Consider the following 71942-nt stretch of genomic DNA (forward strand, 5'->3'; position numbering starts at 1 on the left):
TTTTTTAAAGATAATTGGCAGCACTGATAACGGAAGGATGTTTGTCATTATTGTAATGATGAGGCAAGCAGCACACAGTCCCATTTAGTGTGTTTGTTGTAAATGCTTCAGGTTGGCTAATAATCCCTCAGCGCAGATACAGTAGATAGACTGGAGACATGGATCTGCATCATCTTGTAGGTTTGTTGAAGGTCGTCCTCTCTCTCCATCCCTCTCTATCTTCCTCTGTTTACTGTTCACTGCTGCCTGTAACCTCTCTCTCTCTCATCCCCACTTATCTTTCTCTCTCCCTCCTCTCTCTCTCCTCCCCCTTCTCTATCTCTCTCTCTCGCTCTGTCTCTCTGTCTCTCCTCCCCACTTCTCTCTCTCTCTCTTCTCTCTCTCTCCTCCCCCTTCTCTATCTCTCTCTCTTGCTCTGTCTCTCTCTCTCTCCTCCCCCTTCTCTATCTCTCTCTCGCTCTGTCTCTCTCTCTCTCCTCCCCCTTCTCTATCTCTCTCTCTCTCTCTCGCTCTGTCTCTCTCTCTCTCCTCCCCCTTCTCTATCTCTCTCTCTCACTCTGTCTTTCTCTCTCTCTCGCTCTGTCTCTCTCTCTCCTCCCCCTTCTCTATCTCTCTCTCTCTCTCTGCGTCCCCTCTCTCTCTCTCTCTCGCTCTGTCTCTCTCTCTCCTCCCCCTTCTCTATCTCTCTCTCGCTCTGTCTCTCTCTCTCTCCTCCCCCTTCTCTATCTCTCTCTCTCTCTCTGTCTCTCTCTCTCTCTCTCCCCATGTTGGTTTGCGAGCACAGTAAACCCCACACGCGCGTGCACGCGCACACACACACACACAAACACACACACACACACACACAGACACACACACACACACACACACACACACACACACACTGATGCTGACACAGCTTAAGCTCAAGGTCAACTTGCCTCTTCTAGACTGTTGACTTGACTTCTACTCAGGGTCGGGTATTGGTTAGTGCACTAGGTAGATATGAATGGCTTTTCTAATATTTGCTTTCAGATAATTGGCTATACCAAAGTGAAAGTGAAAGAATAGGTCTACAGGGTAGATAGCCTGTGTCAGCAGTGACATGCCTGGGCCTACAATGACTCTGGTCTAGATTGTCATATGTGACGCAGCATGCGAACGAAGTGTTTTCATCAAAATTCATTTTTTTGCAGAACTTCCTTCTTGAAAATGTGATCTTTCATGTGCCTTAATAACAAACTAGAATGTGAAGTGTAAATACTAATGCAAATGTTAAATTATGAGCGAAGCTGGTAAGAATGTTATCTGAACGTATACCTGCCAAACAAGAGGAGGATGGGCTCCTTCTTTAGAGCCTGGTTCCTCTTAAGGTAGTTCGTCTTAGGGAGTTTGTCCATAGCAGCCCCTGTCCTTCTGCTGCTATTGCTGCCATGTCTTTAGGGGTCAGGCCCAGGTTATTGTTAAGCACTTTGCCAGAAATGCATTTAGGAAAAAGCAATATACACCTTTTGGCTGTTGAACACAGAAATGCCATCTCATCATAGTATCTAGGTACCCAGCATCTACTGCCCAGGTTTTCAGTTGGTTCTGTACTCCAGTACTTGGCGCTATTAGACCTTAGCCCATAGAAATAGAATAACTAGAACAGACATTCTCATTAAAGTCAATGTACCATGATGGGTGGACCGGCGGCCATATTGAGTGAACCCATGCCAGTCATTATATTTCTAGGCCCTTGCCAGGCACAGAGTTGGTGACTGTGACCGTGTGTATTTCTATGTGTGTTTTGTATAATCCTCTGGTATAAGGTCACTTGTTTAAAGGACTTAAGGGAGGAACGTTCACGTCTTCCAGTAATGGAACAGCAGCACTACAGAGTGACTCGGAATTTCCTCTGACACGAATAAAGTACTGATGTAATGGGACACAGCAGTAACACTGTTCTGAGAACTTTGGATTGGGAAGAGAGAGAGAGGGCTGTATATGAAGGTGTGTGTGTGTGTCTGTGTGTGTGTGTGTGTGTGTGTGTGTGTGTGTGTGTGTGTGTGTGTGTGTGTGTGTGTGTGTGTGTGTGTGTGTGTGTGTGTGTGTGTGTGTGTGTGTGTGTGTGTGTGCGTGTGTGTGCGTGTGTGTGCGCTGCGCTCACTAGTCGTGCATGCGTGAATGCCAGTGCTCTCACAGAAAACACATTTTCTGCCCATAGCTGCAGCGATGAGCTGGCATTACTGAGTGCAACAGAACGTGATTCAGAGAGAGAGAGGGGGCTGGACCTCTGCAGATGAGGGAGGCAAACAAAGTGTGTGTTGTTCCATATTAGGTTAAAGGACATAACATAACAATGTTTTCTTTTCAATAACTTTACAGTGCCTTCTGTATAGTCACTCAATCATGGATAATGAATGTATTCATATCCTGTAGCTGGATTTGGTTGGATTGGAATAATAAATAGCCATTGATTCTTTAAGAATTTAACCAATACATGCCTCATGAACTTAGTTCAGCTATCAAATCTGTCGCTTTGTTGTTGTAGGAATCCTAGATTGCACCTTTAACGTAAAGGAAAACTCCACCCAAAAACGATCTTCTGGTATCTGTTCCATTAGTCCATTGTTGACATAGTCCCAAAGTGTTTTGCATGTCAGCAATAAAGTTTTCAAGATATGTAACTTTCAAAATACAGAAATACAGAAGTATGATGTATTTTGCTTCATATGATGGAAAATGCATCATACCGGCTGTATATCTGTATTTTGAAAGTTACATATCTTGAAAACTTTACTGCTGACATTTTGGGACTACATCAACAATTGACTAATGGAACAAATACCAGAAGATCGTTTTGGGGAGGAGTTTTCCTTTAAATTCAGTCTGTGGAGATTCAGTCTGGATAACTGTCAGTTTCCGTTATGTTGTGTGTTTATGTGGAATGCTAAGCATGCAGTGTATAGCAAGTGTGTCCAGTCTGTGGCTAGCATGGGCTAGCATTCTCCGGCCAACAATGTAATGTGTCCCTGTGTGTTAGCCAAAGAGGAAGCCTTGCCCATCCACCCCTGTATTCACTTGGCTATTTGTGTTTTTAAAGATGTCTTGGAGCTGCTGGACACACACAGTGTTACGTAATTGGTCTACTCAGGAAGGTAGTGTGTGTGTGTGTGTGTGTGTGTGTGTGTGTGTGTGTGTGTGTGTGTGTGTGTGTGTGTGTGTGTGTGTGTGTGTGTGTGTGTGTGTGTGTGTGTGTGTGTGTGTGTGTGTGTGTGTGTGTGTGTGTGTGTGTGTGTGTGTGTGTGTGTGTGTGTGTGTGTGTGTGTGTGTGTGTGTGTGTGTGTGTGCGTGCGTGCGTGCGTGCGTGCGTGTGTGTGTGCTTGTATACACACATCCATCTCTCAAGGCCAACAAGTGCACCATTGAACTGCTCTGCAACCAATTTTGATAGTTGCAAAATATCATCCAAAGTATTTTACGGATCCCAGGACTCCATGTAATACATTCAAAGCTCTTCCTAAGTAATAGATTTAATGCTCTTCCTGAGTAAAGTCATAAGTTAAAGAAACACACATTACCAATGTGATATTGTTGTGTGAATTATTGTATGATATGATCAGTATTCTCTGTTAGTATTCTCTGTTACTTCATACAATATTCTCTGTCTTTCCACGAAGGAGTTATTCAGTTGAATTTGGGCAGTTGGAAAACATGTTCACCACCTTAGTGTGGTACACAACAAAGAAGTTCATAAAAATGGATTCTTAAAAATCTTTTTGGAAAAAGACACATTTTGGGAACAGTTTCAATATATCCCAATTCAACCCTTGTATTCAACGTGAGAGGTAAAAACTCACCATAGTCAGTCATCATCTCCTTCCCACAGCAGCCATGCTGAACAGGGTTTAACACCAGCGAACCCAGGGTTAGTTATAGTTGTCCAGGGGTAAACACCAGCAAACCCAGGGTTAGTTATAGTTGTCTAGTTTAACACCGGCAAACCCAGGGTTAGTTATAGTTGTCCAGTAATCCAGAGAAATATGCTGAGACAGATGAGATCTCAAAGTAGGAAGAAGTTGCTTCTAGACACTGATCTGAGGTCAGTTTTTGTTAGAAATCAGAGCGTGTAAACTGATCCTAGATCTGTGCCTTAGGATTTTTACCTTAAGCTGTTTACCTCTGTTTAATACTTCTCTCCTCCACAGAGCAGATCTGACGTTTCTCTAAAAGCATGGTCAGAGTTTAGTGAGTTAGATTGGGCATTTGTAACTACCGCCCTCCCTCCCTCCCTCCTTGCCTCCCTCCCTTCCCTCCCTCCTTCTCTCCCCTCCCTCCTTTTCCCAGCTGGCTAGAGGACACAAGAGCTTGTCTCAGAGCTCCAGTCCTCCAAATCATTGGTCTTTTCCTGTGAGCCAAATCCAGAGGGAGCACTTAGTACTGTCTGACCTCACACCTACTCTGTGTCGCACAATGCTGCAGTCTTCACCGACTGTGTGTAGGGGTGTTTGGGGAGGGGATTGTGTGTGTGGTTGTGTGTGTGTGTAGTTGCATCAGCCAGTGTCTGTGTGTGTATACTGTACATACCTCTAAGGAGGAATATATGCTCTATAGCCAACATGTGCCTTTCAGGAACAACTTTATAAAGTCTAGTAGATCTAGTAGGGGAAAGACATGCATAGAGTAGATCTGGTTAGAGAAACATATGCTCAGATAAGTCCTACAGAGGGAAAGTTATAGAATCATCCTGGTGAGGGAAAGATGTACACAGTTCTAACAGTACTGATCAAAACAGTTAAAGACATGCAGTTCTAACAGTACTGATCAAAACAGTTAAAGACATGCAGTTCTAACAGTACTGATCAAAACAGTTAAAGACATGCAGTTCTAACAGTACTGATCAAAACAGTTAAAGACATGCAGTTCTAACAGTACTGATCAAAACAGTTAAAGACATGCAGTTCTAACAATACTGATCAAAACAGTTAAAGACATGCAGTTCTAACAATACTGATCAAAACAGTTAAAGACATGCAGTTCTAACAGTACTGATCAAAACCGTTAAAGACATGCAGTTCTAACAGTACTGATCAAAACAGTCAAAGACATGCAGTTCTAACAATACTGATCAAAACCGTTAAAGACATACAGTTCTAACAGTACTGATCAAAACAGTTAAAGACATGCAGTTCTAACACAGTCAGTAATGATGATATGAGAAGTCGTTTCTCTAACTAACAGGTCATAGCTCACAGGTGATGAGAGCCTTCACTGTATTTTTAGAAACCAGTACATATATTACTATAATTGTACACAAATATATTTGTTACCTATGAATGGACTTTTGTTTCTTATGTTTTAGGGCAGGGGACCCACAGATTACTAAATACTGTAGGCTACTGTATATTTAACTCAGGGTCAGTGTAGACCAGACCTTCACAAGCATCTCTGCATGAATAAACCTGACCCCAATGAGCTCATGAACAGCCAGGCAGTCTGCTAGAATGAATGAATGAAGTCTAACTCGCAGTCCGCAGTCTCACACACTCTCACGCGTGCACACGCACTCATACACACACATGCACACATGCGCACAGACACAGACACACACACACACACACAGAGACACAGAGGGTTCCTCTGTGACGAGGAAGACGCAGGTTCTAAAAGCAACCAATTGAGGGAACGGTGTGTATGAATCATTGGGCACAAGGATCCCAAAACCAACACACAGGTCAGGTTGTGAAGCTTCTCTCCCTGCTACTGGTTGCATCAAGTAGAAGTCAATGGTCCCTAAAGGACTGTTAACCCTAACCCTAAAGGACTATTAACCCTAACGCTAAAGGACTGTTAACCCTAACCCTAAAGGACTATTAACCCTAACGCTAAAGGACTGTTAACCCTAACCCTAAAGGACTGTTAACCCTAACCCTAAAGGACTGTTAAACCTAACCTTTAAATGACTGTTAACCCTAACCCTAACCCTAACCCTAAAGGACTGCTAACCCTAACCCTAAAGGACTGTTAACCCTAACCTTTAAAGGACTGTTAACCCTAACCCTAAAGGAAAGCTAACCTTAACCCCAAAGGACTGTTAACCCTAAAGGACTGTTAACCCTAAAGGACTGTTAACCCTGACCCTAAAGGACTGTTAACCCTAACCCTAATGGACTGTTAACCCTAACCCTAAAGGACTGTTAACCCTAACCCTAAAGGAATGTCAACCCTAACCCTAAACGACTGTTAACACTAACCCTAAAGGACTGTTAACCCTAACCCTAAAGGACTGTTAACCCTAAAGGACTGTTAAACCTAACCTTTAAATGACTGTTAACCCTAACCCTAAAGGAAAGCTAACCTTAACCCCAAAGGACTGTTAACCCTAACCCTAAAGGACTGTTAACCCTAAAGGACTGTTAAACCTAACCTCTAAAGGACTGTTAACCCTAACCCTAAAGGACTGCTAACCCTAACCCTAAAGGACTGCTAACCCTAACCCGAAAGGACTGCTAACCCTAATCCTAAAGGACTGCTAACCCTAACCCTAAAGGACTGCTAATCCTAATCCTAAAGGACTGCTAACCCTAACCCTTAAAGGTATGTTAACCCTAACCCTAAAGGACTCCTAACCCTAACCCTAAAGGACTGTTAACCCTAACCCTAAAGGACTGTTAACCCTAACCCTTAAAGGACTGTTAACCCTAACCCTAAAGGACTGCTAACCCTAACCCTAAAGGACTGCTAACCCTAACCCTAAAGGACTGCTAACCCTAACCTAAAGGACTGTTAACCCTAAAGGACTGTTAAACCTAACCTTTAAATGACTGTTAACCCTAACCCTAAAGGAAAGCTAACCTTAACCCCAAAGGACTGTTAACCCTAAATGACTGTTTACCCTAAAGGTCTGCTAGCCCTAACCCTAAAGGACTGTTAACCCTAACCCTAATGGACTGTTAACCCTAACCCTAAAGGACTGTCAACCCTAACCCTAAATGACTGTTAACCCTAACCCTAAAGGACTGTTAACCCTAACCCTAAAGGACTGTTAACCCTAACCCTAAAGGACTGCTAACCCTAACCCGAAAGGACTGCTAATCCTAATCCTAAAGGACTGCTAACCCTAACCCTAAAGGACTGCTAATCCTAATCCTAAAGGACTGCTAACCCTAACCCTTAAAGGTCTGTTAACCCTAACCCTAAAGGACTCCTAACCCTAACCCTAAAGGACTGTTAACCCTAACCCTAAAGGACTGTTAACCCTAACCCTTAAAGGACTGTTAACCCTAACCCTAAAGGACTGTTAACCCTAACCCTAAAGGACTGCTAACCCTAACCCTAAAGGACTGCTAATCCTAATCCTAAAGGACTGCTAACCCTAACCCTTAAAGGACTGTTAACCCTAACCCTAAAGGACTGCTAACCCTAACCCTAAAGGACTGCTAACCCTAACCCTAAAGGACTGCTAACCCTAACCCTAAAGGACTGTTAACACTAACCCTAAAGGACTGTTAACCCTAACCCTAAAGGACTGCTAACCCTAACCCTAAAGGACTGCTAATCCTAATCCTAAAGGACTGCTAACCCTAACCCTTAAAGGACTGTTAACCCTAACCCTAAAGGACTGCTTAGCCTCCTCCCTTGGTGATGGCTAGTGGTGCCAACAACTCATATGAAAGAATAATTTCATGACCAGACTGTAGGGAAAGAGAAGGGGAAAGAGAGAGAGAGAGAGAGAGAGAGAGAGAGAGAGAGAGAGAGAGAGAGAGAGAGAGAGAGAGAGAGAGAGAGAGAGAGAGAGAGAGAGAGAGAGAGAGAGAGAGAGAGAGAGAGAGAAATAACATACAATAAGGAAGTAGGAATCACAAAAACAACGCACAACATTAACATTTCAGATACCTCTATAGGATTTTTTTGTGTCTAAACAAACATTTTCTGGTGTCTAAACAAACATACAATTTTGTTCTTATTCCATATGTCTCTGGGCTTGATATTGAGAACAGCTTGCCGAATTGAAATGTAAGCTTATATTGCCCTCTAGTGGTAGAAGTAACCCCTCACTACATCCAACTTGCTCTACCACACCAAGGCTATTTTTAGACAGATTTTTTTCCAGTAATCAGATCAGCTCTGAAAAATATCGGACTAAAAAGATCTGATGTTATTGGTCAAAATACCAATTAGTGGAAAATATATCAGAATTGGGCTGCCTGTGTAAATTACATATGAGTCTAGTCCAAAACTAATCCCTGGCTTCCTCTCCTAGACTATTTCATTGTAAAATCAACCCTGTACTACCACTTTATTTGACAGGGACAACATACAATTAAAACATACATCTCACAAGAAATGTGATACATTGTACTAGAGTTAGCTGAAATGTCCTCAGGCAGGTGAACAATACAGGTGAACAAAGCATTTAATAGATGTAAGCACATGAATGGATGTCAAATATTGACTAACCTCAAAGGTGGAGTTGCTTGAGACAAATCTATTTCCCTTTTCTAGTTGGCCAATGCTCTCGTGTTGTCTGGTGTTCTATACCTTTTCCACACTATTGAGCCGAGCTGAGCCGAACCAAGCTGTACTGCACTCGCCTGGTTTAGCATCCACTATAGATGCAGGAACTGTGCTGGAAAGAACAATGTGACAAGAAAATATCAGCGTTAGCTGAGTACGGTTCTGGTCTGGTCGGGTCTTTACCTTTAGAAAGGTAATCTGCTCTATGAGGAACATAACCTTTTTTATCCTCTCCAGCAGATGGTGTTGTTGTCTCTGTAGTACACAACCTGATAAGGGCGAGGTCGTTGTACAACCTCCCTTCCCTATTAAAAGTACTGGAGAAAGTGGTTGCAAACTAGCTTCAATCGCATCTGTCATCTAATCAGGTTTTCCAGTCTGGCTTCCGGCCCTTGCACAGCACCGAAACAGCTCTGGTTAAAGTTACCAACGACCTACTGATGGCTGCTGGTTCTGGATCTCCCAACATCCTCCTCCTCTTAGATCTCAGTTCTACTTTTGTCTCCATAGAACACACCATCCTCCTGCAGTGTCTCAAAAAGCACACTGCTGTCTCTGGAACATCTCTGAAACAGCTCCTACCTCTCCAATAGAAAGCAATACATCCCTATTGGAGAGTCCAGATTGGAGGAGTCTGCAGTCATATGCAGCGTCCCACAGGGGTCAGTGCTGGGGCCTATCCTGTTTTTAATTTACATGCTTCCTCTCGGCCAAATCCTCAGCGAACATAAACTTCCACTGCTACGCTGACGATACCCAAGTATATATTAACACCAAACCGGACACCATCTCTGCCATTGCTAAACTCAGCAGCTGCCTAGAGGACATCAGGGAGCGGACGAAAGAGAACTTCCTCCAGTTGAACAGCAGCAAGACTGAGGCTATGCTTATTGGGACACCCAAGCAGGTCACTAGTGCTGGAAACATCTGCCCTACAATCAATGGCCAGGTTACCCACCTGTCCTCTGTCGTCTCCAACCTAGGAGTCAAGTTTCATCCTTCTCTGTCCTTCAATGCCCACAAAAAACAAATATGTAAAACATAATTTTTCCATCTTAAAAACATTGCCCCGGTCATACCATCATTCCCGCAGCCAGACGCAGAGAAAACCATCCACGGCTTAATCTTACGGCAACGCGTTGTTTGGGTGCCTCCCAGCCAAATCACTACAAAGGCTCCAAATAATCCAGAATAGTGCTGCCAGGGTCCTGACCAGGACCAAGAAGTCAGACCACATCACCCCGATCCTTGCCCAACTCCAGCATCGACTTCAAAATTCTCCTGCTTGTATTTAAAGCCTTGAATGGATTGAGCCCCACATACATCAGCGACCTCATATCAATCAGCGAGCCACCTCGAACTCTCTACTCCAGCAACTCCCTACTGCTTCTAGTCCCCAAGTCTCCGAACTATGGGGGACCCAGCCCTTTGCTCCCTGTCTCTTCTCTCTGACCATCTGAAAGCCGCTCCATCACTCATAACTTTTAAAACAGGCCTTAAAACCCACTTCTACAGACTGTTTTTTCATAGTCCTAGACACAATCTAAAATGGAATTAGCACCTAGCCCACTATTGCTATTTGACCTGCCTTGATTCTAATTGTACGTTGTTTTAATTGTATATATCTATAATTGTTTTCCTCAGTAGAGCTTTGTGATAACTCTGTAATGAAAAGTGCTATACAAATTAAATGTATTATTATTATTATTATTATTATAATAGTCCAGTGTTTCCCAACTCCGGTCCTCGAGTACCCCCAACAGCATAATGTTTGTAGAATCAGGTGTGCTTGTTCGGGGCCACAACATAAATATGTACTGTTGGGGGTAGAGGAGGCCTGGAGTTGGGAAACACTGGCCTATATCATAGCTACATAACAGAGCACATGTTACTGCGTTATATTACAGGAGGCCTGGAGTTGAGAAACACTGGCCTATATCATAGCTACACAACAGAGCACATGTTACTGAGTTATATTACAGGAGGCCTGGAGTTGAGAAACACTGGCCTATATCATAGCTACATAACAGAGCACATGTTACTGAGTTATATTACAGGAGGCCTGGAGTTGAGAAACACTGGCCTATATCATAGCTACATAACAGAGCACATGTTACTGAGTTATATTACAGGAGGCCTGGAGTTGGGAAACACTGGCCTATATCATAGCTACATAACAGAGTACATGTTACTGAGTTATATTACAGGAGGCCTGGAGTTGAGAAACACTGGCCTATATCATAGCTACATAACAGAGCACATGTTACTGAGTTATATTACAGGAGGCCTGGCGTTGGGAAACACTGGCCTATATCATAGCTACATAACAGAGCACATGTTACTGAGTTATATTACAGGAGGCCTGGCGTTGGGAAACAATGGCCTATATCATAGCTACATAACAGAGCACATGTTACTGAGTTATATTACAGGAGGCCTGGAGTTGGGAAACACTGGCCTATATCATAGCTACATAACAGAGCATGTGGTCCTCTGTAGCTCAGCTGGTAGAGCACGGCGCTTGTAACGCCAAGGTAGTGGGTTCGATCCCCGGGACCACCCATACACAAAAAAATAAATAATGTATGCACGCATGACTGTAAGTCGCTTTGGATAAAAGCGTCTGCTAAATGGCATATTATTATATATGTTACTGAGTTATATTACAGGAGGCCTGGAGTTGAGAAACACTGGCCTATATCATAGCTACATAACAGAGCACATGTTACTGAGTTATATTACAGGAGGCCTGGAGTTGGGAAACACTGGCCTATATCATAGCTACATAACAGAACACATGTTACTGAGTTATATTACATGAGGCCTGGAGTTGGGAAACACTGGCCTATATCATAGCTACATAACAGAGCACATGTTACTGAGTTATATTACATGAGGCCTGGAGTTGGGAAACACTGGCCTATATCATAGCTACATAACAGAGCACATGTTACTGAGTTATATTACAGGAGGCCTGGTGTTGGGAAACAATGGCCTATATCATAGCTACACAACAGAGCACATGTTACTGAGTTATATTACAGGAGGCCTGGAGTTGGGAAACACTGGCCTATATCATAGCTACATAACAGAGCACATGTTACTGAGTTATATTACAGGAGGCCTGGAGTTGGGAAACACTGGCCTATATCATAGCTACATAACAGAACACATGTTACTGAGTTATATTACAGGGGGCCTGGCGTTGAGAAACACTGGCCTATATCATAGCTACATAACAGAGCACATGTTACTGAGTTATATTACAGGAGGCATGGAGTTGGGAAACACTGGCCTATATCATAGCTACATAACAGAGCACATGTTACTGAGTTATATTACAGGAGGCCTGGAGTTGGGAAACACTGGCCTATATCATAGCTACATAACAGAGCACATGTTACTGAGTTATATTACAGGAGGCCTGGAGTTGGGAAACACTGGCCTATATCATAGCTACATAACAGAGCACATGTTACTGAGTTATATTACAGGAGGCCTGGTGTTGGGAAACAATGGCCTATATCATAGCTACATAACAGAGCACATGTTACTGAGTTATATTACAGGAGGCCTGGCGTTGGGAAACACTGGCCTATATCATAGCTACATAACAGAGCACATGTTACTGAGTTATATTACAGGAGGCCTGGCGTTGGGAAACAATGGCCTATATCATAGCTACATAACAGAGCATGTGGTCCTCTGTAGCTCAGCTGGTAGAGCACGGCGCTTGTAACGCCAAGGTAGTGGGTTCGATCCCCGGGACCACCCATACACAAAAAAATAAATAATGTATGCACGCATGACTGTAAGTCGCTTTGGATAAAAGCGTCTGCTAAATGGCATATTATTATATATGTTACTGAGTTATATTACAGGAGGCCTGGAGTTGAGAAACACTGGCCTATATCATAGCTACATAACAGAGCACATGTTACTGAGTTATATTACAGGAGGCCTGGAGTTGGGAAACACTGGCCTATATCATAGCTACATAACAGAACACATGTTACTGAGTTATATTACATGAGGCCTGGAGTTGGGAAACACTGGCCTATATCATAGCTACATAACAGAGCACATGTTACTGAGTTATATTACATGAGGCCTGGAGTTGGGAAACACTGGCCTATATCATAGCTACATAACAGAGCACATGTTACTGAGTTATATTACAGGAGGCCTGGTGTTGGGAAACAATGGCCTATATCATAGCTACACAACAGAGCACATGTTACTGAGTTATATTACATGAGGCCTGGAGTTGGGAAACACTGGTCTATATCATAGCTACATAACAGAGCACATGTTACTGAGTTATATTACAGGAGGCCTGGAGTTGGGAAACACTGGCCTATATCATAGCTACATAACAGAACACATGTTACTGAGTTATATTACAGGGGGCCTGGCGTTGAGAAACACTGGCCTATATCATAGCTACATAACAGAGCACATGTTACTGAGTTATATTACAGGAGGCATGGAGTTGGGAAACACTGGCCTATATCATAGCTACATAACAGAGCACATGTTACTGAGTTATATTACAGGAGGCCTGGAGTTGGGAAACACTGGCCTATATCATAGCTACATAACAGAGCACATGTTACTGAGTTATATTACAGGAGGCCTGGAGTTGAGAAACACTGGCCTATATCATAGCTACATAACAGAGCACATGTTACTGAGTTATATTACAGGAGGCGTTGGGAAACACTGGCCTATATCATAGCTACATAACAGAGCACATGTTACTGAGTTATATTACAGGAGGCCTGGCGTTGGGAAACAATGGCCTATATCATAGCTACATAACAGAGCACATGTTACTGAGTTATATTACAGGAGGCCTGGAGTTGAGAAACACTGGCCTATATCATAGCTACATAACAGAGCATGTGGTCCTCTGTAGCTCAGCTGGTAGAGCACGGCGCTTGTAACGCCAAGGTAGTGGGTTCGATCCCCGGGACCACCCATACACAAAAAAAAAAAAAATGTATGCACGCATGACTGTAAGTCGCTTTGGATAAAAGCGTCTGCTAAATGGCATATTATTATATATGTTACTGAGTTATATTACAGGAGGCCTGGAGTTGAGAAACACTGGCCTATATCATAGCTACATAACAGAGCACATGTTACTGAGTTATATTACATGAGGCCTGGAGTTGGGAAACACTGGCCTATATCATAGCTACATAACAGAGCACATGTTACTGAGTTATATTACAGGAGGCCTGGCGTTGGGAAACAATGGCCTATATCATAGCTACATAACAGAACACATGTTACTGAGTTATATTACATGAGGCCTGGAGTTGGGAAACACTGGCCTATATCATAGCTACATAACAGAGCACATGTTACTGAGTTATATTACATGAGGCCTGGAGTTGGGAAACACTGGCCTATATCATAGCTACATAACAGAGCACATGTTACTGAGTTATATTACAGGAGGCCTGGCGTTGGGAAACAATGGCCTATATCATAGCTACACAACAGAGCACATGTTACTGAGTTATATTACATGAGGCCTGGAGTTGGGAAACACTGTGTATAGTCTACTCTAGTCAGTCCACTTTGTGAAATCATCTGCAAACAGTTGTATTTTTAGGTACAGTTTCAGACAGACCCGCACACACACCTATTCCTTCCTGCTACCATGGAGGCTGTTTACAAAGGATGTTTTGTCTTTCTCCCTCTGAGGTGTGGCCGTTTCCTACACGCACACGCACACACACACACACACACACACACACACACACACACACACACACACCAAGTCACAGTTCCTGCTGTATCCGGCCTGATCTGAGGTTGCCCCAATCCACCACTAACAGAACACACACACTATAGCAGCTGATTCAAATGATCAAAGCTAGATGATTAGTCGATTATTTGAATCAGCTGTGTAGTGCTAGGGCAAAAACCTAAATGTGTACCCCTTGGGGTCCCGAGGCCCGAGTTTGGGAAAAGCTGTATTACAGCTTCCTAGCTGTCTGCTCCCTGCTCTCTCTCTTTCTTGCTCCCTCTCACCCTCTCTCTCTCTCTCTCCCGCTCTCACACACACACACACACACACACACACACACACACACACACACACGCTCACACACACACACTTGGTTTTAAACAATAACACAATTCGCTCTCCTCACAGCTCCCTCTCCCTCTCTCTCTCTCTCTCTCTCTCTTGCTCACCGCTCAGCTCCCACATTCCCCTGCCCCTTGCCTAGGAGAGCTCCCTCTCCCTCTCTCTCTTTCTCTTTTTCTCTCTCTCTCTCTCTTTCCCTCTCTCGCTCAGTTTCATTCACTTTATTGGCATGCTTGTTAAAAGTACAGTGTTGCCAACGCAGCTAATACCACAGTCAATTAGATTACAATAATGAGATTTTCTCTCTGGTCTTTCAACTCTCAGTCACGTTATACACTGAATGTACAAAACATTAGGAGCTCTTTCCATGACATAGACTGACCAGGTGAATCCAGGTGAAAGTTATGATCCCTTATTGATGTCACTTGTTACATCCACTTCAATCAGTGTACATGAAGGGGAGGAGACAGGTTAAAAAATGATTTTTAAGCCTTGAGACAATTGAGAAATGGATTGTGTATGTGTGCCATCAGAGGGTGAATGGGCAAGACAAAATATTTAAGTGCTTTTGAACGGGGTATGGTAGTAGGTGCCAGGTGCACTGATTTGAGTGTGTCAAGAACTGCAACGCTGCTGGGTTTTTCACGCTCAACAGTTTCCCGTGTGTATCAAGAATGGTCCACCACCCAAAGGACATCCAGCCAACTTGACACAACTGTGGGAAGCATTAGAGTCAACATGGGCCAGCATCCCTGTGGAATCTTTTCGGCACCTTATAGAGTTGAGGCTGTTCTGAGGGCAAAAGATATTAGGAACTCAATATTAGGAAGGTGTTCCTAATGTTTTGTACACTCAGTTTATAGCTCAGTACTTGGTGGGTGTATCGCTGAAGTGATAATTGCCTGTGAAGAGATTGTTGTGGACTGTTGAGTTGCTGTGAGTGTCTGATTGATTTAGGTTTTCTAGTATATCTACTGTAAATGTCTAAAGCTGTCTATATGTAGGGGTCGAGGCTCCCTCCCAAACAATTGCTGAGAATCTGTAGACATTACAGGCCTGAACTATAAACACAAACACACAAAAAACAATTAATGTTATTCAGTTATTATGTGACTGTATAGATATCGTTACTCCGTTCTCATATCGGTATGATAATGATATTAATGTCATTCAGTTATTATGTAACTGTATAGATGTTGTTACTCCATTCTCATATCAATGGTATGATAATGACATTAATGTCATTCAGTTATGTGAACATAGGTAACAATATTCAGATATTGTCAACATAGAGGTGATGTTATGTTACTGAGTTATGTTACTAAGTGATGTTACTGAGTTATGTTACTGAGTGATGTTACTGAGTGATGTTACTGAGTTATGTTACTGAGTTATGTTACTGAGTTATGTTACTGAGTTATGTTACTGAGTGATGTTACTGAGTGATATTACTGAGTTATATTACTGAGTTATATTAATCAGTTATATTACTGAGTTATATTACTGAGTTACATTACTGAGTTATATTAATCAGTTATATTACTGAGTTGTAGGTGACATTATTTAGTTGTGTGTGAGACAGAGAGGAGGGTTGAGACTCGGCATGGGAAGAGATTACGTCACACTCTGAGAATGTTCCCAGAGGAGAGGGTTACTGCTGGTTCACATTAGCCTCCTCCTTCACACACACACACACACACACACACACACACACACACACATGCACACACATGCACACACACATGCACACACACACACACGCACAAACAAACGCCCACAAACACGCACTCACACCCACACACACACACTCATACACACACACACACACAGCTCATACTTAGCACACTCGTCTCAAAGTCATATCTTTGTGGACATTTATTACAAACTGTCAATGTAGTATTGTTTGCAGAACATGTCCACAGCCAGACAGGAATTGAATGTCTTTGACAGGGCGTTACCTGGATATGTCAAAATAATGAGCTCTGAATTCTCTCTGCTAAGAGGTCTGAAACTTTATGGCACAGGTGGCAGTCTGCTTCCCTACATGCAAGGTCACTGGTTCAAGTGACACTCCATTGAATAATACAGTAAGACTATTCACGGTTAAGAAATACTATTTACCACACCTTTCATGAGCTACACCCTGATTGTGTTCCAAATTCCACCCTATTCCCTTTATAGTGCACTACTTAGCCCATAGGGCTCTGTTCAAAAGTAGTGCACTATATAGGGAATAGGCTACTATTTGGTACACATCCCCTCTGTAAGTCATGCTCTGATGACTATAACATCACCCACCCTTCATGTTTCAGATGGGAACAGAATTAACACAGTACATTGTAACTCTAATCAAATCAAATTGTATTTGTCAGATATGTCACACATGTTTAGCATATGTTATAGCAGGTGTAGCGAAATGCTTGTGCTTCTAGCTCCGACAGTGCAGTAATATCTAACAAGTAATATCTAACAATTTCACAACATATACACAATATACACAAAACTAGTAAGGAATGGAATTTAAGAAAATATACATATATGGACAAGCAATGACAGAGCGGCATGGACTAAGATACAGTAGAATATTATAGAATAGAATGCAGTATATACATATGAGATGAGTAGTGCAAGATATGTAAACATTATTAAAGTGACTAGTGTTCCATTTCTTAAAGTGGCCAGTGATTTCAATAGGCAGCAGCAGCCTCTAATGTGCTAGTGATGGCTATTTAACAGTCTGATGGCCTTGAGATAGAAGCTGTTTTTCATTCTCTCGGTCCCAGCTTTGATGCACCTGTGCTGATCTCGCCTTCTGGATGATAGCGGGGTGAACAGGCAGTGGCTCGGGTGGTTGATGTCCTTGATGATCTTTTTGGCCATCCTGTGACATCGGGTGCTGTATGTGTCTTGTAGGGCGGGTAGTTTGCCCCCGATAATGAGTTCTGCAGACTGCACCACCCTCTGGAGAGCCCTGCGGTTGTGGGCGGTGCAGTTGCCGTACCAGGTGGGGATACAGCCCGACAGGATGCTCTCAATTGTGGATCTGTAAAAGTTTGTGAAGGTTTTCGGTGCCAAGCCGAATTTCTTCAGCCTTCTGAGGTTGAAGAGGCTCTGTTGCGCCTTCTTCATCACACTGTCTGCGTGGGTGGACCATTTCAGTTTGTCGGGGATGTGTACGCCAAGGAACTTGAAGCTTTCCACCTTATCCACTGCGGTCCCGTCGATGTGGATAGGGGGGTGCACCCTCTGCTGTTTCCTGAAGTCCACGATCATCTCCTTTGTTTTGTTGACGTTGAGTGAGAGGTTATTTTCCTGGCACCACACTCCCAGAGCCCTCACCTCCTCCCTGTAGGAGGTCTCGTCATTGCTGGTAATCAAGCCTACTACTGTTGTGTCGTCTGCAAACTAAGGATCCACATTTCATGGATACAGCTTAGTTTATTATTATTCAAAATATGTCTAACTGGGATGAGTTTCCCTTCGACAACCTAGCTGCACAGCCGCAAGAGGATAATGATTGCAAAATCAACATTTAAGAGTAAATCTTCTGTGTGTGAATCAACGCAATTCATCAATTGATGCACTTTGCTGCTCTACGAGCAGTGTGGGTCTGGGCTGGGGTGGACTGGGACCAGAAATCCTGTATTTTTACACACCGGCCCACCGCCACCAGGCATTTGCCCGAACTGCCCTATGGCCAGTCCGTTTCTTGGTCTGCTTCGTCAATAAAATAAAGTAACATGTTAGTTACGAGACTTTCTGAAAACTCACCACTGAAAAGTCTTTAATATTCTGCCTTCCAGAAAAGACCTCAGGTCAAGTTTCACCTAACCTTACTTTCTTTGAAACTGACAACCTTGTTTTTACTGAACCTTTGATAAGCTAGCCTACACGCTCTCTACTCTCACCCTCTGGTGACTGCTGATCACCCACCCTTGAGCTAGAGGACTGGCCTCTAGACAAGAGGAAGTTACCAGACAAACCACTGGTGGGCCCTGGCTAGAGGACTGGCCTCTAGACAAGAGGAAGTTACCAGACAAACCACTGGTGAGCCCTGGCTTGGTAGCAGGGGATATGACTTGTGGTAGGGGACATGATCTGTGGGAAACTCCATACAGATAGACTCACAGGTGGCTTTTAATGAGTTTACTTAAAACAATGGAATCAGGGAGGTCAAGCATCAAGCTCTATCCTGCTGAGTGTGTGTGTGTGTGTGTGTGTGTGTGTGTGTGTGTGTGTGTGTGTGTGTGTGTGTGTGTGTGTGTGTGTGTGTGTGTGTGTGTGTGTGTGTGTGTGTGTGTGTTTGTGTCCTGTGGGTCCTCTGTCAGACAATAGCAAGCAGGGTGGGGTCACCCCGGCTGGGGATAGGACACGGGAAGGGTGGGAAACAGCCCTGAGTGTGTGTGTGTGTGTGTGTGTGTGTGTGTGTGTGTGTGTGTGTGTGTGTGTGTGTGTGTGTGTGTGTGTGTGTTTGTGTGTGCCATCCAGTGTCCAGTCACCTAACAGGGGTGTGTGAGTTAAGGATGTATTCTCATATGTGTGTAAGCCACACAAAGACACTACTGTCCCATTTCTCAACAGAAACACATCCATCCCTCGGTAGGGCAAGACCTCGTTCAGAAGAGTTCAGAGGTCAAACAGGCTCCAACTCTCCACCTCAGAACGAGACAACGGCAGAGGAAGGGAGGGGCGGGACTGGAATTAAAAATGGACTTGAGAGACAGCCAAGTTTCCATAGAGTTTCGGTGGGTGAACTCTAGTCAAGGGTGTTCTCCCTTAAAGCGCAGAGAGCAGCTGTCAGAGTCGCAGTTCAGAGAACAACAATGGGATGGTCACTCAACATCACCTGTAATAACACCTCAAGGTCGGAGGTCAGGGCAGGACAAGGACATTAGGGGACGATTAATGTCTTCACATGAAATCTAGTCAATTCAGTTATTATCTGTGGTCCTGTATGGCTCAGCTGGCAGGGCACGGTAGAGCACTTGCATCACCAGGGTTGTGGATGTGTATCCCTCTGTGGCCACCCGTACTGAAAGATGCTTTGGATAAAAGCCTCTGCCTATATCACATGTTTTATTGTCTTAGTTCACTATGAAAATAGAGCCATTTGTTGTGGCATCATGCTTATCATCTCTATGTCTAGGGAAATCAATACGGCCAATGTGTCTTCGATCACACTATTTCTATACTCTGAATACAAATACCTGTATATATAAAACATATATTTACATGTAATATGTTAGCTTTTCAGTGAAAGTATTTATTATTATAACCATATGATTATGGATGACCATAAAATGGTGGTTCGCTGTATACTGGCAACCCTTAGTGATGAGACCACTGTTTCACATGATCACAGTTGGGATCACTTAGACTTCTGTCTTAAACACTCCCAGGCCTTTGATGAGAAACTAGCCGTGTAGGAGGATAACCGGGGGGGGGGGTAGCTCTGTGTGTGTGTGTGTGTGTGTGTGTGTGTGTGTGTGTGTGTGCACCCAAGAGCCAGCTGCCGCTCTGGCCCACTGATCACACACTGTCTAGGTAATGAGCAACCACAGAGACAGAATCTACCGAGACAGAATCCCCCTCATGTCTAACTAAGGCTTGAAGGAGATGTTTCATTATGCCAGGCCATAATAATGGAATAGAGATGTGACAGGTCACCAGGGTCATGATCAGCAGTGCACATAGTAGCAACACTTTTTACAACAGAAAGCAAAGATATGTGTTCTTATTGGACATGTTCTGGTAGTACCTCCCGGTTTCACTCTTTTTCAAAATGTTTCCTCTCTTCTGAACACCACCCAGACTTCCCTCAATATAACCCCCTACATATAGTCAGTTCCTGTACTGAAAGAGGTTAAAAAGGTTGGCACAATGGAATCCTCACCACTCATCTTCATAACACATTCGCCCCTCTTAGTTCCAAAACATTTCTCCACCAATGGTTAAGGTTAGGATTGGGGTTAGGGGAAGCTGATCCTAGATCTAAGCCTTTGAGAACACAGAACAAAACTGTTGGCAGTTGACGTTGTATTTTTCGGCCATCTTGGATATAATATGGCTAATACCGTAAATGAATCCGCTAGCTCTCTGTCACCTCCACATGTAATGGGATCTGCTGTGGACGGTTAGCCTCATGGTAATACTGCCACCTGATCAGGTAAGTCCATCAATAATGTACATGGGATCAGCTAGCTATCGGCTAACAGTAAGGTCTGTCAGCTGTGCTGGGGCACTGGAGCAACGTTACTAAACCTATTCAAAAATAGATTTTTGGATCCTCCTTTCAGATCTGCTTTACCCCAGGGAAGATTAAATTCATTCATTTATTAATTCAGGGGGTTGGTGGTGCTCACTGGACCGTAGAAAGAACGGTCACTGACAGGGGAAGGGTTTTAGGGTCCAATAGACGCTCATGGTACTTTATTAATATTGTGCCACGATGATAATCTTCAAAAGGTGACAACTCACCACAATAAAAGATTCCTCTTCAAGAGGTAAAATATGAACATAAAGACTATCAACATAAAGATTATCAAAAATTCAATAAAGGCTTGAATCAAATCCTTTCTGGGGAGGCTCAGCAGCGTAGCAATGTGTCCTCTCCGCTCCCCAGATTATTTTGCACTTGACTAACTGGCACAAACATTTTAACAATCTCATAGTCAATTAGCTGCAGGTGTGCCAGGCTTGATTGGCACAATGTCCTGCAGCTGAGTGGTGGCCAGAGTGGGAACTGCAGGCTCATGGGGGTTGTGGTGGGGTGAAGTCTTCCCGGCTCGCCACAATTCATTAATTCATTATGTTGTTGGTTCACTCATTCATTCATCTATACATACATGTATTCATTTGTTCAGTCATTAACTTAATTGTTCATTCATTAACTTGGTTGTTCATTCATTTGTTAATTAATGTATTAATTCATCCATCCAAGGTCAAAACCATGACATAGAGTACTAATAACCTTTACATCTGATTGACTCTCTCCTAACAGTGTTTGTGAATGTGTGAGTGAGTGAGTCTGCTCTGTGGGTGAACTCTGAACAGCCACAACACAACAGCAACAGCCTTGAGCTGTACAGACAGACTCTGATGACGTCACCATTGGGCCAGGCCGGGATGGGAGCTGCTTGCTGTCGGCTCTTGGGGACTGGCTGGGGACTGGGATAGGCAAAGCCTTCCCTCCCCAGGCAGGAAATGGGCGAAACCGTTGCTCGAAAATGATGCTGTGAAGGAAAGGAAGCGTCTCCTGATAGCCGGGGCTATTGGTTTCCTGTTGTGGACTAACAGTTTTGTGGGCTTCACACACACACACACACACACACACACACACACACACACACACACAGCTATGTCTTGCTATACTTGTGAGGACCAACAATTGATTCCCATTCAAAATCCTATTTTCTTTCATCCCTAAACCTAAACCTTAACCCTAACCCTAAACTTTACCATAACCTTTTGGGGACCAACAATTGATTCCCATTCAAAATCATATTTTCCCTAACCCCTAAACCTAACCCCTAAGCCTAAAATAGCCTTTTTACAAGTGAGGATCGTCAAAATGTCTTCACTTCTCCGAATTGTTGTTAGTTTACTATTCTTTTGAGGACTTCTGGTACTCACAAGTATAGTAAAACATGTACTGTACACCACACACACAATTTCCTAAAAACATGCCACTTCAATACAGCTACGAGCGGAAGTTACTTTTCGTAGCAGGTTAGGAGAGCATTTTTTTGCTAGATGCTAACCTCAACCCTTTTCCGAAGCTTAACCTAATTCTCCTAACCTGCTACGAAAAAGTCCCTTCCGCTCGTAGCTGTATTGAAGTGACGTGTTTTTAGGGAATCTCCACATACGCAGACACACACACACACACACATACCCCCCCACCCCCCACCCCTCCTGCCAGGACACAGGCAGGAAGGCTGAAGGATACTGGGTCACTTAGGAAATAAACAGTGCTCACACAGTGACAATTGGGCTGCAGTGTTTGAAATAATTGGGCCATAGTAGAACACTGTTATGAATGCAGCCAGGTCATCCGTGATACATGTCAGTATTCGACGTCCATCCATGTCTGAGGACGTCGTGTGATGACGTGGAAACCGGCCACTAGGGGTAACAGTGAGCGCTGTTACCTTCAAGAAGATTTTGGTTTTGTTAGGGCATTGTGGACAGGGATGACGGAGAGGCGTAAGCAACTACCTCTGATTCCAAGGATTGCTAGTTCAAATCCAGCAATAGAAAGTTGTTTTTTATATTTTTGTTTTAAGCCAATCCCAAACCTTAACCCCTACCTAAACCATTCGAAGTTAATGCCTAACCTCAAGAATTTTGAGTTAATGCCTGAACTTAACCCTAACCTTTAAAATTCAGAGTTAATGCCTAAACTTTTAGAAATGTGACGTTTGGAACAACTTCGAAATTTGACATTTGAGAAACATGGATGAACGTCTAATTCCAACATGAGACTGTGAGAGCTGGTAGTGTGTCACAATCGTTGAGAGACGGGTCGGACCAAGGTGCAGCGTGAAAAGCGTACATGTTTATTAACTCAATAAACAAAGAAGGAAGTCCTCAGGCTATACACATCCAAACCTAAAGGAACAAGATCCCACAACTAAGGTAGGCAACAGGCTACCAGATGATCCCCAACAAGACAACGAGCGACAGCTGTCTCTGATTGGGACCACCCGGACAAACATAGAAAAATACACAAGAAATACTAACATAGATCTCAACAGAAAACTCACCCCTGACCCAACCAACGAGACTTCTCTCGATCAGGCGTGACAGCCCCCCAAAGGTGCGTACTCCGGCCGCAACCAACCTGACTCATTAGGGGAGGGTCCGGGTGGGCCTTCGTCCTCGGAGGCAGATCCGGCTCCGGGCGTGACGGAGCCTGGTGGAGCGGACTGCTCTGGCTCCGGAGTGGAGCCGCTGACCGGAGCGGGACTGGGCACCAATGGAGCGGACTTCTCTGGCTCCGGAATGGAGTCGCTGACCGGAGCTAGACTGGGCACCTGTGGAGCGGACTGCTCTGACTCCGGAGTGGAGTAGCTGACCGGTGCTGGACCAGGCACCGGTGGAACGGGCACGGGCCGTGCCGGACTGGGAACACGCACCACTGGCTTGGTGCGAGGAGCATGCAAGGGCCGGGCCGGACTGGGGACACGCACCACTGGTCTGGTGCGAGGAGCAGGAACGGGGTTTACCGGGCTGGTGACACGCACCACCGGTTTGGTGCGGGGAGCAGGTACGGGCTGTACTGGACTGGATACACGCACCACTGGTTTGGTGCGGGGAGCAGGTACGGGGCGTACCGGGCTGGCGACACACACCACTGGTTTGGTGCGGGGAGCAGGTACGGGGCTTACCAGGCTGGTGACACGCACCACTGGTTTGGTGCGGGGCGCAGGTACGGGCCGTACTGGACTGGATACACGCACCACTGGTTTGGTGCGGGGAGCATGTACAGGCCGTACTGGACTGGATATGCGCACCACTGGTTTGGTACGGGGAGCAGGTACGGGGCTTACCGGGCTGGCGACACGCACCACTGGTTTGGTGCGGTGAGCAGGTAAAGGGCCGTACCGGACTGGGGACATGCACCACTGGTTTGGTGCGGGGAGCTGGCACAACCCGTCCTGGCCGGGTGCCCACTTTCGCACGGCACGTGCGGGGCGCTGGCACAGGACGCACAGGGCTGTGAATGCGCACTGGCGACACAGTGCGTATCTCCGCATACCTAGGTTCCTCAATGAACACACGCTCCTTTTGTTGCCTGACCAGCTCCTCTCTCAGTGCCTCCACTACTTCCTTCTCCCTTTGAGCCTCCTGTAGCGCCTCCCTCTGCACGGATAACTCCTGCTTCCTCTGAGCTAACAGCCCCCGTAACGTGGTGGCCTCCTCTCTCAGACTGCTCCAGTCCTTCTCTCTCTCTCTTGCCAATCCTCCTCCAGTGAGGACTCCTCCGGGAGCCCCCACGAGTTAGGGAACAGAACCTCATCGTCGTCGTCATCCTCCGACTCCTCCGTGTAAAACTGTTCCCATTCCTTAGCCATTCCTGTTCCCACCGGGTGCAGTGGTCCGGGCTCTTCTCTCTCAATCCCCGACCACCCCTCTAGCCCCCCCCCAAAAAAATGATCGGGGCTGCCTCTCGGGCTTCCTCCTCGGCCGGCGCCGTCGGTGTCGCCGTTGCTCCTCTCCTACCCGGGCTTCCTCTGTCCGTTCCCACAGACGGCGATCCATCCCAGCCTGGATCTCCTCCCATGTCCAAGATGTCTGCTCCTGGCCACGCTGCTTGGTCCTCGTTTGGTGGGATCTTCTGTCACGATCGTTGAGAGACGGGTCGGACCAAGGTGCAGCGTGAAAAGCGTACATGTTTATTAACTCAATAAACACAAAACAAAACAAGAAACAACGTAATGTGAAGTCCTCAGGCTATACACATACAAACCTAAACGGAACAAGATCCCACAACTAAGGTAGGCAACCAGGCTACCTAAGTATGACCCCCAATCAGAGACAACGAGTGACAGCTATCTCTGATTGGGAATCACACCCGGCCAAACATAGAAACACAACCTAGATCTACCACATAGAAATACACTAACATAGATCTCAACAGAAAACTCACACCCTGACCCAACCAACGAGAGTTCTCTCGATCAGGGCGTGACATAGTGTGAATGACAGTTAGTCATTTCAGCCATGTATAGTCCCAGCTGGCAAAACTGGTCGAAATGATGTCGTTACACCCATATTATAACCTGTTGTAAACTGGTTTTAATGACGTCACTGCAAACAGCCCACTGGGTTATGTACGTATACTGTAGGAATAATGTTCACAAGTATTTTACAGTCTGCTACATACTAGTACACAACAAATAACTATTTTGGACAAATAATATCTATAATTGAACCCTTTAAACAGGAGTCAGAAATGTACAGGAACTTGAGAACGACCCTTGTGTCAACCTCAACGCAAACGTGATCTGCTTCTGTTCTTTCAAAATATAGAGATCATGGGTCATATGCATCAGAGTGTCTCAGAGTAGGACTACTGATCTAGGATCAGGCACCTAATGTCCATGTAATCATATTCATCGTGATTTTAATGGAACAACTGATCCTAAGTCAGCAGTCCTACTCTCATTTGCCTGCGTGAGAAATAGTAGAGTCAAAACATCCCTCAGATTAGAAACAACACAGAATACCACTGAATACTATAATCAATACCACTGGATAAAACCACTGAATAACAGATTGACATGCAACAGCCTGACCTGCAGTCAGTTGGGCTGGTGTGAGTTAGGAGCGGGATTCAGTTAATAGCCATCCTCAGATGCTGAACGCTACTCATCCCTACATCATAACCTTTTCATTAAAGCAGGATTTGAGTGCTGAGCGTCGGTCAAGAGCACCAGCTTATGGAGGCTTTGTCTCAGAGAGAGGAGTGAGTGTGGTGGGCCTGTGGATCATGCGTGTGTGTGTGTGTGTGTGTGTGTGTGTGTGTGTGTGTGTGTGTGTGTGTGTGTGTGTGTGTGTGTGTGTGTGTGTGGGCTAGAGGTGCTACAGGAGCTAGAGGAGCTAGAGGAGCTAGAGGCCAAGAGGAGCTAGAGGAGCTAGAGGCCAAGAGGAGCTAGAGGAGCTAGAGGAGCTAGAGGAGCTAGAGGAGCTAAAGGGGCTAGAGATGCTAGAAGGGCTAGATGAGCTAGAGGAGCTAGAAGGGCTAGAGGGGCTAGAGGAGCTAGAGGTGCTAGAGGAGCTAGAAGGGCTAGAGGAGCTAGAGGAGCTAGATGAGCTAGAAGGGCTAGAGGGGCTAGAGGGGCTAGAGGAGCTTGAAGGGCTAGAGGGGCTAGAGGAGCTAGAAGGGCTAGAGGGGCTAGAGGAGCTAGAAGGGCTAGAGGCGCTAGAAGGGCTAGAGGAGCTAGAGGAGCTAAAAGAGCTAGAGGGACTAGAGGAGCTAGAAGGGCAAGAAGGGCTAGAGGGTTAAAGGAGCTAGAAGAGCTAGAGGAGCTAGAAGGGCTAAAGGAGCTAGAAGGGCTAGAGGGGCTAGAGGTGCTAGAAGAGCTAGAGGGGCTAGAGGAGCTAGAAAAGTTAGAGGGGCTAGAGAGGCTAGAGGAGCTGGAAGGGCTAGATGGGCTAGAGGGGCTAGAAGGGCTAGAGGAGCAAGAAGGTCTAGAGGGGCTAGAGGAGCTAGAAGTGCTAGAGGGCCTAGAGGAGCTAGAAGGGCTAGAGGGGCTAGAGGAGCTAGAAGGGCAAGAGGAGCTAGAGGCCGAGAGGAGCTAGAGGAGCTAGAGGGGCTAGAAGGGCTAGAGGGGCTAGAGGAGCTAGAGGAGCTAGAGGAGCTAGAGGAGCTAGAGGAGCTAGAGGCCAAGAGGAGCTAGAGGAGCTAGAGGAGCTAGAGGCCAAGAGGAGCTAGAGGAGCTAGAGGAGCTAGAGGAGCTAGAGGAGCTAAAGGGGCTAGAGATGCTAGAAGGGCTAGATGAGCTAGAGGAGCTAGAAGGGCTAGAGGGGCTAGAGGAGCTAGAGGTGCTAGAGGAGCTAGAAGGGCTAGAGGAGCTAGAGGAGCTAGAAGGGCTAGAGGGGCTAGAGGAGCTAGAAGGGCTAGAGGCGCTAGAAGGGCTAGAGGAGCTAGAGGAGCTAAAAGAGCTAGAGGGACTAGAGGAGCTAGAAGGGCTAGAAGGGCTAGAGGGTTAAAGGAGCTAGAAGAGCTAGAGGAGCTAGAAGGGCTAAAGGAGCTAGAAGGGCTAGAGAGGCTAGAGGTGCTAGAAGAGCTAGAGGGGCTAGAGGAGCTAGAAGAGTTAGAGGGGCTAGAGAGGCTAGAGGAGCTGGAAGGGCTAGATGGGCTAGAGGGGCTAGAAGGGCTAGAGGAGCAAGAAGGTCTAGAGGGGCTAGAGGAGCTAGAAGTGCTAGAGGGCCTAGAGGAGCTAGAAGGGCTAGAGGGGCTAGAGGAGCTAGAGGCCGAGAGGAGCTAGAGGAGCTAGAGGGGCTAGAAGGGCTAGAGGGGCTAGAGGAGCTAGAGGAGCTAGAGGCCGGAAGGAGCTAGATGGGTTAGAGGAGCTAGAGGAGCTAGCAGGGCTAGAGGAACTAGAAGGGCTAGAGGCACTAGATGGGCTAGAGGGGCTAGAGGAGCTAGAGGGACTAGAGGATCTAGAGGAGCTAGAGGTGCTAGAGGAGCTAGAAGGGCTAGAGGAGCTAGAGGAGCTAGAAGGGCTAGAGAAGCTAGAGGAGCTAGAGAACGAGAGGAGCTAGAAGTGCTAGAGGGGCTAGAAGAGCTAGAGGAGCTAGAGGAGCTAGAAGGGCTAGAGGAGCTAGAGGAGCTAGAGAACGAGAGGAGCTAGAAGGGCTAGAGGGGCTAGAAGAGCTAGAGGAGCTAGAAGGGCTAGAGGAGCTAGAGGAGCTAGAGAACGAGAGGAGCTAGAAGGGCTAGAGGGGCTAGAAGAGCTAGAGGAGCTAGAAGGGCTAGAGGAGCTAGAGTAGCTAGAGGAGCTAGAGGTGCTAGAAGGGCTAGAGAAGCTAGAGGAGCTAGAGGAGCTAGAGAACGAGAGGAGCTAGAAGGGCTAGTAAGGCTAGAGGGACTAGAGGAGCTAGAAGGGCTAGAGGAGCTAGAGGGGCTAGAAGGGCTAGAGGAGCTAGAGGAGCTAGAGGAGCTAGAAGGGCTAAAGGAGCTAGAGGAGCTAAATGAGCTAGAAGGGCTAGAGGGGATAGAGGAGCTAGAAGACTAGAGGGACTAGAGGAGCTAGACAGGCAAGAGGGGCTAGAGGAGCTAGAAGGGCAAGAGGAGCTAGAACGCTAGAAGGGATAGAGGGGATAGAGGTTCTAGAAGGGCTAGATGGGCTAGAGGAGCTAGAAGGGCTAGAAGGGCTAGGGGAGCTAGAAGAGCTAGAGGGGCTAGAGGAGCTAGAAGAGCTAGAAAGGCTAAAAGGGCTAGAGGAGCTAGAGGAGCTAGAGGCCGAGAGGAGCTAGATGGATTAGAGGAGCTAGAGGAGCTAGAAGGGCTAGAGGAGCTAGAGGAGCTAGAGGAGCTAAAGGGGCTAGAGGAGCTAGAAGGGCTAGAGGGGCTAGAGGAGCTAGAAGGGCTAGAGGGACTAGAGGAGCTAGAAGGGATAGAGGGGATAGAGGAACTAGAAGGGCTAGAGGGACTAGAGGAGCTAGAAGGGATAGAGGGGATAAAGGAGCTAGAAGGGCTAGAGGAGCTAAAGGGGCTAGAAGGGCTAGAGGGGCTAGAGGAGCTAGAGGAGCTAGAAGCGCTAGAGGGGCTAGAAGAGCTAGAGGAGCTAGAGGAGCTAGAAAGACTAAAAGGGCTAGAGGGCCTAGAGGAGCTAGAGGGGCTAGAGGGGCTAGAGGAGCTAGAGGGGCTAGAAGGGCTAGAGGGGCTAGAGGAGCTAGAGGAGCTAGAAGCGCTAGAGGGGCTAGAAGAGCTAGAGGAGCTAGAGGAGCTAGAAAGACTAAAAGGGCTAGAGGGGCTAGAGGAGCTAGAAGCGCTAGAGGGGCTAGAAGAGCTAGAGGAGCTAGAGGAGCTAGAAAGACTAAAAGGGCTAGAGGGCCTAGAGGAGCTAGAGGGGCTAGAGGGGCTAGAGGAGCTAGAGGGGCTAGAGGAGCTAGAGGGGCTAGAAGGGCTAGAGGGGCTAGAGGAGCTAGAAGAGCTAGAAGAGATAGAGGAGATAGATGGGCTAGAGGAGCTAGAGGCCCGAGAGGAGCTAGAAGGGCTAGAGGAGCTAGAAGGGCTAGAGGGGCTAGAGGAGCTAGAAGGGCTAGAGGAGCTAGATGGGCTAGAGGAGCTAGAAGGGCTAGAGGAGCTGATGGTGAAACAAATGGAACAGATCAGGGTCTATCCTGCTCAATGTGTGTGTGTGTGTGTGTGTGTGTGTGTGTGTGTGTGTGTGTGTGTGTGTGTGTGTGTGTGTGTGTGTGTGTGTGTGTGTGTGTGTTGCGTGCGTGCGTGCGTGCGTGTGTGTGTTTGTGTTTGTACGTACACTACCGGTCAAAAGTTTTAGAACACCTACTCATTCAAGGGTTTTTCTTTATTTTTACTATTTTCTACATTGACATCGAAATGATGAAATAACACATATGGAATCATGTAGTAACCAAAAAAGTGTTAAACAAATATTATTATATTTGAGATTCTTCAAATAGCCACCCTTTGCCTTGATGACAGCTTTGCACACTCTTGGCATTCTGTCAACCAGCTTCATGAGGTAGCTTCATGAGGTAGTCACCTGGAATGCATTTCAATTAACAGGTTGACCTTGTTAAAAGTTAATTTGTGGAATTTCTTTCCTTCTTAATGCGTTTGAGACAATCAGTTGTGTTGTGACAAGGTAGGGGGGGTATACAGAAGATAGCCCTATTTGGTAAAAGACCAAGTCCATATTATGGCAAGAACAGCTCAAATAAGCAAAGAGAAACGACAGTCCATCATTACTTTAAGACATGAAGGTCAGTCAATACGGAACATTTCAAGAACTTTCGAAGTTTCTTCAAGTGCACTCGCAAAAACCATCAAGCGCTATGATGAAAGCGTTCCAGGTGAAGCTGGTTGAGAGAATGCCAAGAGTGTGCAAAGCTGTCATCAAGGCAAAGGGTGGCTATTTGAAGAATCTCAAATATGAAATATATATTGATTTGTTTAACACTTTTTTGGTTACTACATGATTCCATATGTGTTATTTCTTAGTTTTGATGTCTTCACTATTATTCTACAATTTAGAAAATAGTAAAAATACAGAAAAACCCTTGAATGAGTAGGTGTGTCCAAAATGTTTGACCGGTATTGTACTTGCGTGCGTGCGTAGGAAGACTGGATGGGGCCTCTGAGGCCATTTTCAAAGGAACAATGAAGCTGACACAACATGGAGTGACCTTGAGTTAGAGGAAAACTGAAACACACTGAACAGTAGTCACAACATGGAGTGACCTTGAGTTAGAGGAAAACTGAAACACACTGAACGGTAGTCACAACATGGAGTGACCTTGAGTTAGAGGAAAACTGAAACACACTGAACAGTAGTCACAACATGGAGTGACCTTGAGTTAGAGGAAAACTGAAACACACTGAACGGTAGTCACAACATGGAGTGACCTTGAGTTAGAGGAAAACTGAAACACACTGAACGGTAGTCACAACATGGAGTGACCTTGAGTTAGAGGAAAACTGAAACACACTGAACGGTAGTCACAACATGGAGTGACCTTGAGTTAGAGGAAAACTGAAACACACTGAACGGTAGTTAACACTTGAAGCCAACCGGTATGATGTACTCACACATTGATGTGTTGTGAGACTTGTCATAAGCACGTTATAACCCCATTATGCATTGGTTTATCTCATAACAATTCTGAGTTATCATCAGCCACTTTGATTCAGTAGACCAATTACCACATAAAAAGTTTATTATAAATCTTTATATTATTAAATGTTATCATATTATATGTTAATGCTAAAACATAATAAGAACTTATAAGTGTCACACCCTGGCTCTGGGACTCATTATGTTGAGCCAGGGTGTGTTCATTTCTATGTGTGTATTTCTATTTTGGTGTTCATTCTAGTTTGTTGTATTCTATGTTTGCCTGAGTGACTCCCAATCAGAGGCAACGAGTGTCAGCTGTTGGCTGGTTGTCTCTGATTGGGAGCCATATTTAAACTGTATGTTTTCCCTTTGTGGTTGTGGGTTTTTGTTCCGTGTTCGGTCATTGATACCGTGGACGTCACGAGTCGTTTCTTGTTTTGTTTCGTGCTTTAACTAATTAAAGTCATGTTTGTTCATCACGCTGCGCCTTGGTCTACTCCTTACCTCGACCTTGACAGAAAAACCCACCATGCAACGACCAAGCAGCGTGTCCAGGGGCTGCTCTTGGGCTGGACATGGGAGGAAGCGCCGGGAGAAGAGACGGTGGAGGCGCGCCGTAGAGAGGAGCTACGGCGTGATCAGGGTCGTCGTCGGACGGTCGTGAGGCAACCCCAGAAAATGTTTAGGGGGGGGGCACACGGCATGGACGACGGGGCTGACGGAGGAGAAAAGGGGGCGGATCCAGAAGGCCACCAGGCCAGGGGTACACCGCCCTGTACGTCCTGTGCGGATGCCTCACACAGAGTGTGTGAGGGTAGGCATTCAGCCAGGACGGGTGGTGGCCGCTCTTCACTCCAGGCCTCCTATCCGTCTCCACAGCCCGGTTCGGCCTGTCCCTGCTCCACGCACCAAGCCTACGGTGTGCGTCGCCAGCCCAGCCCGGCCTGTCCCTGCTCCACGCACCAAGCCTACGGTGTGCGTCGACAGCCCAGCCCGGCCTGTCCCTGCTCCACGCACCAAGCCTACGGTGTGCGTCGACAGCCCAGCCCGGCCTGTCCCTGCTCCACGCACTAAATCTACGGTGCGCGTCGCCAGCCCGGTCCGGCCTGTTCCTGCCACCCGCACCAAGTCTACGGTGCGCGTCGCCAGCCCGACCCGGCCTGTTCCTGCCACTCGCACCAAACCTACGGTGCGCGTCGCCAGCCCGGTCCGGCCTGTTCCTGCCACCCGCACCAAGTCTACGGTGCGCGTCGCCAGCCCGACCCGGCCTGTTCCTGCCACTCGCACCAAACCTACGGTGCGCGTCACCAGCCCGGTCCGGCCTGTTCCTGCCACTCGCACTAAGCCAGGGGTGCGAGAAGTCAGCCTGGTAAGGCCCGTTCCTCCTCCACGCACCAAGCCAGGGGTGCGAGTCGTCAGCCTGGTAAGGCCCGTCCCTCTTCCACGCACCAAGCCAGGGGTGCGAGTCGTCAGCCTGGTAAGGCCCGTTCCTCCTCCACGCACAAAGCCAGGGGTGCGCGTCGTCAGCCTGGTAAGGCCCGTTCCTCCTCCACGCACCAAGCCAGGGGTGCGCGTCGTCAGCCTGGTAAGGCCCGTTCCTCCTCCACGCACCAAGCCAGGGGTGCGAGTCGACAGCCTGGTAAGGACCGCTCCTGTTAAGTCCAGTCCTGCTCCAGCCGGCGGGGCCAGACTGGACCAGGGGCGCTATGGGGGGTGTATTGGAGGGTGGTGGTCAAGGCCGGAGCCAGAACCGCCGCCGAGGAGGTATGCCCGCCCAGCCCTCCCCTGGTTTGTTTAGTTGAGGCGCGGTCGCAGTCCGCGCCTTTAGGGGGGGGTACTGTCACACCCTGGCTCTGGGACTCATTATGTTGAGCCAGGGTGTGTTCATTTCTATGTGTGTATTTCTATGTTGGTGTTCATTCTAGTTTGTTGTATTCTATGTTTGCCTGAGTGACTCCCAATCAGAGGCAACGAGTGTCAGCTGTTGGCTGGTTGTCTCTGATTGGGAGCCATATTTAAACTGTATGTTTTCCCTTTGTGGTTGTGGGTTTTTGTTCCGTGTTCGGTCATTGATACCGTGGACGTCACGAGTCGTTTCTTGTTTTGTTTCGTGCTTTAACTAATTAAAGTCATGTTTGTTCATCACGCTGCGCCTTGGTCTACTCCTTACCTCGACCTTGACAATAAGAAGTAATACTACATTATACAGTAAGGGAAAAAGGTATTTGATTCCCTGCTGATTTTGTACGTTTGCCCACTGACAAAGACATGATCAGTCTATAATTTTAATGGTAGGTTTATTTGAACAGTGAGAGACAGAATAACAACAAAAAAATCCAAAAATGTTATAAAATGTCAAAAATGTTATAAATTGATTTGCATTTTAATGAGGGAAATAAGTATTTGAGCCCTCTGCAAAACATGACTTAGTACTTGGTGGCAAAACCCTTGTTGGCAATCACAGAGGTCAGACGTTTCTTGTAGTTGGCCACCAGGTTTGCACACATCTTAGGAAGGATTTTGTCCCACTCCTCTTTGCAGATCTTCTCCAAGTCATAAAGGTTTCGAGGCTGACGTTTGGCAACTCGAACCTTCAGCTCCCTCCACAGATTTTCTATGGGATTAAGGTCTGGAGACTGGCTAGGCCACTCCAGGACCTTAATGTGCTTCTTCTTGAGCCACTCCTTTGTTGCCTTGGCCGTGTGTTTTGGGTCATTGTCATGCTGGAATACCCATCCACGACCCATTTTCAATGCCCTGGCTGAGGGAAGGAGGTACTCACCCAAGATTTGACGGTACATGGCCCCGTCCATCGTCCCTTTGATGCGGTGAAGTTGTCCTGTCCCCTTAGCAGAAAAACACCCTGAAAGCATAATGTTTCCACCTCCATGTTTGAAGGTGGGGATGGTTTTCTTGGGGTCATAGGCAGCATTACTCCTCCTTCAAACACGGCGAGTTGAGTTGATGCCAAAGAGCTCCATTTTGGTCTCATCTGACCACAACACTTTCACCCAGTTCTCCTCTGAATCATTCAGATGTTCATTGGCAAACTTCAGACGGGCCTGTATATGTGCTTTCTTGAGCAGGGGGACCTTGTGGGCGCTGCAGGATTTCAGTCCTTCACGGCGTAGTGTGTTACCAATTGTTTTCTTGGTGACTATGGTCCCAGCTGCCTTGAGATCATTGACAAGATCCTCCCGTGTAGTTCTGGGCTGATTCCTCACCGTTCTCATGATCATTGCAACTCCACGAGGTGAGATCTTGCATGGAGCCCCAGGCCGAGGGAGATTGACAGTACTTTTGTGTTTCTTCCATTTGCGAATAATCGCACCAACTGTTGTCACCTTCTCACCAAGCTGCTTGCCGATGGTCTTGTAGCCCATTCCAGCCTTGTGTAGGTCTACAATCTTGTCCCTGACATCCTTGGAGAGCTCTTTGGTCTTGGCCATGGTGGAGAGTTTGGAATCTGATTGATTGATTGCTTCTATGGACAGGTGTCTTTTATACAGGTAACAAGCAGAGATTAGGAGCACTCCCTTTAAGAGTGTGCTCCTAATCCCAGCTCGTTACCTGTATAAAAGACACCTGGGAGCCAGAAATCTTTCTGATTGAGAGGGGGTCAAATACTTCTTTCCCTCATTAAAATGCAAATCAATTTATAACACTCTTCTGGATTTTTTTGTTGTTATACTGTCTCTCACTCTTCAAATAAACCTACCATTAAAATTATAGACTGATCATTTCTTTGTCAGTGGGCAAACGTACAAAATCAGCAGGGGATCAAATACTTTTTTCCCTCACTGTACCTGTTGTCTTTCATTTAAGTGATACTAGCAGGACCGTCGCTCTCTCTTGCATAATTGTTCTGTCTATGACTGGTCAGTTATCATTGTTCAGTGTCAGGACCGGTATTCATAAAGCATCTTAGTAGGAGTGCTAATCTAGGATCAGGTCCCCTCTTTGCATTTAATCTTATTCATGATGATCTAAAACTGATTCTAGATCAGCACTTCTACCCTGATAGGCTTTATGAATACGGGCCCAGGCCTAAACCACCTCATAGTGAATTAAACTAAATATTCAGTACACAAGACTCAACCAATGAAACACTCTCAAACTACAGCAAACTGCTGTATTGTTCTTTGAAACCCTGTGTTTAAGGCTATGTGATCAATTAAAATATCTGGCTGACATGGCAACCTGAATTAATTTACATGGCTAATTTCCGTCAGAGTAGAGCGTGTGTTTCCTTCAGGCAATAAAGACTGTTATTTATCATCATCTGTAATATTCCCCACTAGCACCTGTTCCTTCATGTTACTACAGACAACATATACATCATGTTAATATGGTCCATATTCTTTCATCATCATAATGATGATCAAATCGAGCTATCAATCCATCATCACAATATTTCCAATACATGAGAGAGAGAGAGAGAGAGAGAGAGAGAGAGAGAGAGAGAGAGAGAGAGAGAGAGAGAGAGTCAGTCTTCTAACTACTGTGTTTCACCTTATTCAATCATGTAGCTACACACTGTCTTTATGGTCACTTTAAACAAGGTCCATCTTGTGAGGGTAAATGAAGCCTTCATAAACCATTAAGAGGTCTACATGGAGACCTCATAAATAATGTACAAGCAAATGTCATACAATACCAGGGTGATATAACAGGGCCCTTACATCTAGTGCTTTGGCAAACCCTTAAGCCACCCTTTATACAATATAAACATAGTTTAGAAGTGATTTGTGGAGCATTTAGGGTTAAGTTTGACTGTCTACATCACATTGTGAAGTAGTGCTTGTTATAACAGAGTCATGTATATTAACGGTATGCTGACACAAAGACTGATCTGAGAACAGCGCTTACGAGAAATAACCTTTTTTAATAGTTGAAATAAATACTAATTTATACATGCATGATCAAAAAAAAACACATGAACAATACTATGGTAAGTCTGGTAGATAGTGTAAAACCTATGGCACACACTCACAGCAGCTTTTACCCATTTTAAGAATTTCACACATTGAAAAACACAAGCGATGGAGGACACTCTTCTTCTTACTTCCTACTCTCACTAGAGCACATGTACATCTACTACAGGTCACCTGGGGGTCCATAGGTCATAGGTCATAGGTGATAGGTCACACACACGGCAGGCTACATCCATCATTTCATATCTGGCGTTTTCACCATAGCTGAAAACTGAGGTAAACTTTATCAGGTTTTAAGATCATTGTATGTTTGTTTTTGGCAAAGAGAAGGCCAACAGGTGTATGTAAATAGGAGACTGAGTTTAAGTTGTCTGTTTCTTACGGTGAGGTTCTGGTCACATCCAGCGCAACCAAAACCTTGTTTTCCGATGTTGTTACTTCTAAGCTCAGTAAAACTCCAAACACAGCACACCTATCTCATCCGTAGAACCAGATCCAGACTCCTTCCTTTGTGTTCGCTCTCTGCTCTCACTCAACCTCCCGACCCTAAACGAACTGGGCCAATCCGAGCCAGTCTCTTTGGTATGCCAAAACAAGGAGATAGAGATGGGATTTTCTCATCCACGATCACTTCTAGAATGGGTTTATTTCTATTTCTTTATTCAACTAATTCACAGAATGGGAATTGACTGGCGGTAGAGTCCTGGGTGAAGACCTCTCCCTTAGCGCCTGTGAGAGCAGCGTGCAGCCGTCCGACACCGCGCACGCCGAGTTGCGCAAGCGCTCCCTGTAGTCTGCCATCTTAGTACTGCTCTCTGGATGCTGGGAGACGTCCCGGAGGCCCTGAGTGAGGAGGACGCACGCTGACACCACGCTCATGGCGCCGCCCAGAACCGCCGTCTGCACACCCTTCCCCTCAGGCGACACGCTCGCCGCCCGGCCTAGAAACTGCGGTTCCGTGGCGAACCCGACCAATGCGTTTACCGCTTGGACCAGCGCCGCGCTGAACAGGACGCAGCGGTTGCGCGTCAGCTCACTGGGCTGCGTCTTGACTTCACGGACGCAGGCCAAGAGGGCCGTGCCGCTCGTGCTAATGCTCTTGACGCTGAGCTTGAACTGTTCCTTGGCGAAGCGGTCCTTGGACCTCTCGCTGGCCAGGCCCGAGGCGTCTGTCAGGGTCTTGAGGCTGCGGGAGATGTTCTGAGATAGCTCCAGGAGTAGCTGGGGCGTGAGGTCCGGCAGCGATGTGACCCGGAGGATGCTGCAGCTCTGCTCCACCTCGTGGCGGCACCGTGTCACTTTGTAGCGGTCCACCAGCCCTGGCAGACACGGCTGAGAACCCGTGGTCTCTACCGCCGCTAGGTAGGCGGCATGCGCCGAACACTCGGTCAACGACACCACCAGGTCCCCCATCTCTAGTAAGCGGTCTCCCACCTCGACGAAGCGGCCCATGTTGAGCTGCGACTGGATGTCGTGGGTGAGGATGGAGAGTTCCTTGGTGCGGGCGATGACCGTGTCGCGGCACTGCTCGAAGGTCTCGGCCACAGCCACGCCGTCCGCGGTGACCACGGGCCGTGTCTCGCTGCAGAGCAGGAGGAGGTCGGCAACCAGCTGCATCTTGCCCTTACACGTGTCACAGATGGACGACAGCTTCTTCCTCTGCTGCACGCTGCTGCTCTGTGTGCTGCTGGAACCCTCGCTAGCTGACCTCCCTGAGCCACTACTAGCCATAGTAGGGGGGTCAAGCTGCTCGATTAGTGGGGGGGTTTCAATGAGAAACGTGTTTTACGTCGTCACACACTCCATGGTCAGAAAGCGTAGTTTAAGACATTGTTATTAACGATAACCCACACCCCTATATGTGTAAAACTGTGAGTTTGAACTGGCCAGAGAATATTCCTTATAGTCCTTCAGAGTATATGTAGTCCACTGTATGTGTCAATGTGAGATTGCGAAAAAGCACAGGGCATCGTATTCTCAAAGTAAACATTTGCTGAGATCAAATTAGAATTTCTATGTCATGGTACTCCAGCTCATTATTCACATACAAAGTACGGCTTGGAATTCTGTTGGGGTTAAATTAGTACCTTGGTTTTGAGCTATGATCTATAAAATTAACTATTCTAAACAGTCACTTCCTTTTCATTTTTTGGTGACGAGAATCCCTTCAAATGTTAACTTTTCATTTACTCAGTGTTTATAACTTATTCGTTGTCATGTTTACATACTAACTAAAATGCCCTGGAAAAAAAACTTCAACCACCTGCTAATATCTATTGTAGTCCCAGGTTTTCGCAAAACAGAAAAATTCACAGGTTATTGTAATAAACTATATTAGTCAAAATCACACACTAAACTGCAGTGCCACCAAGGTGCCTATACTTCAGTGCAGACTGTACAAAGATAATATTAAAACTTATGAATCTAATAAAATCAAAAAAATATTATCGATCTGATAATATTTGAACTGATAAACTACAACTTTAAGACGTGTCCTTTTTTCGGATTAAATTTTCTCGAGAACACGATAGGATCTTAAAATACCTGCTTGTTTGAGGGCAGGGTGTATGTGAACCGTATTGTCCGTTGAAGTGTACCCACTAAATTTGACCACCCTAGTTTGACCGGGAGGCTGGCTCATTCCAGTTACAAGGAGAGCACCACCCAGACTGTTCCGTTCGACCACTCCTCGCTCCCTCTGCCTTTCCTGCATCATCATTACATGAGTCTTTCCAAACAGAAGGCTCCAAAAACGCAACAGGCCAATTGCACTGGCCCTCCCGCGACTTTCAACCTCTTCTTTTTCATACACAGTCCCGTGATAGACACTTGTTCGTCCGGCAGGTTCGATTCCATAGGCATATCTATTGTCCATAAGCACTTCTTAGCAAAACGCGGGGAGTGAATGTCTTGTCCGGAATATCCTGTGTCGGGTTTCGGTTTTGATATCCATAGCAGTCGTGTCCCTGTTGAAATTATGGCCTAAACTCCTGAACACGTCTTAAACATTATTTCACAACTAACATGTCGGTCGACCACAAGACATCACTGAAAAATGAGTGGTGGGGATTCCAAACTGAAAGTCAGTTGTGCTCTCTCCCGCTACATCTTCTGTATAGCCTAGTATCAGGAAGCGGGGAGGGTGTGGTCGCACTAGAACGGCTTGATTGTAGCGAAGTAGCAACACAGGCAGCGATGCAAGAATGATAGTCTTCCGCTGAAATAATATGTAACTTTAAAACTGTGTTTAAAGTCAATCTGGCGCGTCAATATACAGCCAAAACGCCTGGCGCGCGCTTATCAAAAGGTCCAATACGATTCCACAGTTGTCCCGGATAGTTGCTGGCTTTCCTGGTGAGTTTTATGGTCCGGGTTTTAGGGCAGACTGCTCCCTCTGCCATGAGCCAGCCCTTCCCGAGGCCCCGACGTGGGTGCATTCGACTACCGGTGTAAGGGCAAAGTTACACCCAAAACGCAGTTCTACAAAATGACCGACAGTCCGCCCTGCATTTCATTTCTTTGGTTTCCTTCATTTCCCTTCTCAAAAACAATCAAACCGTGTGATACTGCGAGACCGCGCCGTTCTTTCTTATACAAGTCCAAACTTATTTTACACTGCTCATATTGACTGCTATAACACAGCTGTTGGATTCTACTAGAATGAGTGGCGTCTTTGCTGCGCTTTAATTTGGACTTTAATTTTGTGTTTCGTGTTTCACGACGCATTGGCTACGTTTCCACTTCCTGAGCTTGAGCTATTAATTACCAATGATGTAAATAAACCCTGGATTGCTAATGTTATTACATTTTAGTCATTTAGCAGACGCGCTTATCCAGAGCTACTTACAGTTAGTGAGTGCATTTTTTATTTATTTTTCATACTGGCCCCCGTGGGAATTGAACCCACAACCCTGGCGTTGCAAGCACCATGCTCTACCAACTGAGCTACACAGGGCCATTATGTATTGGCCATTGTGAGACTTTGAATCCACTGGAGCAGTCCTCCATAGGAATGAATGGAATTCTACAGTATTTCAAGTAAATGTTTTAAGGAGAAAATTACATGTATTTAAGTATTTTTGTTGTTGTTGTGGGGACAGTAACATTAGCAATCTCAAAAAAGTATACTTTAAGGATTTAAAAAATATATTTATATATCTTTTTATGTTTAGCTCACATAATATAATTTAAAAGTATGCGTTAAGGTGTCTGTAATATAATGAATGTGGCAAAAACAAATGTAGACATTAATAAACACATTTATATAGCTTTCTAAATATTTTTTACAACGTTGGGGGTGTGCCTAAATGGAGGCATGGTGACTTCAACACAGCACATCTAGTGTATCTATAAATCATTGGCAATAACTCATCTATTACACAGAATCAGCCAATCTGATTTAACTCACAACGAATGACATTAGGCTAAGGGCAACAATGTATTCTAAGAGATTGAACTATGATTTATAAATTTTTATTAAACGGTATTAAGACTATCTCAAAATAAGAGAAACAGACTACAGAACTCATGTTCTGTACCATAGCAGAAGCATATCATAGCCATGGATGCTTGCATTTTGTAAAGAGTGTGTAGGCCTATTTAATTTGAGTTTAAAAATGGTTTTACTGACCACCTTTCTTCTTCTGTATCTGTCTCAAATAGCACCCTATTCCCTACATAGTGCACTACTTTTGACCAGAGCCTATATGGCACTATATCGAGAATAAGGTCCCATTTGGGATGCAACCCAAATGGCACCACTCTTTCAAATCTCGTCATCATATCTGCAGAACATTTTGGGCCTTTGAATACTTGACAAAGTTCTTTATTCCTTGAAAACTATAAAATGCTATCCAGTACAGTTTGAGCAGGGTTGGTATCTCAGCATCCCTTGAGAAATATATTTCTATATACTTCAATGAGACAATTAACTAAAATCAACTGATTGAAAGTTATATATTTGTGTCACATCAATCTTATTATTTACAGACCTACATTTGGGAATTAATATAAATATAATATGGATATGTTTTATCACTCTGAAGGCTATGACTATTCTTTTTTTTAAATGTAAAAACAAAATGCTTTGAGTGTTTTTTTTTCTTGATATAGCTGATACAAGTAATCTTATCATGCTGGTTTTGTGCATCATACAAGTATATAATAGTACATATATAGGTGTAATGTTATTTACTATGTGGATTGTGCTAATGGATTTCAAAAATATATAAACCCTACCGCCTTATGTTGTGCTCTGACTAGTCCAAGAGCCACAGTATTTACTATGGACGGCGAAATCTGACTCTTCTCTCTCTGTTAATGGTGGTGACATCACTGACATTGCCCACTCACAGAAGACAGAGAGGGTAAAGCTGGGATGTGAGGGAACCAATAGGAGAATGGAGAGAGGGACCAATACCTACGGTACTCTAACCCCCGTAGGCTTGAACGGTTACGTACTGTCTGTTCACTGCAGTTACAAGAACTGTGAGTCACAGGGAAGTAGAATACCTGTAATGTATGTCAATGTAGTGTTGGATCTATTAGCTGTAGTATAATTGTGATTCAAAATAATTAAAAAGAACCAAAACCAAGGAGTACGGTATGACTCAACAAGTCTTATTTTATTCTATTCTATTCACAGCATACCTTCCAGACTCCTAGAGTCAGATAACAAGCAAGAAATGCAATACATGAACCGTCACAATGCAATACAGTGTGTGTGTGTGTGTGTGTGTGTGTGTGAAAAAAATGTATGCACTCACTAACTGTATGTCGCTCTGGATAAGAGCGTCTGCTAAATGACTAAAATGTAAAAATATGTGTGTGTGTGAATCACTCTTCCACAGAGTCCTATAGTTTATGTAAACTCGTCATAAAAGCATTTTGCTACACCCACTATAACATCTGCTAAACACATGTATGTGACAAATAAAAATTGATTTGATTTGATAATCAACATGAAATATTTTAAATATATATATATATATTTAATTTTATGCTACACTATGGTATCACTATCAGCCAATAAGTGTGGCCCTTTTTGTCTGAGGAGGTAGTGTGCTTTACTACAGGGAGGCTAAATAAGGTCTAAATAATATTCAAGTCACTAACGGTCCCACTCAACCCCCAGACCTACACAGACAGCCCATCTGAGCAGAGCTGTGTGTGTGTGTGTGTGTGTGTGTGTGTGTGTGTGTGTGTGTGTGGGAGACTGTGTCCGTGTACGTTTGTGTGACACTGTGTGTGTGTTGTGTGTGTCTTGGAAGCAGACAGCCTAGCTTCTGCTGCTAAGGCCACAGGTTGTGCATTGTCAGTCTCTCTCACACACAGCTGCACAGGGCACGGTGCCATTGGGTGGAGTAGGCCGGAGAGGAAACGCTTCAGTTTCTGTCGACTGGCCCAATCTCTGCTGAAGCACTACTGACCCCATGTACTGTGCTATAGCCTACACACTACAGGAGTATTTGAAAGAACAGGCATCCATCCAGTAAAGAGTGAAGAGTAAAGTTGTAAGCTGAATGGTTCAAATCATACAGTGACTCAATCTTGAGGTGCCCAAGCAGTAATAATAGTGGGTTGGACCCATAGAAATTGAATTTGATATGTTTGTTTCCAAAATAAACCTGTGATGATATTGTGTTATGAATCATGTTTTCACATGTAAAAAGCTTATTGAATTGCATCTTATGTAGCTAGCCTTCAAAATGCTAACTACATTTAAAAAAACATAAATAAAAATAAAAAGATATATTAAAACATTTTCCATAAAGTATATATTTTTTAGATGACTATTGTTACTGTCCCCACTACAACAAAAAAATACTTAAATACATGTAATTTTGTCCTTGAAACATTTAATTGAAATACCGTAGAATTCCATTCATTCCTCTGGAGGACTGCTTCTACTGGGGAGTGCCAACATGGCCGACTGGTGGCTTCAAAGCCTCTCAATGGCCAACATATAGATGGGTTAGCTGACAACGTCATGAAAACCATGCTAATTCTTCAATGGGGAAGAAGTCCATGAGTTGTTGTGATTCTGGATATCCAGATTGCTACCAACAATGACAAAAAACTGCCATGTGTGGAATCGGAAGTGACTCGTTTCAGCTAGTTTGATCTTGTTCTTGATACCATGTCGTGTGAGGTGTTTTGACTGATTTCATGTCAATGCTAATATAGCAAAAATTTGCTAGCTAGCTAACCAACAACTGTAACGATGTATTTGAGAGACAACAGTGGCATGTATTAATGGATGCCAAGGGAAGCCAGGCTTCCCCCCAAAAAATTACAGAAAAAAAGAAAAAAACATTCAATAATGTATATTTTGTCTCTTTGTTTTTCATAATTGTCCTTCAATTCAAAAGAGGCTGAATGTATCTCCCTGGAGAAAGCATCCGAGCGAGTGAAACAGTACCTCTGTTCTCTGTCTCTGTACAGTATGTGTAGGTCAAAAAGAGAATTACATTGTTGCCGCCTGTAATGTTGAATTGCAAAAATGCAAGGGAAGCCAGTGAGCATTTGGCCTCCCTTGATAAAAAAAAGTATAAAATAATAGCCAGTCAGCATTGAGCTAAACTGAGTGACCTCAACTATGAATGGTCCTGGCACACCAAAAAAAAAGTGTAAAGGGAAGCCAGTTTGGATTTGGCTTCACACCAATCACATCACATCGAGAGCAAAATGTAATTGACAGAAAGAATTTGAATTGTTGCATCTCGTTGTGTTGTTGTCCTCTGGTGGCTAGCTGGCTAGCTAAAATGGTACCTTTCCTAAATTAGCCATGGATGGAGATAGGGATTTGGACTTGTATTTTAACTTAATTCTCCGTACTGGCCAATGATTATAATGTTGATTCTGATCAGACTATAACTTCATACATTGTGCCCCTGGCCTGAGAGGATGGAAGTTCAATATGTAGCTAAATGTAGTAGGCTAATGTTAACTAGCTGGCTCATCGTTGCCCATTAAAGGAAGTTAGGCTAGCGAGCAAGCATTTCAGCCAGGTAGCCTAGGACAACAAAAACTAAAAGTGTGTGTCATAGACCGTTTCATCAACATCAAAGAGAGGAGGATGGCATTGGCATTTCTCTACAAGTAGGGTGAATCAACATGTATTTTCTACTTGCACAAACACACACACACACACACGCACACAGTGGTTGAAAAAGTATCCAATTGTCATACTTGAGTAAAAGTAAAGATACCTTTAATAGAAAATGACTCAAGTAAAAGTCACCCAGAAAACTTCTACTTGAGTAAGTCTAAAAGTAATTGGTTTAAAATATACTTAAGTATCAAAAGTAAAAGTATAAACCATTTCAAATTCCTTATATTAAGCAAACCAAACGGCAGCATTTTCTTATTAGTTTTATTTATGGATAGCCAGGGGCACACTCCAACACTCAGACATAATTTACAAACGAAGCATGTGTGTTTAGTGAGTCCGCCAGATCAGAGGCAGTAGGGATGACCAGGGATGTTCTGTTGATAAGTGTGTGAATTGGACCATTATCCTGTCCTGCTAAGCCTTCAAAATGTTACAAGTACTTTTGGGTGTCAAGGAAAATGTATGGAGTAGAAAGTACAATATTCTCTTAAGGAATGTGGTTAAGGAAAAGTAAAAGTAGTTAAAAATATAGATAATAAAGTAAAGTACAGATACCCCAAAAAATAAGTAGTACTTTAAAGTATTTTTACCTAAGTACTTTACACCTGGCGCACACACACACACACAAATCAGAACCATGGACAGCCACATCATATTTAGCTTACGTGGATTGGACTAAATTGTTTTTGGTATCTTTTAGTTGTCACTGTATTAGACTAAGCATAGGTGATTTGATGATGTTGAAATGTTGTAGTTGAAATGGTGCTGGAATAGTGGAGGCAGCTCCTTTTTTCTTTATGACTTGCGGTAACTCTCAGTGGTTCTAAATCAATAGTTGTTTTGTAGTCCGAAAATGTTGGAAACATTAACTTGCTTGACCATGCTGTAGGTCATGTAACTGTTTGTTACATGCAATATGCTTTGTGGACTTCACCAGACAGAGGTTGCTCTCCGGTTTTGTGATGAAACAAAGGTGTGGTTGAATTTATTCTGCCACTGTGTCTTCTTATATCACAGTGACAAGGCATATGAACTAACAGGATTTATAGAGCAAACAACACAATTATCACAACATAGGTTGTAATATGGCTTTTTTGTCTGGCTTGGCTTTCCCAGTGATTTTACCAAAGTATAGCTACTGAGAGACAAGTGCTCATTGTGCAAATGTATGTTTTCAATAAACATTGGAGACTAAATATAGTTTACATGTTGTCAACAACCAACACACATCGGTTTTGTTGCTAAACAACCAACCCTTCCATAGCATCAGCAATCCAGGGTTTATATACATCATTTGATTGTAACCAATCCCCATTTCCTTCGTCACGTACCCTCCACGTCCTCTGAGGAAACACTCTCAGCCAATCACCGTTCACCATCTGTAAGCATGGCGGCGGACTTCAGGTGGAGATGTGCTGTGCTTTTGCTCTGTACGTATTTTATATGTATTTTAGCAACGGACGGTGAAAATAACAAGCCCAAGAAGAAGAAAGATATCCGAGATTACAATGATGCCGATATGGCACGGCTTTTGGAGGAATGGGAGGTAAACAACACGCTTTTAATTCGGTTAATAGCCGTTTTTCAGTTACCTAGACAGCTACTGTAGCTAGCTTCTCAGCTAACTAAATAGCTAATCAGAAAGCTAGCTAAATAACATGACCAACATATTTCCTGTCTGATCTTCGTAGCTTGCTAGATAGTTACTTGACCAAAAATATTGCTCAGTCCTGATAAGGTATAGCTATCACGCAACATCATAGCTATAGTCCATTGTTATTGTACTAAATAACTAGCTAACCTTAACCTGCTAAGTTAGCTATACGTTAGTTAATGAGTGAACAAGCTAACGTTAACTAAACTAGTAACTCATCTTGTTTCACGTGATAAATTCTTTGTAGCTTGGTATCCCCTCGTTTCACTCGCCACACCAAACTTTCTTTGATATCTAGCTAGTTAACAAGGATAGGAACAGAATAGTAAATTAGCTATCTGAACGAATAGCTTTGTCTTTGCATTACTGAAGCACTTGTAGTCAATGATATCATTCATTGTGTAATATCTAAAACTCAGTCATATCTCCTCCCCGCTTCCTTCAGAAAGACGACGACATCGAGGAGGGCGACCTCCCTGAGCACAGACGGTCCCCACCGCCTATCGACTTCTCCAAGGTGGACGCTTCTAAGCCTGAGGAGCTGCTGAAGATGTCCAAGAAGGGAAAAACTCTGATGGTGTTTGCCACGGTGGCGGGAGAGCCTACGGAGAAGGAGACTGAGGAGGTGACCAGTCTGTGGCAGAGCAGCCTCTTCAACGCCAACTTTGACATCCAGAGGTAGGCCTAGGCTTTAGTCTAATGCCGCATTTCTCAAACCTTTCCTCCTCCTCTTCTCCTTCTTCTTCTATTGTATAATGGCGGTCCGCAAACCTATTGTGCTGGAGTGTGCAATCTATCACAGTTGGCCTAATTCTGTACAATTAAGATTTGTTTTTAAAAATAAACAAATAAATCACTACAAATTTCTAACAAATTCTCCCCCTCCCAAAAACCCTCCCAAGCTCTTCAAACTTTATCTCTATCATATTGAGACAATCTATCTTTAGGATTATTTAGCATTTCAAAAATCATGTTGAGTAACATCTGTTACCCCCAATAACTCTGTTGCCGTATCACAATAATCTTCAACCTGGCATTTCTGCTTTCCACAATCCGAGTCGTGGTGATCATCTTTCCAATGAAGGCTATGAAGTCAGTTTGATGTATTATCAAAGTGTCCTTTAACACAGCACATTAGAGCTGAGCAGTATGGCCTACAAATCCGATCTCTATTTATTTATTTATTTTTATTTATTTTTTAACTTATGGGCGATTCACATTATATCAACTTTAAAAAATGTTTTCTCAAAATAAGCTTTGTTTCACAATTAAAGGTCAAATACACTGCATTTCAAACAGTCAGCAATAATCGAATTAATTCACGGCTTGTAAAATTATACCTAGGCTAAATATAAGCTTTCAACCATGAGACCTACTAATAATTGAATTATTTTATCAAAATAGTTTAACCTGCTTTTTTCCAATAATCACTTATCTGGCTTTCAAGTCTATGAAGATGCCCTTTTTGTTACAAATGTAACCTGAACCATGCACATCCATTAATAATGACCAACTTCTGGTAGCAGGCAATATCGAAAATTAACAGGTCTCATAAACAATCTCTCAATCACAAGCCCACCTGCAAGTGACAGGGTTTGTACGGTCATGAAAATCCTGGAATGGAATTTTTTATGGTGTTTTCCAGGCCTGGAAAAGTTTTGGAAAATGATCAAATCTGAAAAGTCTGGCAAAATATTGTAATAATTTATGTTAATGTAATTTATTTAGACAGTCTCGGAATTACACTTTAGCGCATCTGTGTTTGTGCGCATCACCTACATATGTGCAAGACGAGTGGGCCGTTGCTCAAGGAGAGCGAGACAGTCGGACATTTGCAGCAGCAGGTAGGCCTTTAAATAGAGAACAGACTAATAACTAGGTAGCCAATTCAAAACATATTTTGTACTCTAGTTAACTGTTTAGCTATTATTAGCATGTTTTCGTCATGTCCTAGTGGGCTAAACTCCAATTCCATCTGTCAACATCTATATGATCCCTGTAGTGAGAAGCCAGCTAATCTTTATATTTAAAGTCTAGCCAACTTGGATCTACTTGTTTGCTAACAAGGTAGAACAGTCAAACTGTTATGAATACACCCTCCTGTCCGTCTCCAACTGTTTGAACCACATAGCCTGTTCACTTTGTTTAGATGTTGAAATCAAGTGGCCTACCTGGATAAGAAGATGCTTATTTCTCAGAATGAGGAGGAGTTGCCAATTCCTGATACAAATGTGTATTTTTATGCTCATTGCACATTTATAAAACACAGACCAGACAGCTAGCGCATAAGTCTGTGGCTAAAATGCTGCTAGGTTCTGCTCTGTTCAACATTTTGTGAGTTGAGACATAAAAATTGTATCATTAAAAGTTCAGTTCTCCTCCATTACAGTAAAATAATGTCTCCATGTGTTTCGGTGTCCACATGACCGATTTACGTTGGACCAAACATCAAATGCAAATAGCTAGTTTAAACTGCTTGTTTTCAGAGTGGAAGAAGTTTACATTATATGACAAACTATGTGGACACCTGCTCGTCGAACATCTCATTCCAAAATAATGGGCATTAATATGGAGTTGGTCCCCCTTTTGCTGCTATTACAGCCTCCACTCTTCTAGGAAGGGTTTGCACCAGATGTTGGAACATTGCTGCGGGGACTTGCTTCCATTCAGCCACGAGCATTAGTGAGGTCGGGCAATGATGTTGGGCGATTAGGCCAAGAGTGTGCAAAGCTGTCATCAAGGCAAAGGGTGGCTATTTGAACAATCTGAAATATAAAATATGTTTTGATTTGTTTAACACTTTTTGGGTTACTACATGATTCCATATGTGTTATTGCATAGTTTTGATGTCTACACTATTATTCTACAAAGTAGAAAATAGTAAAAATAATGAAAAACCCTTGAATGAGCAGGTGTTCTAAAGCTTTTGACTAGTACTGTACCTTTGTACATAGTCTATATTTTGTGTCAGGGGAAGGGGCTTGGCGTCTGTGTGCGAGTGGGAAGGTGACAGTGAACACAGCACAGAAGGAGGGGGGGCTTGGTGTGCCAGTGGGAAGGTGCACAGTGAACACAGCACAGAAGGAGGGGGGGCTTGGTGTGCCAGTGGGAAGGTGACAGTGAACACAGCACAGAAGGAGGGGGGCTTGGTGTGCCAGTGGGAAGGTGCACAGTGAACACAGCACAGAAGGAGGGGGGGCTTGGTGTGCCAGTGGGAAGGTGACAGTGAACACAGCACAGAAGGAGGGGGGGCTTGGTGTGCCAGTGGGAAGGTGCACAGTGAACACAGCACAGAAGGAGGGGGGGCTTGAATAACAACAAAAAAATCCAGAAAAGAGACAGAATAACAACAACAAAAAAAACAGAAAAATGCATGTCAAAAATGTTATAAATTGATTTGCATTTTAATGAGGGAAATAAGTATTTCACCCCTCTGCAAAACATGACTTAGTACTTGGTGGCAAAACTCTTGTTGGCAATCACAGAGGTCAGACGTTTCTTGTAGTTGGCCACCAGGTTTGCACACATCTCGGAGGGATTTTGTCCCACTCCTCTTTGCAGATCTTCTCCAAGTCATTAAGGTTTCGAGGCTGACGTTTGGCAACTCGAACCTTCAGCTCCCTCCACAGATGTTCTATGGGATTAAGGTCTGGAGACTGGCTAAGCCACTCCAGGCCTTAATGTGCTTCTTGAGCCACTCCTTTGTTGCCGTGTGTTTTGGGTCATTGTCATGCTGGAATACCCATCCACGACCCATTTTCAATGCCCTGGCTGAGGGAAGGAGGTTCTCACCCAAGATTTGATGGTACATGGCCCCGTCCATCGTCCCTTTGATGCGGTGATGTTGTCCTGTCCCCTTAGCAGAAAAACACCCCGAATGCATAATGTTTCCACCTCCATGTTTGACGGTGGGGATGGTGTTCTTGGGGTCATAGGCAGCATTCCTCCTCCTCCAAACACGGCGAGTTGAGTTGATGCCAAAGAGCTCGTTTTTGGTCTCATCTGACCACAACACTTTCACCCAGTTCTCCTCTGAATCATTCAGATATTCATTGGCAAATTTCAGACGGGCATGTATATGTGCTTTCTTGAGCAGGGGGACCTTGTGGGCGCTGCAGTATTTCAGTCCTTCACGGCGTAGTGTGTTACCAATTGTTTTCTTGGTGACTATGGTCCCAGCTGCCTTGAGATCATTGACAAGATCCTCCCGTGTAGTTCTGGGCTGATTCCTCACCGTTCTCATGATTATTGCAACTCCACGAGGTGAGATCTTGCATGGAGCCCCAGGCCGAGGGAGATTGACAGTACTTTTGTGTTTCTTCCATTTGCGAATAATCGCACCAACTGTTGTCACTTTCTCACCAAGCTGCTTGGCGATGGTCTTGTAGCCCATTCCAGCCTTGTGTAGGTCTACAATCTTGGCCCTGACATCCTTTAGAGCTCTTTGGTCTTGGCCATGGTGGAGAGTTTGGAATCTGATTGATTGATTGCTTCTGTGGACAGGTGTCTTTTTATACAGGTAACAAGCTGAGATTAGGAGCACTCCCTTTAAGAGTGTGCTCCTAATCTCAGCTCGTTACCTGTATAAAAGACACCTGGGAGCCAGAAATCTTTCTGATTGAGATGGGGTCAAATACTTATTTCCTTCATTAAAATGCAAATCAATTAAATATTTTTGACATGCGTTTTTCTGGATTTTTTGTTTGTTATTCTGTCTCTCACTGTTCAAATAAACCTACCATTAAAATTATAGACTGATCATTTCTTTGTCAGTGGGCAAACATACAAAATCAGCAGGGGATCAAATACTTTCTTCCCTCACTGTACATAACCTAACACACTAATGCGTAACCAAACAAAAATGTTGACAATAGATTTGTTCATTATTGTAAACAGGAAAGGTTTTCTTTATTCCCAGACTTAAGACTAATGTCCCGTGTTGTCCCTCCTCTCCCCTCGTACTGTAGGTTCGTGGTGGGCTCCAACCGGGTCATCTTCATGCTGCGAGACGGCAGCTTCGCCTGGGAGGTCAAGGACTTCCTGGTGGCCCAGGAGCGCTGCGCCGAGGTCACCGTGGAAGGTCAGGTGTTCCCCGGGAAGGCCGCCAAGGAAGATGGCAGCGCCAAGGCAAAGCAGCAGAATGAAGTGAACACCAAAAAGAAGGGCAAGAAGAAGTCGGAGGGCAAGAAACCCGACCTGGACGGCAACAGAGCAAGTAAAGCCAAGGTTGAACTGTGATTGGCTGATGATTGAGAGAGGGAGAGAGCGAGAGCGAGAGAGAGAGAGATGGGATTGGCAGAACAATCACAGGGCCTGTCCAGAACAGAAACAACCCCTAGCTTCTTTCACTTAAGTATTTCAGATCTGAGGCCAATGGTTAAAAGCAAAATGCATTTGACTACTACCTATCCTTTCAATCAGGCTTTATGGAGCTGCTACAGATCTGCAGACACTGAAGTGGTAGAGGCTAGGGGAAGGGACTTGGAGAGAGGTTCAACGGTGACTCAGCACAAGTTAGTTTTGTGGCAGTCTGTACTCTATCAAGCCTATTAAATCCAGGGTCAATGACTGACCTCAGAGCAGGTGTTAAAGTGTAGCGTTGAGGTTTACAGTGTCTTTTACACACCTGTCACTGAGTCTGAAGGTCAACATGTTATTTTGTACGGCTTGTCAATGACTTGTCTCTTTTACAATGTAGGGGCTGTGTCAGAGAATGTGAAAAATTGTATTTTGAAACGAGTTATGAATCCAACCAGTGCTTCAATATTACTTTTTGTCATTGTTTTCCACTATACTGTTCGACAAACAGTACATTTGTTAGAGGCATTGTATTTCATTATTCCAATAAAACATTTAAGTAATACAGGAAATGATTTGAGCACAAACTGATTTTCCTACATGTGCCAAAACCACTGATTTTAGAATTGAGAAAGGCCAAGTACTGCACTACGTAGGGAATGGGGTGTGTCATTAGGGACACACACATAGATAACTGTTGATTTCTTGTGTTCACCTTCAATAATACAGTTGAGTTCAGTATTGACTTGTAGCATACAATTGCAGTGGTCACATTGTACATGGATCTTCACTAAATTACAGAATAAAATGATTTTCTTTCTTTGTCAATCCTGTGAAAAGGGAGTCCTTGTTGGTTAAGTGAATGGGTTGCTTTGTGTAATATGACAACTGAGAGACATCATCTCCTCATCCTATTTTACCATTTTCCTCTTTTCCTCCCTGTCTTTCCATTTCTCACACTTCTTATTCTGGCGTAGCTGTCTGCTACATCCCTGAAGGGGGGTGTGTGTGTGTGTGAACACATTCCGCTTGGAAGGAGCAACAAATAAATGTAACTTGATAGTCCAGTCCACTGCGTTATGAGACTATCTGCCTGTCCATACAGACTCCCTCCAACTGTGTTGGGATTTGGATTGTCATGTTCTGTGTATCCCGTCTGGCATGTTATCTAAACGCTGGTGGACCGGAAGGAATGATGTTAAGCCTAGATTCAATCAGTTCAGCATTAACCTGCTATAACCAACAAACTTTCAGTTTTTAGTTTTCTGATATAATACTTGGGCTGGATTCAATCCTTATCATCTAAGTATCACGGAAGATCCACGTTAAAATGTAAAGGTAATTTCCCATTGAGTGGACATGCAGCGTTTACTGTTAATGCAGTCTCCGCGAGAGCCGGGGAACATTGCCTTATAATTGTCAATCACGCTATAAAGCGGATCTTCAGCACTACGGATTGAGTAGAGCGCCTGATTTTTCCTTTACATAAGCCAACAGAGCCCCAGTGTTGTGTTTTAGAAGCAAGTAGGAAGCTCACAGTGTTACTGGGAGTTGGAGCACTGCAGAGGATTGGAGGCATCCGCTTAACGAGTCCTCTCTCTAGCGCTCGCACTCTCTCAGCATGTGAGCATAGCTCGGCATTCCACAATGATTTATAATGGGCCTGGAACCACACCCTTTACTCTGAACACACACACACAAAGGAACCAGTGCATGAGAACCAATGGGGCTGGAGCCAACCATTGCCCCTTGCTGATGGTAATTCCAACCTCCAGAACCCATTAACTTCTCCAATAACGCTGCAAACGGCACCCTATTACCTAGTGCACGTCTTTTGACCAGGGCCCATAGGGAATAGGGTGCCGATTGGGACGAAGCCTAAGAATCCCAAACCAAAGTGTCTGTTGAAACGTGTAGGCTAATGGTTGAAATGTGGAACTGATGTGTTTCTTGGTTCAAACAATAATTGGATAACCGGTAGTAGAACATCATAAATGTGTTACCGGAACGTTAACTGGTGTTTCTTTGCAGAAAGTCTTTATTGAGGTGCGCGCACACACACACACACACACGCTTATAAATTCAGAGTAACACTCAGTTCAGTTATTGATTTATTTCTGTACAAAAGTCATTTAAAGATGTTAAGTCATGACATTTAATTACTTTACAAGCCCAAGTCACATATAGTACATCACATCCATTTGGTGTAGGGTTAAAACAAAACAACGCGGTACCTACGATGGGTCATATTATGTCATATAGCAGTGTTTAGTATGATTGTTTTGAAATGCTATAGTATTATTTTTCTTACATACAATTCAGGACCAGAATACATTACAACTCAAAAGATGTCCCTTGTAGATTTTGTTCAATTGTGTCTGTACAATAAATAAGTATAAAATATATCTCTGTTATCAATCTGTGGAATTTTTAAAAACACATTTAAACATACAAAACACTAACAACTACCACGTCCGAAAAAAGACCAGCTATTTCGGGCAAAGGGAAACGTTTATCTGATTCTTGCCAGATTTGATGAAAAATCGCTAATTTATAATCAATTTATAAATTGCTTAAATAACATTTATAGTTTTGATTTGGGAATATTGTCTAAGACCAGATAGCACTTTAGAAGTGATCAAAAAATGTCCTTGGATATATTCAGGATCATTTTGGGGTTTCTTTACATGCTGGTATGTTTAATAAAACACAGACCGATGGACCACACACGTTGATATGAACAGTTATATGAAACCAAACATTGCACAATATCAAGTTAAAGATCTAGAGCTCTCACATACAGCACAGGGAAACAGCTTCTCTGGAATGGAATCTTAGGGCCAGATGGACTAAATGTTTGCACCTGGTGCAAAGTCTGGTGCAAAGTTTGCACCTGTTTTTTATTCAGTAGGAGGGTAACACACACACACAAAAACAACAACATTAAATTGTCTTCATTTACCTAAAAAATGTATTCTGTTCATCATAAAAGGTCCAATGCAGCCGTTTTTATCTCAATAGCAAATCATTTCTGGGTAACAATTAAGTACCTTGTTTTTAATAAAAATGGTCAAAATGAAATAAAAATAGCTTCTTAGCAAAGAGCAATTTCTCAAGCAAGGATTTAGCTAGGACTGGCTGGGAGTGGTCTATGTTGGGAGGGGAAAACTGAAAACTAGCTGTTATTGTCAGAGAGGTTTGGAACTCTCTTTGTTATTGGTCTATTAACTAATTTACAAAACTCCATCCCACCAAAACAGGCTGAAATTTCAGGTGGTCTTTTCAAACAGCTCTTACACTAAAAGGGCATTATCATAATTTCACAGTATTATTCCAACCTCAGTGTGGAAATACAGTACCAGTCAAAAGTTTGGACACACCTACTCATTCAAGGGTTTTTCTTTATTTTTTTACTATTTTCTACATTGTAGAATAATAGTGAAGACATCAAAACTATGAAATAACACATATGGAATCATGTAGTAACCAAAAAAAGTGTTAAACAAATCAAAATATATTTTATATTTGAGATTCTTCAAAGTAGCCACCATTTGCCTTGATGACAGCTTTGCACACTCTTGGCATTCTCTCAACAGCTTCATGAGGTAGTCACCTGGAATGCATTTCAATTAACAGGTGTGCCTTGTTAAAAGTTAATTTGTGGAATTTCTTTCCTTCTTAATGCGTTTGAGCCAATCAGTTGTGTTGTGACAAGGTAGGGGTGGTATACAGAAGATAGCCTATTTGGTAAAAGACCAAGTCCATATTATGGCAAGAACAGCTCAAATAAGCAAAGAGAAATTACAGTCAATCATTACTTTAAGACATGAAGGTCAGTCAATCCGGAAAATGTCAAGAACTTTGAAAGTTTCTTCAAGTGCAGTCGCAAAAACCATAAAGCGCTATGATGAAACTGTCTCTCATGAGGACCGCCACATAAAAGGAAGACCAAGAGTTACCTCTGCTGAAGAGGATAAGTTCATTAGAGTTAACTTCACCTCCGATTGCAGCCCAAATAAATGCTTGACAGAGTTCAAGTAACAGACACATCTCAACATCAACTGTTCAGAGGAGACTGCATGAACCAGGCCTTCATGGTCGGATTGCTGCAAAGAAACCACTACTAAAGGACACCTTTGGTCTGATGAGTCCAAATTTGAGATTTTTGGTTCCAACCACCATGTCTTTGTGAGATGCAGAGTAGGTGAACGGATGATCTCTGCATGTGTGGTTCCCACCGTGAAGCATGGAGGAGGAGGTGTGATGGTGCTTTGCTGGTCACTCTGTCTGTGATTTTTTTCGAATTCAAGGCACACTTAACCAGCATGGCTACCACAGCATTCTGCAGCGATACGCCATCCCATCTGGTTTGCCCTTAGTGGGACTATCATTTGTTTTTCAACAGGACAATGACCCAACACACCGCCAGGCTGTGTAAGAGCTATTTGACCAAGAAGGAGAGTGATGGAGTGCTGCATCAGATGACCTGGCCTCCACAATTCCCCGACCTCAACCCAATTGAGATGGTTTGGGATGAGTTGGACCGCAGAGTGAAGGAAAAGCAGCCAACAAGTGCTCAGCATATGTAGGAACTCCTTCAAGATTGTTGGAAAAGCATTCCTCAATCTGCAAAGCTGTCATCAAGGCAAAGGGTGGCTACTTTGAAGAATCTCAAATATAAAATATATTTTGATTTGTTTGACACTTTTTTGGTTACTACATGATTCCATATGTGTTATTTCATAGTTTTGATGTCTTCACTATTATTCTACAATGTAGAAAATAGTAAAAATACAGAAAAACCCTTGAATGAGTAGGTGTGTCCAAACTTGACTGGTACTGTATATTTAAAACACAGGAAAATCACGTGTTTGACAGCACTGGGCCTTTAACCTGTATTTTTCCATTTGGTTCTACTTTAACAGTCACTTAATTTCTCTCTCTTCTACTTCATTGTTCTACTTTTTTGGTCTATTGTGTTAAACGACATTAACTTCCCACTGGAAAACACAGGTGCAAACATTTAGGAAATCTGTCTCTGAGTAGGTTAACACCACTGAGCAGGATGAAAAACAAGGAATATTTGTTGGTCATATTTTCTCTCTTCTCGCATTTTAAAAGTAAAGTATAGTCAAACGAACGATACAGTCGAATCACTCACATAGTCAACACTGTCACATAACGGGAGACCTGCATGGCGGGAAAGTTGATAGTCGACAGAAAAACGCATGCGTTTGATTAGCCGGCCCACACTCTGTAGCCCCTCCTTCTCCACCTCTGTGTGCTTTGATTGGGTCCTTGAGGCGTCAGTCACACCGACACAGTTCGTCAGGGCAGTGCTGGCTCTGGGTCGAAACCATCCCTAACCACAGGTCTAGGATCAGATAACCTATCCACATTACTAACCTTAGTCTTTAGTTGTGAAAAACATCTGATCTTGGAACAGTAGTTATAGGAACAACTTCTACCTACTCCAGTGCTAGGGGCAGTGTGTGTGTGTTGTGTGGGGGGTGTAGTCTTGTGTGTCTCCCCCACTACACCTCCTCTCCTCTCCTCTCCTCTCCTCTCCTCTCCTCTCCTCTCCTCTCCTCTCCTCTCCTCTCCTCTCCTCTCCTCTCCTCTCCTCTCCTCTCCTCTCCTCTCCTCTCCTCTCCTCTCCTCTCCTCTCCTATCCTCTCCTATAGCTTCATCTTCTTGACCACAGGGATAGGGAGGACCTGATGGATCTTAGCTCTCTCCTCATCCACCTCCATACGGACCCAGTCAGGTCGGAAAGTGCCCTTGAAGCCTACAAACGTCAGCTTGTCTGAAACACAGAGAAAGAAAGAAATGCCGGCTCAATGTCTGCTGCTCACATTCAGAGTATACATTACTATCTCACTCCCTTCAACAAATCCACAAGAAATACAAGAAACAAGCAAAAAAAAAAGAACACAAAAATCACCCCCAGAAAATATTCCTAGAAGGACAGAGAGGGAAAGGGGGAGAGGGCGGAGGAACAGGGGAGAGAGGAGGGAGAAAGAAAGAAAGACAAAGCGAGAAAGAGAGCTAGCTGGCATTCCTCCTCCTCCTCCGTTCTCCAGCACTGTGCATACCATTGAGGCGTCTCACCCCATCCAGGAATGACTTCTACACAAATAGACCATTTGTCGTCTCTGGAATTACACCCCACAGTGAGAAAAATGTGTCCCGCAGCCTGCTCCGGGATGTGTAGGGGCGTAGAATCTATTTCGTAGAATGTGTGTGTAAGTGTATGATCTATAATTAGAATTAGAATTTGGAGAAGGATTTCTTTGGCGACATTGAATTCCAAAACGTGGGTTGTGGCATGTGACTTGAAGATGGAGGGAGTGGGGTTAAGTATGGAGGGATGGAGACATGGAGGGAGGGAGGGAGGGAGGGAGGGAGGACCCTGCTGCTCTGGCATGCGGCTAAGTATTGACTACCCTCTGCACACACACACACACAGACGCACACACACACACACACACACACACGTGCATGAGTATTGACTTAGAAATAGCTGAGTCATCATTATGAATCAGGAAGGCTATACATTATTACGTAGGCTACTATGAATCAGCATTTATGAGAGATTGTATGTGAAACACTGTCAGTCCTGAACACTAAACACTGAAAATCATTACAAGCCAGATCATTTTGAATGAATTAATACACTTTTAATAAAAGTTTGCTTACTGGATTTGATAAACGAACAGCACCAGTTGAACACTTTTTATAAACCGTTAGTTTCTGTATCCCAACAGTATATCAATAGCACCCTCTAGTGTGTGTCGGTCGAAATCTCCTCCAGGAACTAGTTTAGGATTATAAAGGTTCTATCTGCATTTTTCTCAAAATTGAGTTATTGACACCCTTGTTCTAAATACCCTGATTCATGTTGTTAAGTTAAAAAGCATACCATATTAAAATTCATTCAAACCAATGAGGGTTCGGAACTTTAAAGCTAATAATCTCAGAATCATATTTTTTCAGAAATAACCTTTTAATTCCAAGAAATAAATCATTGACCAGACCTGCGTAGTTAGTTAGTTACCTCTCAACTTGAGGGTCATGTCAGCTCTAAGGCGCTCTAGTAGTTAGTTAGTTAGTTAGTTAGTTAGTTAGTTAGTTACCTCTCAACTTGAGGGTCATGTCAGCTCTAAGGCGCTCTAGTAGTTAGTTAGTTAGTTAGTTAGTTAGTTAGTTACCTCTCAACTTGAGGGTCTTTTCAGCTCTAAGCAGCTCAAGTAGTTAGCTAGTTAGTTATTTACCTCTCAACTTGAGGGTCTTATCAGCTCTAAGCAGCTCAAGTAGTTAGCTAGTTAGTTATTTACCTCTCAACTTGAGGGTCTTATCAGCTCTAAGCAGCTCCAGTAGTTAGCTAGTTAGTGAGTTACCTCTCAACTTGAGGGTCTTGTCAGCGCTAAGAAGCTCCAGTAGTTAGTTAGTTAGCTAGTTACCTCTCAACTTGAGGGTCTTGTCAGCGCTAAGCAGCTCCAGTAGTTAGCTAGTTAGTTAGTTACTTCTCAACTTGAGGGTATTTTCAGCGCTAAGAAGCTCCAGTAGTTAGTTAGTTAGCTAGTTACCTCTCAACTTGAGGGTCTTGTCAGCTCTAAGCAGCTACAGTAGTTAGCTAGTTAGTTAGTTACTTCTCAACTTGAGGGTCTTTTCAGCGCTAAGAAGCTTCAGTAGTTAGTTAGTTAGTTAATTACCTCTCAACTTGAGGGGCTTGTCAGCTCTAAGCAGCTCCAGTAGCTAGTTAGTTAGTTAGTTAGTTACCTCTCAACTTGAGGGGCTTGTCAGCGCTAAGCAGCTCCAGTAGTTAGTTAGTTAGTGAGTTACCTCTCAACTTGAGGGTCTTGTCAGCTCTAAGCAGCTCCAGTAGTTAGTTAGTTAGTGAGTTACCTCTCAACTTGAGGGTCTTGTCAGCGCTAAGCAGCTCCAGTAGTTAGCTAGTTAGTTAATTACCTCTCAACTTGAGGGTCTTGTCAGCGCTAAGAAGCTTCAGTAGTTAGTTAGTTAGTTAATTACCTCTCAACTTGAGGGGCTTGTCAGCTCTAAGCAGCTCCAGTAGCTAGTTAGTTAGTTAGTTAGTTAGTTAGTTACCTCTCAACTTGAGGGTCTTGTCAGCTTTAAGCAGCTCCAGTATCAATCAATTTTCAATCAATTTTATTTTATATAGCCCTTCTTACATCAGCTAATATCTCGAAGTGCTGTACAGAAACCCAGCCTAAAACCCCAAACAGCTAGTAATGCAGGTGTAGAAGCACGGTGGCTAGGAAAAACTCCCTAGAAAGGCGAAAACCTAGGAAGAAACCTAGAGAGGAACCAGGCTATGAGGGGTGGCCAGTCCTCTTCTGGCTGTGCCGGGTGAAGATTATAACAGAACCATGCCAAGATGTTCAAAAATGTTCATAAGTGACAAGCATGGTCAAATAATAATCAGGAATAAATCTCAGTTGGCTTTTCATAGCCGATCATTAAGAGTTGAAAACAGCAGGTCTGGGACAGGTAGGGGTTCCATAACCGCAGGCAGAACAGTTGAAACTGGAATAGCAGCAAGGCCAGGCGGACTGGGGACAGCAAGGAGTCACCACGGCCGGTAGTCCCGACGTATGGTCCTAGGGCTCAGGTCTCTCAGTTGGCTTTTCATAGCCGATCATTAAGAGTTGAAAACAGCAGGTCTGGGACAGGTAGGGGTTTCGTAACCGCAGGCAGAACAGTTGAAACTGGAATAGCAGCAAGGCCAGGCGGACTGGGGACAGCAAGGTGTCATCATGCCCGGTAGTCCTGACGTATGGTCCTAGGGCTCAGGTTCTCAGAGAGAAAGAGAGAACGAGAGAATTAGAGAGAGCATACTTAAATTCACACAGGACACTGGATAAGACAGGAGAAGTACTCCAGGTATAACCAACTAACCCCAGCCCCCCGACACATAAACTACTGCAGCATAAATACTGGAGGCTGAGACAGGAGCGGTCCGGAGACACTGTGGCCCCATCCGAAGAAACCCCGGACAGGGCCAAACAGGAAGGATATAACCCCACCCACTCTGCCAAAGCACAGCCCCCGCACCACTAGAGGGATATCCTCAACCACCAACTTACAATCCTGAGACAAGGCCGAGTATAGCCCACAGAGGTCTCCACCACAGCACAAACCAAGGGGGGCGCCAACCCAGACAGGAAGATCACGTCAGTAACTCAACCCACTCAAGTGACGCACCCCTCCCAGGGACGGCATGAAAGAGCACCAGCAAGCCAGTGACTCAGCCCCTGCAACAGGGTTAGAGGCAGAGAACCCCAGTGGAGAGGGGAACCAGCCTGGCAGAGACAGCAAGGGCTGTTCGTTGCTCCAGAGCCTTTCCGTTCACCTTCACACTCCTGGGCCAGACTACACTCAATCATATGACCTACTGAAGAGATAAGTCTTCAGTAAAGACTTAAAGGTTGAGACCGAGTCTGCGTCTCTCACATGGGTAGGCAGACTGTTCCATAAAAATGGAGATCTATAGGAGAAAGCCCTGCCTCCCGCTGTTTGCTTAGAAATTCTAGGGACAATTAGGAGGCCTGCGTCTTGTGACCGTAGCGTACGTATTGATATGTACGGCAGGACCAACTCGGAAAGATAGGTAGGAGCAAGCCCATGTAACGCTTTATAGGTTAACAGTAAAACCTTGAAATCAGCCCTTGCCTTAACAGGAAGCCAGTGTAGGGAAGCTAGCACTGGAGTAATATGATCAAATTTCTTGGTTCTAGTCAGGATTCTAGCAGCCGTATTTAGCACTAACTGAAGTTTATTTAGTGCTTTATCCGGGTAGCCGGAAAATAGAGCATTGCAGTAGTCTAACCTAGAAGTAACAAATGCATGGATTAATTTTTCTGCATCATTTTGGACAGAAAATTTCTGATTTTTGCAATGTTACGTAGATGGAAAAAAGCTGTCCTTGAAACAGTCTTGATATGTTCGTCAAAAGAGAGATCAGGGTCAAGAGTAACGCCGAGGTCCTTCACAGTTTTATTTGAGACGACTTTACAACCATCAAGATGAATTGTCAGATTTAACAGAAGATCTCTTTGTTTCTTGGGACCTAGAACAAGCATCTCTGTTTTGTCCGAGTTTAAAAGTAAAAAGTTTTCAGCCATCCACTTCCTTATGTCTGAAACACAGGCTTCTAGCGAGGGCAATTTTGGGGCTTCACCATGTTTCATTGAAATGTACAGCTGTGTGTCATCCGCATAGCAGTGAAAGTTAACATTATGTTTTCGAATAACATCCCCAAGAGGTAAAATATATAGTGAAAACAATAGTGGTCCTAAAACGGAACCTTGAGGAACACCGAAATGTACAGTTGATTTGTCGGAGGACAGACCATTCACAGAGACAAACTGATATCTTTCCGACAGGTAAGATCTAAACCAGGCCAGAACTTGTCCGTGTAGACCAATTTGGGTTTCCAGTCTCTCCAAAAGAATGTGGTGATCGATGGTGTCAAAGGCAGCACTAAGGTCTAGTAGCACGAGGACAGATGCAGTAGTTAGCTAGTTAGTTAGTTACCTCTCAACTTGAGGGTCTTGTCAGCTCCGAGGAGCTCCAGTATTCTGGTCCAGGGGCCCCGAGTCACCAGACGGCCCTTAGACGTTATTATGACGATGGAGCTAGAGAGAGAGAGAGAAAGAGGGAGTGAGGGGGAGAGAGAGAGAAGAGAGAGAAAGATGGGGGATGGAGTGGGGGGAAAAGAAGAGAGAGAGTTAACATTGTTCACTTCAGTGTCTTCCCATTCTAACATGAAAATGTTAGCTTGTGTGTGTGTGTGTGTGTGTGTGTGTGTGTTCTTACTTGTCTTTCAGGTTGTTAACATAGCTCTCTATCTGGGCAGGTATGCCCTGCAGTATGGAGTTCCTGAAGCCTTTGCTCTCCACCAGTCTCCCGTCATGGCCGTCCATCACCGTCAGCTGCACCCCATCGTCTGGCTGGTACAACTTCCTGCCGTTAACCTGCCCGGCAACCACAATATCCAATCAAGACATCATTTAACAACTTTTTACTCACAGAAAAAGCAAACACACACACACCTCTGTGTAGGCGAAGTCCTCCTTGATGTGGAAGAAGCGTGTGTTGTAGGACTCCAGCTTGACTTCCAGGAAGTGGTCTGTGGTGCGCTGTGAGTGAGTGAGTGAGAGAGAGAGAGATTGAGAGTGAGAGTGAGAGTGAGAGAGAGAGAGAGAGAGAGAGAGAGAGAGAGAGAGAGAGAGAGAGAGAGAGAGAGAGAGAGAGTGAGAGAGAGAGAGAGAGAGAGAGCTTAGGTGGCCGACACTGGTATAGAAATGTCAATCATGTCCACAACACTGCTACAGAGATTTATTGATGAGATACAAAGACATCTCTTTCTTTACATGACTGTATCAGTAACACTTTATAAAGAGGTTGTAAAGGGTTTAAAATAATGTGAATATACTATGAATAATATGTACTAGTATTACTACAATACTATATACTAGTACATAGTACTATGAATACTACGAATCAGTAATAAACAGTTTACATATGTGTTTGATAAACTATTTAAATATTTTGGTAACTACAAATAACTATTTTACAAAATGATGCAAAGTGTCATTTGTCACATTGTCACCAACAGACCGAGCTCTGTCCTCACCAGCTCGGCGCTGGGCAGTTTCCTTGGCATGGGCACATCTACGATGGGCATCTCTGCATGCAGGGGGTAGGCCTGTGCCATGCAGTCACTGGGGCCGCTGCCCTTAGGGATAACTGCTGTGATTTTAACCCTCTCACAGCCCTTCACTGAACAGAAGGCAAAGTCCTCCTTCTCATTGTAGGCCTTCACTCGGAGGAAGAGCAGGCTGAGAGGGAGACAGGGGAGACAGAGAGTTAATAGAGATTCACTGTGAGGACCAGCAGGCTGAGAGGGAGACAGGGGAGACAGAGAGTTAATAGAGATTCACTATGAGGACCAGCAGGCTGAGAGGGAGACAGGGGAGACAGAAAGTTAATAGAGATTCACAGTGAGGACCAGCAGGCTGAGAGGGAGACAGGGGAGACAGAAAGTTAATAGAGATTCACTGTGAGGACCAGCAGGCTGAGAGGGAGACAGGGGAGTCAGAGAGTTAATAGAGATTCACTGTGAGGACCAGCAGGCTGAGAGGGAGACAGGGGAGTCAGAGAGTTAATATAGATTCACTGTGAGGACCAGCAGGCTGAGAGGGAGACTACATACTCTTCTACTACACATTCCTGTAGATGGGACAGGAGTAGATAGATGTCTCTCCCTCCTCACCCTCTCTCCTCTCTCCCCCCTCCCCCCTCCCTCCCTCCTCACCCTCTCTACTCTCTCCCCCCTCCCTCCCTCCTCACCCTCTCTCCTCTCTCCCCCCTCCCCCCCTCCCTCCCTCCTCACCCGGTATCTTCCTCCCAGTAGTAATAGCCTCGGGACAGGTGGGACTGGTTGATCTTGTCTCTCTGTGTGGTCCTCATGAACACACCGGTCTTCCTGGTCTGCTTGGTCAGCCGGTTGTGGATGTCCGAGATGACCGTGAAGGTGGTGCCTGGTGGGTAGCAGAAGCCCACGTTTATCCAGTCGTTCCTGGAACACACACACACACACACAGTTAATCAAGTATATCAAAAAGGACATTTTACAGGAGGCAGCCCATCACTGAGCTAGGGCTAAATACTACTCCCACTCACCTGTCATATGAATTAGTACACACACCGATGCAAAACATTTTGCCGTTCTTTATTGGACAAGTTCAGGTTAGTCTCTCTCTGTTTCAGTCAGCTTTCTTCCGTTTGGTGATAGTGGAACTAGAAACTAGTGAATACGACTCTGCAGTCCCATGTAGCTCAGTTGGTAGAGCATGGCGCTTGCAGCGCCTGGGTTCGATTCCCACGGGGGACCAGTACGAAAAAAGTATTGGATAAGAGCGTCTGCTAAATTACTAAAATGTTAAATGTAATACAGTGTCTATGGCTGAACCTGCAGTTCCATTCCATAAACAATAGATGGCGCCAGAGTAGCATGTAACCAATGGGAATTCCCATATCCCCCAATGTATGCCTCCGAGTCCTTTCGGGGTAATCTCAGGCCAGGGAATAGCTAACACGCTTGAAATGACTACCATGCCTCTGCTATTCAAATGACTGCCAATGCTATTAAGTATATTTGCTGGGCAGGGGCGATGTCATATGCTATGACAAACAGCCACCATAAACTACTGTATCACACTGTCCCTTGGGTTATAGGGTTCAGGGAAGGCAAGGGTGTGACTTGATGATATGGGGTTTATTAATATGACCACGTGGTCAGGGGATGGCTTTGGGTTTCTGGAGTGTGGATGACTCATTGGATGTGGTGCCATGTTGTCGACAGTTTGGATCAGATGCTGAAACAATGCTGGGAGAAGGAATTGAATAGTGTGTGTGTGTGTGTGTGTGTGTGTGTGTGTGGTGGAGGGTGTGTGTGTCTGTCTCTCTGTGTCCACTACCAACCTGTTGAAGTTGATGAGCCACACAGTGATCTCTGCAGGAGCGGCCTGGTCCCAGTGTACAGTGTAGCCTTTAGCCAGTGTGACCACAGGCTGGAACTGCTGGTAGTGTTTCCTCTTGCCCAGAGCGCCCTCTAGTGTCAGGGGTCTGTCAGGGTACTCATCCTTTACCATCTGCATGTTCAGACTGGCAGGGTTACGTGTCTGGATGTAGATCTGAGGGACCACACAGACGCACACATTAATACACCAACGCATACAGACACACGTGCAAACACACACGCACACGTGTGTGTGACTAGGATTCAACAGCAATTGTAACTCTTGCACATGAGCATGGCGTTGAAATACTATTAGAACATATTCACTAATCTGGAAGACATTAGAAGGTAAACAACAGGGATCATTGGGTAAAGGGGATGTGAGTGATTTGAATATGAGGGTGAAACGAGGTTACACTGCACAAAAACCTAGTGTGTTAGCTTTGAGACGAAACTTAACCACCACTTTATTTAAAAGAAAACAACAATAAAAGTAAACAGAATATCTGTCAAAACTAAAACGTTGAAGTGACACCAGCTGTTGGGAGGGCTGTGTTGATGTATGCCATTGCAGGAGGTGCTGGCTAGCAGGGTGGCTAGTGGCAGGTTGGAGCTAACTGTCTCTTAATGGGGTCTGCCCACTGCAGATGAACACGTGTGTGTGTGTGTGTGTGTGTGACTGGTCATGTGTGACACTGTGTAGGTGAGAGTGTCTGTGCATGTGTGTGTGTAAAAGATAGTAGGTCATTTTACGTATGGGTGGTCCTCTGTAGCTCAATTGGTAGAGTATGGCGCTTGTAACGCCAGGGTAGTGGGTTCCATCCCCGGGACCACCCATACGTAAAAATGTATGCACACATGACTGTAAGTCGCTTTGGATAAAAGCGTCTACTAAATGGCATATTATTGTGTGTGAGAGAGAGAGAGAGAGAGAGAGAGAGAGAGAGAGAGAGAGAGAGAGAGAGAGAGAGAGAGAGAGAGAGAGAGAGAAAAGAGTGTGTGTGTGTGTGAGAGAGAGAGAGAGAGAGGGCGTGTGTGTGTGAGTACATACTGTGTACTCATTTGAGTGTATATGTTTGTATAAGATACAGTGTGTGTGTGTGTAGTTTGTGTGTGTGTGCATGCATGCTTGCGTGCACGCTTGTGCGCCTGCTGCATGCTTCCTTCAGCCTGCATGGCGTATGCATACCAACCTGTGCATAATGCCCACTACAGATGGCAGCCCTCCAGTCAGGCACGTCGATACAGTCAGGGTGTCTCAGTAGCCAGTTGTCCTCTTTGACCAGGAAGGCTCCAGGGTACTCACTGACCGAGCCGTCCACATCATGGAATATCGTGGTCTTATCACCGTCCATCTGCATCTTGTTAAACCATGGGCCGGGCTCGCCGAAAAACACCCGGGATGTTATCTGATAAGAAGAGCAGGGGGTAGAGGGGGAGGAAGGGGGAGAGGAGAGGAGAGGAGAGGAGAGGAGAGGAGAGGAGAGGAGAGGAGAGGAGAGGAGAGGAGAGGAGAGGAGAGGAGAGGAGAGGAGAGGAGAGGAGAGATGCTGGATTCAGTGAGTGTCATGGAGGTGAGAACCAACAGCATGTCTCACCTGTAAGACCCTTATGCTTATGGCACTACAATACCCATAATCCAACATGAAAGCTCTTGCCCAAAATGTGCATTTACGCTTTAGCGTAAACATATACACACACACACACAATACACCACAACTCCCTTCACGTGTACAGATAATTGCTAACCAGCGGGATACAATCCCCCCCCCACACACACACACACACTCACACACACACTCACACACACTCACAGGCACGTCGTCGAAGGTGATGTCGGTGACGTTGTTGTTAGGGCAGCTCTGCCAGGAGTTGTTGAGTCTGAAGCCGAAGGCGCTGGTGTGTCGCCCGTCCAGGGCAATGTATTTTCGGAAGGTGCAGTTCTGCACGTTGATGGGCCCGTCGTAAATCTGCATACCGCGGATGGGGAAGTCACTACAGGACAGACATACAGAGAGTCAGAAAGACCAGTTAGAGGGAGAGAGACGAGTTAGAGAGAGTAAGAGAGCGAGAGGGACCGAGAAATTGACGGACAGACAGAGAGACAGACCCTGGTCAAAAGTAGCGCACCATATTGGGAATAGGGTGCTATTTGGGACACAGTCAAGATCATGGGTGGTTTGCGATGCTATGTTCCCAAGTGTGTCGGAGGGAACATCATTGTCTCTTTCAGCACACAGACAAAGCTCTGTGGTATCGAATATTAGATAACAGCTGCATCTTGGGACCGTTTTGTAACAGTATGCAAAAGTTCAATTGTGGTTGCAAATTATCATTTTTTCTCCAGATAGCATTTCATGTACTATTGAGACAGATGATGGATGACGTATTTCTTTCACCCAGACAATGAAAGAATGTCCGATATGCACAAGTTGAGACATACTTCTATTCATACTTTCTGTCTGGCCAAGCACGCAAAACACTGAAAAGGGAAAAGTTGAAGGGGTTCATTTCAGGGTAAAATGTGAATGAGGAGAGGAGAAGGAGAAGGGGAGTAGAGGAGAGGAGAACAAGACATTAACAGACAGAGAAAAGAAGAGGAGAGGGAGAGAGACACACAGTGTGTGTGTGTGTGTGTGTGTGTGTGTGTGTGTGTGTGTGTGTGTGTGTGTGTGTGTGTGTGTGTGTGTGTGTGTGTGTGTGTGTGTGTGTGTGTGTGTGTATATACGAGCCAACACTCACACTCCTCGAGGCAGGGTCCTCCCGTTGAGGTCGGGCCCCCCGGGGCCCCAGATACGGTTGTCAGGAATGGGCATCCCCCTGTTCTTACTCTCCCCAACAAACAGACTGTTCTTCACCTCCTGACGAGACCCATCGTCGTCGGGGAATGTACCACCACTACACAGACACGGAAAGACAGAGAGAGAGTGAGAGAGAGAAAGCGTTTGTGTGTGTGTGTGTGTGTGTTAATTTCATCAAACAATAACTATGACGAAAAATACTTGTCATTTTAGTCGACCAAAATGTAATGAGACGAGAATTCCAAGTGAGACTAATGGACATTTAATTTGACATAAAGCTCATTTCCATCTGTTTTGTCCAATCCTAAGCATGCATGCAGAATAGTTCATGCAATCCTCTCATTGGCAGAATTGACATCTTTCATTTGTGTGGTCTGATTGGCTGATCTGCCCGGCTCTCCCACAGAGCTCCCAGGCGGTGTGGTCTGATTGGCTGATCTGCCCGGCTCTCCCACAGAGCTCCCAGGCGGTGTGGTCTGATTGGCTGATCTGCCCGGCTCTCCCACAGAGCTCCCAGGCGGTGTGGTCTGATTGGCTGATCTGCCCGGCTCTCCCACAGAGCTCCCAGGCGGTGTGGTCTGATTGGCTGATCTGCCCGGCTCTCCCACAGAGCTCCCAGGCGGTGTGGTCTGATTGGCTGATCTGCCCGGCTCTCCCACAGAGCTCCCAGGCGGTGTGGTCTGATTGGCTGATCTGCCCGGCTCTCCCACAGAGCTCCCAGGCGGTGTGGTCTGATTGGCTGATCTGCCCGGCTCTCCCACAGAGCTCCCAGGCGGTGTGGTCTGATTGGCTGATCTGCCCGGCTCTCCCACAGAGCTCCCAGGCGGTCCCTTCAGTCACTCGTCAATCTTTTGAGTTGATGCGAAGCCAGGACACTTGACTTGTAACTAAACTAAACTAGAAACAATACTCATTCTCTCTTACTTTCATGTAGGCTATTTTTGCTTTGATCACAAGCTCTATATTTTCCCATTTGCACTTTTATTCAGTAATCTGTGTTGCTGCTCTCACGCCGCTCTTGTGGTAGCTTTTTGTCCTAAGGGAAAAAGGAATGGTATGTGTTGAAAGTTAGGAGGACAGTAATACTTCTGTCATTTCTGGAAAGGTAGAATTCTCACCTTTTTAAAGAGAAAAGTGTTATTTTCCTCCTTAACGGTTTTGATGGGGGGGAATCACAGCCATACATTGTTTAACCTCTAGCCAAGGCTTTATAGCCTACATGATTAATTGTGGCTGGTATTGGTTACAGTCTGCCACAATATCAATGTTGCCAGCTAAGGTGTAGTAGGGGACAGTAAGCCTATCTGGACAAGGCTATCTTAATGTGGACATGATGGAAGTTAGAAGTAGCCGAAATATTCATGATTTAATATAATTTTTTTTACTATTATGTGACTAAAATGTCTGTGTCTAAAACTAGACAGATATTGTCCAGAGTTTTAGTTGACTGATAATAACTAAAACTAACAAAGGATGAAATGACTAAAATGTGACTAAAAGGTATTTTAAGATGAAAAATGAAACCACATCTAAAATAGCTGCCAAAATGTACACTGTGTGTGTGTTTGGTTTTACTATCCTTGTGGGGACCAGAAGTAAAACAAGGAAAATTCAGACAAGCGGGGACATTTCACCGGTCCCCACAAGGAAAAAGGCTATTTTAGGCTTAGGGGTTAGGTTTAGGGTTAGGGTTAAAATTAGGGTTAGGGTTAGAATTAGGGTTAGGGTTAGGGGTTTAGGTTAGGGTTAAGGTTAGGTTAAGGGTTAGGGGTTAGGGAAAATAGGATTTTGAATGGGAATCAATTGTTCGGTCCCCACAAGGATAGTAAAACAAACGTGTGTGTGTGTGTGTGTGTGTGTGTGTGTGCGTAAGTACGTGAGTGACTGTCAGAGAGTTTGTGTGGCCAAGAGAGTTTAAACGAGTGTGTGTGCAAGAGAGCATGTAAAAGTGTGTGAGTCTGTGTCTCTCTCTGAGTGTGTGCCAGCGTCTCTCTCTCTCTGTCTGAGTCTGTGCCAGTGTGTCTCTCTCTCTGACCTGTTTTCTGAAACCAGCTACAAACCATGCCCTATAAACCTAGAGATGGCACTTTCACACTCTGAAATTACTTTCACACTCTTTCAAAGTCTTTCTTTCCCACTGCATCATAAGTAGATGACCATATAAGGTGTTTTCCAATTACTGCAACGGGGTCTTCTGCAGTCACCCGTAAATACAAACAAGTACCACACATGCACACCGCACGCACGCACGCACACACGCATACACACACACACGCAGGACCACAAGATGTTATTAACATTAGGTCTTACCTAGCCAGTGTTAGGCCAATTCCATTATCAGCAAATCTGAGGGAGAGAGAGAAACAGTTGTTAGAGCCAATCACATAGTAGACTGAACATTAGAATGAGAATATTACACAGACATGACCTGTTTCAGCATGTTTGTCTAAAACTCCATAGCCTAAAGTTAGGTCACCATGGACCAAGGGTTTCAACATTGGAAATGTTGGTAAGGATGCAAAGCATCTTATCCTCTTCAACAGACTGAAGGTGAGAAAAGCAATAGAGGATTCAGTGTAAATGCTAGGGGAAGTTTCTGAGCGTTACTGCTGTGTTGAGTGCCAGGCCTAGCTGTAGAAGCCTAGAGGTAAGCGTGATAATTGGGGTTGCAGCACCATAGGATTGAGAGGGAGGTGAGAGAAATATAAGCTGTCAAAATGCAGCCATTTTTCAGAGGCGTGATTGTGTATAGACGTCCTAACTTGTGATTTGTTAAGGTAGGTTAAAGCTAAATATGTATTTGTCACCATCCACCTATCGCTCAATCACTCCCTCCCACCTCTACCCCTCGCTCCTTCCCTCCATCTACTCACTGGCAGTCATCCAGCCAGACATCTCCTCCCCGCAGCCAGGCTCCGTGATCCTGGTTCTTGTAGGCCACAAAATGGTGGATGAGAGCTGGGACACGGGGCTTGAAGGGATCCGCATCCTGGTGGGGCCCATATCTAGAGGGACAAGAGAGAGAGAGAGAGAGAGAGAGAGAGAGAGGGACAGAGAGAGAGAGAGAGAGAGAGAGAGAGAGAGAGAGAGAGAGAGAGAGAGGGACAGAGAGAGAGAGAGAGAGAGAGAGAGGGACAGAGAGAGAGAGAGAGAGAGAGAGAGGGACAGAGAGAGGGACAGAGAGAGGGACAGAGAGAGGGACAGAGAGAGGGACAGAGAGAGGGACAGAGAGAGGGACAGAGAGACAGAGAGAGAGAGAGAGAGACAGACAGACAGACAGACAGACAGACAGACAGACAGACAGACAGACAGACAGACAGACAGACAGACAGACAGACAGACAGACAGAAAGATCAGCTTCACTGGTCTGCCCTGCCCATAACTGCCCATTGTTCCTTTAAACGGCTTAGAATCCAAGGCAGCCCTAATTAATGCGGAACTAAATCAAATAACCAAACTATAATAAAGAAATGAAGTGTAATAAAGTAATATAATTAGATTAGTAATGTGGGGTAAACAGAACATACAGTATAGCAACAAATAAACCAGTCATTAACTTCTTTTGAATCAAGGGGTCGTGTAAAGTATTTGAAATATCATGGTCATTTATGCAGACATCTCTGCTATGTTTTATTCACTGTTCAAATGTTAACCAATGTGCTGTGTGAAGCCTGGGTAAGTGGGTTTGCAGACTGGGGTCAAATACTTTGGTTGAGGTGCACTTGGACTTTTAGGATGATTCAATTGGTTCCCATGGTTACGGGAAAACTAAATCAAGTACAGCTGAAGTATTTGAAAGTCTTTGACATGTGTATCTGAAAGAGGTCTGCTAACTACTCACCCCTCACCCATAGTCCAGTGTGTGTGTGTGTATGCAAATTTTTTAAAATGTGTGTGTGTAAGTGTGTTAGTCTGTGTCAACAAGATCTCATGGTTTGACGGTTTGTCAGTCATGAAGTGTTTTGAAAGGCTAGTCATGGCTCACATCAACACCATCATCCCGGAAACCCTAGACCCACTCCAATTCGCATACCGCCCCAACAGATCCACAGATGACGCAATCTCAATCGCACTCCACACTACCCTTTCCCACCTGGACAAAAGGAACACCTAGTGCCCACAAAGCTCATCACTAAGCTAAGGACCCTGGGACTAAACACCTCCCTCTGCAACTGGATCCTGGACTTCCTGACGGGCCGCCCCCAGGTGGTAAGGGTAGGTAACAACACATCTAAAAAATAAAATAAATAAAAAAACATCTGCCACGCTGATCCTCAACACTGGGGCCCCTCAGGAGTGCGTGCTTAGTCCCCTCCTGTACTCCCTGTTCACCCACAACTGCGTGGCCAAACACGACTCCAACACCATCATTGTTTGCTGATGACAAAACAGTGGTAGGCCTGATCACCGACAACGATGAGACAGCCTATAGGGAGGAGGTCAAAGACCTGGCAGTGTGGTGCCAGGACAACAACCTCTCCCTCAATTTGAGCAAGACAAAGGAGCTGATCGTGGATTACAGGAAAAGGCAGGCCGAACAGGCCCCCATTAACATCGACGGGGCTGTAGTGGAGCGGGTCGAGAGTTTCAAGTTCCTTGGTGTCCACATCACCAACAAACTATCATGGTCCGAACACACAAAGACAGTCGTGAAGAGGGCACGACAACACCTTTTCCCCCTCAGGAGACTGAAAAG

General features: G+C 44.8%; 3 protein-coding genes across 3 annotated transcripts in view; 1 reads left to right on the forward strand and 2 right to left on the reverse strand.

Moving 5' to 3' along the window:
- Positions 1 to 35762: 35762 nt before the first annotated feature.
- On the reverse strand, positions 35763 to 39512 carry LOC121582954 (talin rod domain-containing protein 1). The gene has a single exon (XM_041899141.2). It carries the CDS (start codon positions 37560 to 37562, stop codon positions 36498 to 36500), a length of 1065 nt encoding a protein of 354 aa, XP_041755075.1. The 5' UTR covers positions 37563 to 39512; the 3' UTR covers positions 35763 to 36497.
- A 5802-nt stretch (positions 39513 to 45314) lies between these two features.
- mesd (mesoderm development LRP chaperone) lies at positions 45315 to 53301 on the forward strand. The gene is made up of 3 exons (XM_041899140.2): positions 45315 to 45490; positions 46044 to 46276; positions 50566 to 53301. The coding sequence occupies exons 1-3, from the start codon at positions 45332 to 45334 to the stop codon at positions 50834 to 50836; spliced, it is 663 nt and encodes a 220-aa protein (XP_041755074.1). The 5' UTR covers positions 45315 to 45331; the 3' UTR covers positions 50837 to 53301.
- A 3229-nt stretch (positions 53302 to 56530) lies between these two features.
- The window catches only part of LOC121582951 (cell migration-inducing and hyaluronan-binding protein-like), a 127907-nt gene continuing 112495 nt past the window's right edge, over positions 56531 to 71942 (reverse strand). Inside the window, exons 18-29 of the mRNA XM_045223996.1 lie at positions 70120 to 70251; positions 69557 to 69592; positions 67188 to 67343; positions 66260 to 66440; positions 65639 to 65854; positions 64409 to 64620; positions 63318 to 63503; positions 62559 to 62763; positions 61975 to 62061; positions 61739 to 61896; positions 61457 to 61557; positions 56531 to 56702 (exon numbers count right to left, since the gene is read on the reverse strand). Of these exons, the coding sequence (XP_045079931.1) occupies positions 56575 to 56702; positions 61457 to 61557; positions 61739 to 61896; positions 61975 to 62061; positions 62559 to 62763; positions 63318 to 63503; positions 64409 to 64620; positions 65639 to 65854; positions 66260 to 66440; positions 67188 to 67343; positions 69557 to 69592; positions 70120 to 70251 (1798 nt within the window). The 3' untranslated portion in view covers positions 56531 to 56574. The remainder of the gene's footprint in view (positions 56703 to 61456; positions 61558 to 61738; positions 61897 to 61974; positions 62062 to 62558; positions 62764 to 63317; positions 63504 to 64408; positions 64621 to 65638; positions 65855 to 66259; positions 66441 to 67187; positions 67344 to 69556; positions 69593 to 70119; positions 70252 to 71942) is intronic.

The sequence above is a fragment of the Coregonus clupeaformis genome, chromosome 12 (assembly GCF_020615455.1).
Source record: "Coregonus clupeaformis isolate EN_2021a chromosome 12, ASM2061545v1, whole genome shotgun sequence".
NCBI classification, from domain to species: Eukaryota; Metazoa; Chordata; class Actinopteri; order Salmoniformes; family Salmonidae; genus Coregonus; species Coregonus clupeaformis.

What these genes read in the sequence shown, in the direction of transcription:
- LOC121582954 (XM_041899141.2), bottom strand. Translation starts at nt 37,562, where the DNA reads ATGGCTAGTAGTGGCTCAGGGAGGTCAGCTAGCGAGGGTTCCAGCAGC.
- mesd (XM_041899140.2), top strand. Translation starts at nt 45,332, where the DNA reads ATGGCGGCGGACTTCAGGTGGAGATGTGCTGTGCTTTTGCTCTGTACG. An exon ending in GGCTTTTGGAGGAATGGGAG is followed by an intron (nt 45,491 to 46,043) that starts GTAAACAACACG and finishes CGCTTCCTTCAG; the next exon opens with AAAGACGACGACATCGAGGA. An exon ending in GCCAACTTTGACATCCAGAG is followed by an intron (nt 46,277 to 50,565) that starts GTAGGCCTAGGC and finishes CTCGTACTGTAG; the next exon opens with GTTCGTGGTGGGCTCCAACC.